The sequence below is a fragment of the Ranitomeya variabilis genome, chromosome 2, assembly GCF_051348905.1.
Source record: "Ranitomeya variabilis isolate aRanVar5 chromosome 2, aRanVar5.hap1, whole genome shotgun sequence".
Lineage (NCBI taxonomy): Eukaryota > Metazoa > Chordata > Amphibia > Anura > Dendrobatidae > Ranitomeya > Ranitomeya variabilis.
Genome location: NC_135233.1, coordinates 438,634,769 through 438,706,857, shown reverse-complemented (window position 1 = coordinate 438,706,857; position 72,089 = coordinate 438,634,769). Strand labels below are relative to the sequence as shown.

The 72,089-nt window shown below is 44.9% G+C and overlaps 1 protein-coding gene across 1 annotated transcript; it reads right to left on the bottom strand.

The window, feature by feature from the left end:
* Positions 1 to 17,890: 17,890 nt before the first annotated feature.
* Positions 17,891 to 41,041, bottom strand: LOC143803829 (astacin-like metalloendopeptidase). Its single transcript, XM_077281595.1, has 13 exons — positions 40,991 to 41,041; positions 36,842 to 36,872; positions 36,226 to 36,291; positions 35,773 to 35,913; positions 34,918 to 35,035; positions 34,568 to 34,746; positions 34,331 to 34,412; positions 31,035 to 31,162; positions 26,943 to 27,058; positions 25,622 to 25,847; positions 25,277 to 25,401; positions 20,486 to 20,711; positions 17,891 to 18,062 (listed from the first exon to the last, which is right to left on the bottom strand). Exons 1-13 carry the CDS (start codon positions 41,039 to 41,041, stop codon positions 18,013 to 18,015), a joined length of 1,539 nt encoding a protein of 512 aa, XP_077137710.1. The 3' UTR covers positions 17,891 to 18,012.
* Positions 41,042 to 72,089: the final 31,048 nt, after the last annotated feature.

The following is a 72,089-nucleotide window of genomic DNA, read 5'->3' as shown; positions in this document are numbered from 1 at the left end:
GGGGCTGCCATATACTACAGGGTCTGCCTTTGGGGGCTGCCTTATACTACAGGGTCTGCCTATGGAGGTGCTGCCTTATACTACACGGTCTGCCTATGGGGGTGCTGCCTTATACTACAGGGTCTGCCTATAGTGGTGCTGCCTTGTGCTATAGAGTCTGCCTATGGGGGCTGCCTTATACTACAGGGTCTGCCTATGGGGGCGCTGCCTTATACCTTATACTACAGGGTCTGCCTATGGGGGTGCTGCCTTATACTACAGGATCTGCCTATGAGGGTGCTGCCTTATACTACAGGGTCTGCCTATGGGGGTACTGCCTTATACTACAGGGTCTACCTATGGGGGTGCTGCCTTATACTACAGGGTCTGCCTATAGGGGTGCTCCCTTATACTACAGGGTCTCCCTATGGGGGTGCTGCCTTGTGCTATAGAGTCTGCCTATGGGATATCAGCAGGATGAGGTGTTTGTGCAGGTTAGGTATAGATGGTTGTGAAGAAACCAGATTGTATCTTAACCCCTTCCCGACCTCCGCCTTACTATTACTGCGGAGGTCAGGTCCCCTGCTTTGATGTGGGCTCCGGCGGTGAGCCTGCATCAATGCCGGGACATGTCAGCTGTTTTGAACAGCTGACATGTGCCCGCAATAGCGGCGGGTGAAATCGCGATTCACCCACTGCTATTTTCCAGTTAAATGCTGCTGTCAAATGCTGACAGCGGCATTTAACCGGCATGCGCGCATCGCCGACCCCGTCACATGATCGGGGGTCAGCGATGCGTCAGGATAGTAACCATAGAGGTCCTTGAGACCTCTATGGTTACTGATGCTGGCCTGCTGTGAGCGCCACCCTGTGGTCGGCGCTCATAGCAAGCCTGCAATTCAGCTACATAGCAGCGATCTGATGATCGCTGCTATGTAGCTGAGCCGATCCAGTTGTGCCAGTTTCTAGCCTCCCATGGAGGCTATTGAACCATGGCAAAAGTTAAAAAAAGTTTGAAAAAATATGAAAAAAATAAAAAAAATATAAAAGTTTAAATCACCCCCCTTTCGCCCCATTCAAAATAAAACAATAAAAAATCAAACCTACACATATTTGGTATCGCCCCATTCAGAATCACCCGATCTATCAATAAAAAAAAGGATTAACCTGATCACTAAACAGCATAGTGAGAAAAAAATTTGAAACGCCAGAACTACATTTTTTTGGTCGCCTCGGGCGATCAAAAGAACGTATCCGCAGCAAAATGGTATCATTAAAAACGTCAGCTCGGCGCGCAAAAAATAAGCCCTCACCTGACCCAGATCACGAAAAATGGAGACCCTACGGGTATTGGAAAATTGAGCAAATTTTTTTTTTTTTTTTTTTATTTTTTAACAAAGTTTGGAATTTTTTATACCACTTAGATAAAACGTAACCTAGACATGTTTGGTGTTTATGAACTCATAATGACCTGGAGAATCATAATGGCAGGTCAGTTTTAGCATTTAGTGAACCTAGCAAAAAAGCCAAACAAAAAACAAGTGTGAGATTGCACTTTTTTTTGCAATTTCACCGCACTTGGAATTTTTTTCCCATTTTCTAGTACACGACATGTTAAAACCAATGATGTCGTTCAAAAGTGCAACTTGTCCCGCAAAAAGCAAGCCTTCACATGGCCATATTGATGGAAAAATAAAAAAGTTATGGCTCTGGGAAGAAGGGGAGTGAGAAACGAGAATACAAAAACGGAAAAGGGCAAGGTCTTGAAGGGGTTAATTTCCCAGACAACCATGCTTTTGTACACCAAAAAGAACTGACTTTTTATCTGTATATTGGCTTGTGAATTTAAGGGTTTATGGCTGGTGGGTCAAGAAGACAGACTTGCCAACTAATATACTATCTAACATACTGTGTAAGGGTACCGTCTCACAAAACGATTTACCAACGATCACGACCAGCGATACGACCTGGCCGTGATGGTTGGTAAGTCGTTGTGTGATCGCTGGGGAGCTGTCACACAGACAGCTCTCCAGCGACCAACGATGCCAAGGTCCCCGGGTAACCAGGGTAAACATCGGGTTACTAAGCGCAGAGCCGCGCTTAGTAACCCGATGTTTACCCTGGTTACCGTCGTAAATGTAAAAAAAAACAAACAGTACATACTCACATTCCGGTGTCCGTCAGGTCCCTTGCTGTCTGCTTCCCGCACTGACTGGCTCCCGGCCGTAAAGTGAAAGCAGATCACAGCGGTGACGTCACCGCTGTGCTGTGCTTTCACTTTACGGCCGGCAGTCAGTCAGTGCGGTAAGCAGACGGCAAGGGACCTGACGGACACCGGAATGTGAGTATGTACTGTTTGTTTTTTTTTTACATTTACGACGGTAGCCAGGGTAAACATCGGGTTACTAAGCGCGGCCCTGCGCTTAGTAACCCGATGTTTACCCTGGCTACAAGCGAACGCATCGTTGGATCGGTGTCACACACACCGATCCAACGATGACAGCGGGAGATCCAGCGATGAAAGAAAGTTCCAAACGATCTGCTACGACGTACGATTCTCAGCAGGGTCCCTGATCGCTGCTGCGTGTCAGACACAGCGATATCGTATGGATATCGCTGGAACGTCACGGATTGTACCGTCGTAGCGACAAAAGTGCCACTGTGAGATGGTACCCTAAAGGTACCTTCACACGAAGCGACGCTGCAGCGATAGCGACAACGATGCCGATCGCTGCAGTGTCGCTGTTTGATCGCTGGAGAGCTGTCACACAGACCGCTCTCCAGCGACCAACGATGCCGAGGTCCCCGGGTAACCAGGGTAAACATCGGGTTGCTAAGCGCAGAGCCGCGCTTAGTAACCCGATGTTTACCCTGGTTACCAGCGTAAAAGTAAAAAAAACAAACAGTACATGCTCACCTGCGCGTCCCCCAGCGTCTGCTTCCTGACACTGACTGAGCTCCGGCCCTAACAGCACAGCGGTGACGTCACCGCTGTGCTTTCACTTTCACTTTAGGGCCGGCGCTCAGTAAGTGTCAGGAAGCAGACGCTGGAGGACGAGCAGGTGAGCATGTACTGTTTGTTTTTTTTACTTTTACGCTGGTAACCAGGGTAAACATCGGGTTACTAAGCGCGGCCCTGCGCTTGGTAACCCGATGTTTACCCTGGTTACCAGTGTAAAACATCGCTGGTATCGTTGCTTTTGCTTTCAAACACAACGATACACAGCGATCTGACGACCAAATAAAGTTCTGGACTTTATTCAGCGACCAGCGACATCACAGCAGGATCCTGATCGCTGCTGCGTGTCAAACGAAACGATATCGCTAGCGAGGACGCTGCAACGTCACGGATCGCTAGCGATGTCGTTTCGTGTGAAGGTACCTTTAGTCTGTAATAGTGACTGTAGATAAGGTGTGTTAAGCTTTGTTTATTGATGTGTGCTAATAGTGCATTATATTCTGGAACCAGCTTGGTGACTTCGAAACCAGAGAGGGAAAGACTGTGCAAATAGATTGAATGGTCAAATAGTGCTACTTGATCCATCTTGGGGTAATTGCCGAGATTGTTCTGTTTGCTATTGTGTGTTGTGGTACAATAAAGTATTGCCACACTGTTTTACCTTAACCCTGTGTTGTCTGTGTAGTGTATTGCTCACCGGGAGATAGAGCGGGCGTTCAGTGGTATGAGCCCTGGTCCATGCAGTCTTGCTAAAGACAGCCGGGCCAGCGGACGAGAGCACCCACTGACCCCGTTTCTCCACAATGGTGATGAGGCTGGAATATGAGAAGTGAAACGTGTCTGCGCTGTAATCTCTGCAGCCGAGTCCTGGCTGGAAGAAGTTGTTATGTCGGTCTGGGCCAGATGGAAAAGACGGGAAAAGTGAACGATTCCATCAGAAAGGACGTCAGTGGTAGGTCATTATCTGTAACTGTGCAGTGATCTCTTATATGTTCTGTAGGGCTGGTATCTACCACTGACCATATGGCGGTCATCTGCTGAGGTTCTCCACTATTAGGGGTTGTCACCCAGTTGTAATTAAGGTTACCTGGATAGGGGCCCACTCAGAAGCTTCGCCCCCCCTAAACCAAAACCCTAGCTACGCCTCTGATCCACCCATTCATCTGTCCATCCATCCTCCCATCCATCCAACCATCCTCCTATCCATCTATCCATTCATCCTCCCATCCATCCATCTGTTTGTCCATCCATCCAATAATCCTCCCATCCATCCATCCATAGCTATTGTGCACAAAATACCCCTGTCGGGGCTAATTTGCATTTGGCGCCAATACTGGATTTCTCGGCGCTATCAGATCACTTTTTCAAGCAGGTAAGATATTACTGTTGCATTTAGCCCTATACAGCCGCCACCAGTTTCAGTAGTAAAATTGTAATGTGACTGTAATATTATGTAAGGAATTAGAAGGGAGAGAAGGAAGCCACCTTGTGCGGATCAAACAGGACCAAAGACCATGAAATAACTGTGCAGGTGCTCAGTTCTCACCTGTCTGATTCTGCACAATGGAGGATTTTCAGGTAATCTGCTCAGTGCTGCCTACAATCGTCCAGCCTCAATAAAGACATTACTTAACTTCTGCATTCTGCATTGTGACAGGATGCTCAGCACTGAGCAGATCACCTGAGAATCCCCCATTCTTCCATTATGTAAGGAATGTCAGCCAGTAGAACACCGCCACCTTGTGGTTTCGTTTTGAGATTGCATTTACATTATTTTCCCCAAGAATAAAACACATGGATGCAAGATCTAATGTCCAACACTAAGAATATTCATCAGGTTAGTGTAATCTCTCATTTCAAAAAACTGACTGTCACATCCAAACATAGACTAAATGTGAACATGTGCTGAACCTAGAGTCACCAACTCATAAACACTCAAAGAAAAAAGGCAGCACTCTGTAGCACCATAGCATGCAAACATGAAAAATTATAACCAGCTCATAGGGCAGTGGTAACTGGGCTGACCATATAGCTAATCCTAGCACCACAAATAGAAGTAGCCGGGGAACGTGCCTACGTTGGTTCTAGACGTCTCGCGCCAGCCGGAGAACTGACTAACCCTAGAAGGGAAAAGAAAGACCTTTCTTGCCTCCAGAGATAAGACCCCAAAAAGTTGGATACAAGCCCCCAACAAATAATAACGGTGAGGTAAGAGGAAAAGACAAACATAAGAATGAACTAGGTATTTAGCAAAGAGAGGCCCACTAGCTAATAGCAGAATATAGTAAGATGACTTATATGGTCAGCAAAAAACCCTATTAAAATATCCACGCTGGATATTCAAGAACCCCCGAACCGTCTAACGGCCGGGGGGAGAACACCAGCACCCCAAGAGCTTACAGCAAGGACAGAAATCACATTTAGTACAAGCTGGACAAAAATAGAAGCAAAGCAAATAACCCAAATAACCAAAAAGCAAGACTTAGCTTAATTTTGCAAAAAAACCAGGACCAGCGGACAGGAGCAAACAGAAGGATCTGATTACAACGATGCCAGGCACTGGACTAAGGATCCAGGAAGTTAATATAGCAACACCCCTGGACTAACGGCCCAGGTGAGTGCCAAAGTGAAGAAAGACAATCCCAGAGTCATATCACTAGTGACCACAAGAGGGAGCCAAAAAGTCTAATTCACAACAGGGAGAAGACCAAGAAAAGGCGGAGATAGTAGGACCACAGGATAGGAGGGTAATGTGGAGACACAGAACTGGCGAGTATAACGGGAACACTGCAGTAACACAGTCCGTGCCAAAGCAATGCAGAGACACAGAGACTGACAGAGGTAAAGCAGCGGTACAGGGACTAACGGAGGTATAGCAGTGACACAGGGACAGACGGGTGTACTGCAGCGGAACAGGGACTGACGGAGGAATCGCAGGGACACAGGGACTGAGGGAATGCAGAGACTGGCAGGGTACTGGAAAGACAGGATTAACCCTAAGTCAGAGGGAGACTAACTCACAGACACCAAGGGCAGCCAGGAGCACCTGAACGTACAAATGATAACCAGGCACAGAGGGACGGCAGGAAGCAGTTTAAATACCTTAAGGCAGTGCAGCACTTCCGGGTAACAGACCTCCAGGACCATATAGAGGACAATAAGGAGCACTGACTTCCGGGTACTAGTCCTCCAGGACCATAGAGGAGACGAAGAGGAATGCCGACAGAAAATCAGAAGTGCGATTGCAGCACTGAACCTGGTATGCGCGCGCGCACGAGAAGCAGAGGCCGGGAGCGAGCGCGGAGGGAAGGGTGGTGCAGAAGGAGAGGCGTGTCGGGACGCCGAAGGCAGGTAAGTATGACAGGGTAGAGGAGGCGGCAGCAGCGGCGTGATAGTACCCCCATCTTTATGCAGCGCCCCAGAGTCCTGGTTGTTGCAGTATTGTCGCTCTTCCACAAAGGGGAGTGATGGTACGTCTGATGGCACTAAAAGAGTTCACCTGACCAGGTATCGCAGTCACACACTACACTTCACACTCCGGCCACCAGGGGGAGCAAAAGGTTATATGTATTAGGCCACTCCTCACACTCTGGTAAAACTGGGAGTCGGATAGGAAGTTAGAGAGAAGCTCACTGGGTTTTGCCCAGGTAACATCTAGTGAGAGAGAGCGTTGCTTGGGAAGACTCAGGGAGGTCCCTGTCAGGGGTGGGATCCTGACAGTGGCCCATCACAAGACAGATCGTTACGGAGCTGTGCCTGCACCTCATTGCAGCGGCATCCTAAGAAAGGACACGAAGTGAAGTATATTGTGGAGAAGTGAGAAACGAGATCACAGCACAAAGGAGATAGAAACAGGAGGAGTCGTGCCCCAAGATCGGCAACATCCTTCTGAGGCGCGTAGCCGGCGGCCGGAATGCCGAGGGAGTAATAGGCTCTACGCATTACTTTGAACTACGGCAGGGCAGTTAACTCTAGGTTGGCTGTCTCACCTTTACACCTAATGAAGACAACGGAGGCAATTGTGGGAGAGGGGCGTCTCTAGGGTCCCTATAAAATAACTCCAGGCCTACCCCGTCATACGGGTGCGTCCTATCCAAACCATCTGGTTGACGGAGAGAGAGAACAGAAACATACACGACAGTTGTGAGGACTATCCCGTGGTGCTCAGCAGGGAGGTACTACAACACACAGGCGCTAGTAGGAAGGCTACTGATTTCCACCTGCAAAGGAAACTCTGGATGTGCCTTCGGACCGGCCGGTCTCAGCCAGCCCTGTTTGCAATGCTCTGGATTGTGGATGCCGAAGCCATCAGTAAAAAGGTAAAGAGACTGCAACCCTGTGTCCTCGTCATTTACTGCGACCTACATCATCACCATCTACTCATCAAGGGAAGCCCTGGGGGACATACTTCACCTGTGGGAAGTTACACCATCTAGCTGCCATTCCATCACCCCAGCGGACCCCTAGCAGCGTCGGTCACCCTGACCGAATACCACAGGTGGCGCCACGTACACTTGACAAACTCTCACATACACTTTTAATTGGGCGCCCCTTAGCAGGGCCACGGACCGGGTCGGGCCACCGTGACACCCCCAGAACCGAGACCGAGGGACCCGGTACCGAGTACCCTGCTGCCCTGCGTTTGGGGGCCGCTCCAAACTTGGCGTCACGAACAGGATCTACTTAAGCCTGAGAATCAGGTCATGTGTGCCTGAACTGTGACTGAATTGTGCTTGAATCGTGATTTATTGCAAAGACTGTGTATTGCTATTTGCCGCCAAAAGTTCCCGCCAAAACCGCCGCCATTACAGCGCCACGAGGAGCGCAGGAGAAGAAGAAGGGCGTGGATTTGTGGGCGTGAACAAACTGAAGAGCGCGAAGAACAATGGCCGCCCAGTCTAAGTATTTCTGTACCTTGAGGACGTGTCCGTCAGCAGCTGACATCCGCCTCCTGATCCTCAATGGAGGGCGGAGACAAAGAAAGCGAAACCACCCACGAAGGAGAGAGCGGGAAAAGGACAAAGAAGAAGTGAGCGACATGGAGGACGCCATGGCCAGCCACCCAGGCCGGAGCGTGGGGTCGGAGCAGAGGACTCCCCCAGCTACCCGGAGGGGCACCGTAACCAGGCCTCAACCGCTGATGCTGAATTCCTGCAGGCCGGAGTGGACGAGCTCAGCGACCAACTCCGGCGGACGCAGCTGAGCACTGAGGCCGGGTGGAAGAAGACCTTCGTCGGGAGCCTCCCCAGACACCTGTCGGCAGCCTCATCTGGTCCAGAGCAAGAAAGAAGTTCCAGCGCTCCGAAGCCAGAAAGCAAGGCCCTGCCGGAAAGCGAGATGCTGCCAACAGAGATGACAACGCCGCAGCACAAGGCCCTGCAACCAGCGTTCCAGACCCCAGCGGAGACGGAGCAGAACGGCACCGGAGGGACCGTATCTGAAGCAGGTATGAAGAACGAGCCTGCCCTGATGACTGACACCACTCCAGCGACTGCTCGTGCCACCACTACTGACTCCGTTCCAGTGACTGATCTTGCAGCAGCGCTACCTGCTGCCACAACTAAGACTAATGACATTAACCCCCTAGTCTCTGAACTAGCGGGTCCCAACACTACTACCACTACGACTATTACGCCTACTTGTACCTTTACTAAGACAACTGTGTGCACTGTCACAAATACTGAAATTGTCGTGGCCACAGAGCCAACTCCAATGGTAACCGGTGCCCAGATTACCCCTGAGCGGAACACTGTGGGTACTCAGACCCTCGTCTGGAGTGAGGGACCTCCTGGCACGACACCTGGTAGCCGCAGGTATCCGGGCGGATGGCCTTGCCCATTGCTACCTGCGGAGCTACGGCCGCCAGAACAAGAATGAACCTCGGAACCACGAGTATGTATATAGTTCTTTAAAACTGTTTGTCTGTTTTGCTGCTAAAACCCGTCTAGGGTTATCCTTAAGAGACTGTTCCTGATTACAGCGCAGAAGTTCTTGCTTTAAACTCACTTGCAAATAATTTGCACTACCTCAGAAGAGACTTGGGTCCCTCTTAAAGGGAATGTTTAATCGTTGCATTTAGTCTGCACCATAATGTTGCCTTAAGAAAGTGAATAGTAACAATGTTGATACATAGTAGTAGTATGTAGTTAGTAAGTCAATAATAAGAAATGTTTGATAATGTTGAGAAATAGAAACTGAGGACAGAAGAAAAGTTGAAAGCCGAATTTCAATGAAAGTGAACCCGTAGGGGTTAGTGAGTCCTCTAGAGAGCCATAGATAGATGGTTGATAAATCCTGCACTTAGGAAAATAATTAATTAATTAATTTGTACTGTACCGTTAGATAACATACCTTTAGTGGGTACCTGCCCTTACGCCCTTAAAGGAAAAGTTAAATCATTGTTCAAGAAAAGTTTGCACTTAGTAGATAGTAGATAGTATGCCCGGCTGGGTAATGATAGTTATTTATAGTTAGTTAATTATAAGTGTTATTTAAAATCTTAAGCACAATGTAAATATGTTTTTGTTTGCAACGTTCAAGTGTCCTCACCTCCCATAAAGGGAAGCACTGTTAAATTTACTTGTTTACAGCATTCCAAAAATTTTGTATGTCTTTTGCTAACATGTATTGTTATTCTTCTTTTCCCAGTCCGGGAGTACTGGATTTAACGGGGGGGGGGGGGGGGGGGGGGGGGGGGGAGTGCAGCGCCCCAGAGTCCTGGTCGTTGCAGTATTGTCACTCTTCCACAAGGGGGAGTGATGGTACGTCTGGTGGCACTAAAAGAGTTCACCTGACCAGGTATCACAGTCACACACTACACTTCACACTCCGGCCACTAGGGGGAGCAAAAGGTTCTATGTATTAGACCACTCCTCACACTCTGGTAAAACTGGGAGTCGGATAGGAAGTTAGAGAGAAGCTGACTGGGTTTTGCCCAGGTAACATCTAGTGAGAGAGGGCGTTGCTTGGGAAGACTCAGGGAGGTCCCTGTCAGGGGTGGGATCCTGACAGTGGCCTAGCACGAGACAGATCGTTACGGAGCCGTGCCTGCACCTCATTGCGGCAGCATCCTAAGAAAGGACACGAAGCGAAGTATATTGTGGAGAAGTGAGAAACGAGATCACAGCACAAAGGAGATGGAACCAGGAGGAGTCGTGCACCAAGATCGGCAACATCCTTCTGAGGCGCGTAGCCGGTGGCCGGAACGCCGAAGGAGTAATAGGCTCTACGCATTACTTTGAACTACGGTAGGGCAGTTAACTCTAGGTTGGCTGGCTCACCTTTACACCTAATGAAGACAACGGAGGCAATTGTGGGAGAGGGGCGTCTCTAGGGTCCCTATAAAACAACTCCAGGCCTACCCCGTCATACGGGTGCGTCCTATCCAAACCATCTGGGGGACAGAGAGAGAGAACAGAAACATACACGACAGTTGTGAGGACTATCCCGTGGTGCTCAGCAGGGAGGTACTACAACACACAGGCGCTAGTAGGAAGGCTACTGATTTCCTCCTGCAAAGGAAACTCTGGATGTGCCTTCGGACTGGCCGGTCTCAGCCAGCCCTGTTAGCAGTGCTCTGGATTGTGGATGCCGAAGCCATCAGTAAAAAGGTAAAGAGACTGCAACCCTGTGTCCTCGTCATTTGCTGCGACCTACACCATCACCATCTATTCATCAAGGGAAGCCCTGGGGGACATACTTCACCTGTGGGAAGTTACACCATCTAGCTGCCATTCCATCACCCCAGCGGACCCCTAGCAGCGTCGGTCACCCTGACCGAATACCACAGGTGGCGTCACGAACACTTGACAAACTCTCACATACACTTTTAATTGGGCGCCCCTTAGCAGGGCCACGGACCGGGTCGGGCTACCGTGACACCCCCAGAACCGAGACCGAGGGACCCGGTACCGAGTACCCTGCTGCCCTGCGTTTGGGGGCCGCTCCAAACACATCCCTCCTTCCTCTTTAGGCCAGAAAGAAACTTAGCTAAAATTCGAGGAGCCTGAATATTCTCTCGAGGCTCCCAGGATCTCTCCTCAGGACCGAAACCCTTCCAGTCGACCAAAAACAAAGTTCTACCTCTAATTTTTTTCATGGCCGAAATGTCCTTAACCTCAAAAACATTGTGTGCGGAAACAGGCGAGGGTGAAGAAAGAGTCGAGGAATGAAACCGATTAAAAACTACAGGCTTAAGGAGAGATAAATGAAAGGAATTAGGGATATGAAGAGAGGCAGGTAACTTAAGTTTGTAAGAAACATTGTTAATACGTGCCAAAACCTCGAAAGGACCAATATAACGGTGACCCAGTTTATGTGAAGGGATTTTAAGGTGATTAAATCTGGAAGAAAGCTAGACCTAATCCCCAGGATGGAATACAGGAGAATCGAGACGCCTTTTATCTGCATGCCTCTTCATCCTATGCTGAGCTAGTTCGAGAGCAGACCTGATCTCCTGCCAAACCCTGGAGAATTCTCTAGACAGAAGATCTGCCGCCGGCACAGTAGAGACAGGAGGAACCGGTAGAGGAAGACCAGGATGTTGTCCGTAGACGACAAAAAATGGAGATTTGGTAGAGGCTTCGCTGGTGTGGTTATTATAAGAAAACTCGGCCCATGGTAGTAAGTCAGAGCAATCATTCTGATGAGCGTTGGAGAAATTCCGGAGATAAGTAACCAGGATCTGATTGGTACGCTCCACTTGGCCGTTGGACTGTGGATGATAGGCCGAAGAAAAATCAAGCGAAATGTTCAATGACCTACAGAGAGATCTCCAGAATCGAGCGGTGAACTGAACTCCACAATCAGAAACAATGTGCTGTGGAAGACCATGAATGCGAAAAATATGTTGAACAAAAATCTTCGCCAGTTCAGGAGCCGAAGGCAGACCAGGAAGAGCAATGAAATATGCCATTTTAGAAAAACGGTCCACAACCACGAGTATGACGGTACAACCACAGGAACGAGGCAGATCAGTTAAAAAATCCATTGCAATATGTTGCCATGGAGCAGTAGGCACTGGAAGAGGAAGAAGAAACCCGGAAGGAAGCCGCCTGGGTACTTTGTTCTTGGCACAGGAAGGACAAGAGACGACAAAAGCTCGGACATCCTTTAAAAGAGTCAGCCACCAGTAGTAGCAAGGTGTTCGGGTGGTTTATTCAACGCGTTTCGAAGCTCATGGCTTCTTCTTCAGGAAGTTTCCACACAAAGATACAAAGGTATCTTTGTGTGGAAACTTCCTGAAGAAGAAGCCATGAGCTTCGAAACGCGTTGAATAAACCACCCGAACACCTTACAACTATATCTGGATTCATTATTTGTCATAGCAGCGCAGATTTTATCCACATTCATCTATTATGACGTCTCTAAGAGGTCGCAGCGCCGACCTGTGGATCTGCAGCAGCTGACAAATTACACGCCTTTACTTTGCACCATCAGGTGAGCAGTTCTCTCATAATTCTTTAAGAGCAGTCCTGAGGATAAGACCCTATTTGCGCTTTTTTGTCTCCTATTCTTCTATACCAGTAGTAGCGAGATATTAGATCAAGAGTTTTCTTGAAACCGACATGTCCGGCTAGCTTGGAGGCATGTCCCCAGAGTAACACACGTTTTCTGTTCCTCTCAAAAACGAAAGTCTTCCCCGGAGGTAAAGGGGTCATAGAGACTGGAGCAAGTGTGATGATTCTAGCAGGATCAATGATGTGCGAGGATTCCTCCTCAGTGTCCACCGACAAGAAGGACCTGGATAGAGCATCAGCTTTGAAGTTCTTTTCTCCAGGCAGGAAGCGAAGTTCGAAGTCAAATCGGGCAAAAAACAAGGCCCACCTGGCCTGTTGTGGATTCAGTCGGTGCGCTGAACGGATGTATGCCAAATTCTTATGATCCGTAAGATGACAAAGGGATGTAAGGCTCCTTCCAACAGATATCTCCACTCCTCCAATGCCAATTTAATGGCCAAAAGTTCTCTGTCGCCAATGGAATAATTTATGTCAGAAGAAGAGAAACACTTGGAGAAGAAACCACAGGGAACAAGACGACCAGTAGAAAGAAGACTTCTGAGAAAGCACAGCTCCGGCAACGACAGCAAAGATGGAGCGCCCCCAGTAGGGCAATGGGGTACTCGGAGCCGGGCCCCTCGGTTCTCAGCGGGGATGCCACGGTGGCTGACCCAGACCGTGGCCCTAGGGACGTCCGTTGAAATGTGGGGAAAGGTCTTTAAAGGGATAATGTTCGTGATGCCACCTGTGGTATTCGGTCAGGGTGACCGACGCTGCTTAGGGGTCCGCTGGGGATGATGTGATGGCAGCTAGATGGTATACCTTCCCACAGGTGAAGTGTATCCCCAGGGCTTCCCAGAGTGTAGATGGTGATGGTGGATGATATAAGGTGCAGTGAATAACGAGGACACAAGGTTGCAGTCTCTTTACCTTTACTGAAGGCTTCAGCATCCACAGTCCAGGGCACCAGACCACAGGATAGGCAGAGTCCAGCCGGTCTGAAGGCAAATCCAGAGTCCCCCTTATCCAGGTGGAATTCAATAGCCTTCCTCTAGCACCTGGGTGTTGTAGTACCTCCCTGCTGAGCTTCTCGGTAAGGTCCTCGCAACTACTCTGGATGTTAAGTCTCTTTCTTTCTGTCCCCCTGATGGATAGGAAAGGACAAACCCGTATGACTCATGGCCTGAGGCTTTTTACAGGGACTCTATCACGCCCCGGTCCCCACAAGTTGCCATCGTGCCTCCTGGGTATAAGGTCGGGCAGCTAACGTGGAATTAACTGTCCTGCCAGTCTCTGACATTAAGCGTAGAGATCCTTTCTCCCTCGGTGTTCTGGCTACCGGATTACTGCGCCTCAGAAGGAGGCAGCCTTTCACAGGGCAGAACTCCTTCTGGTTTCTTCTCCTTTTTGCTATGACTTAGTTTCTCACTCACTGCAACACAAATCCCTTCAATGTCTCCTCCTTTGGATGCTGCCGCATGTGGGGCAGGCGCAGCTCCGTAGACCCTCGTCCTCCTCAGACCACAGTCTGGATCTGACTGGAACTCACTTCAGCCAGCTTCTGCCTAACTTCCTATCCAGACCACCAGTTTTACCTAACTGTGAGGAGTGCCCTAATAGATAGGAGCGTAGCTCCCCCTTGCGGCCTGGAGTGTGAAGTGTGTTGTGTGGTTTGTGATACCTGGTAAAGAGATCTCCTTTATTGCCCTCAGACGTAATATCACTCCCCCTGGTGGAAGAACGACATTACTGCACTGCAACGAACAGGACTCTGGAGCGCTGCACTGGCGTCAACCTCTAGGAAGAAGGTTTTATTAGCTTCAGGGCGATGGAGTAAAGGAGCAGAGGCGAATGCTTCTTTGAGAGTGGAAAGCCTTTTCAGCCTCTGCTGGCCAAAGATGAGGATTGGCGCCCTTCTTTATCAAAGAGGAGATGGAAGCCGACAAGGAGGAGAAATGAGGAATAAATTGCCAATAGTAATTCGCGAATCCTAGAAAACGCTGAATCGCCTTAACCCCGAGGGGACGTGGCCAGTTGAATATGGCAGAAACTTTAGCCGGATCCATACACAGACCAGAATCGGAGATGATGAAACCCAGGAACGGCAGGGACGACTGTTCGAAGGCACACTTCTCAAGTTTAGCATACAGACGATTCTCCCTCAGACGGAGAAGAACTTGCCGCACATGTCTCCTATGAGAAAGCAGATCCGGTGAAAACACAAGGATGTCGTCCAAGTATACCACTACACAGGTGTAAAGTAGGTCCCGAAAAACATCATTCACCAACTCTTGAAAAACCGCAGGAGCATTACATAAGCTGAAAGGCATCACCAAATACTCATAATGACCGTCTCTAGTGTTAAACGCAGTCTTTCATTCGTCTCCTGAACAAATTCGGATCAAGTTGTAAGCTCCTCTGAGATCCAGTTTAGTGAAGATTCGTGCTCCACGCAGACGATCAAAAAGTTCTGGGATGAGATGAAGTGGATACTTGTTCTTAATCGTGATGTCATTGAGGCCACGGTAATAAATGCAGGGACGAAGGGAACCGTCCTTCTTGACGAAGAAAATACCAGCGCCTGCTGGTGAGAAGGACTTCCGTATAAAGCCTCTGGCCAGATTCTCTTGAACGTATTCAGACATGGCTTGAGTCTCGGAGGGTGACAGAGGATAAATACGACCTCTAGGAGGAGTAGAGCCGGATACAAGATCTATCAGACAGTCGTATGGGCGATGCGGAGGTAAGACTTCAGCTTCCTTTTTGTTGAAAACGTCCGAAAAAGAGTGATAAGCCGCAGGTAGATTCGCTAGTTCCGGAGCCGAGGGAGAGAGAATAGCAGGCTTGACTGGAAGCAGGCATCTGTTTTGACAAATCTGTCCCCAGGATAGGACATCCCCAGTACGCCAATTCAGAGTAGGTTCATGATTTCTTAGCCAGGGGAGTCCTAAAAGAAATGCATGGGATAAAGACTGTAAAACATAAAATGCCAACTTTTCTCGATGTAGAGCTCCATTTTGAATCTCAGTCTCCTCGGTCAAAGAAGAAACGACCTCCCACAAAGGCTGACCATCGACAGAAGCTATTTGCCTAGGAACCTCCAAGGATCTGACAGGAATCCCAAGCCTCTCGACCAGCTCAAGTTGAACAAAATTCCCAGCCGCACCAGAATCTACATAAGCCTCAAGAGAGAAGTGACTGGAACCCATGTGTAAAATGACAGACAAAATCAAAGGTGGAGAGGAATCATGACTACCTAGAGAGGCCTCTCTTACCTGACCTAGGCGAAGGCGTTTCCCGGCTTCTGGGGACAGGAACGCAGAAGATGAGAAGCGCTGCCACAATAAAAGCATAAGCCCTGTGCGAGTCTCTCCTTTCGGCGTTGTTCGGCGGGCTTGAGGCGATCAACCTGCATAGGCTCAGGGGAAGAAGAGGAAGAAGCTGCAGTGGTTTGGGAAAAAGAAGTACCACGTGTAACAGAGGATAAATGAGGAGGTCTCCTCTCTCTGACGACCTCACGAGAACGCTCCTGGAACCGCAAATCAATGCGAGTCGCCAAAGAGATAAGGTCATCTAAAGCAGAAGGAGTATCCCACCCTGCCAGCTCATCCTTAATACGAGAAGACAAACCTCGCCAAAATGCTCCCACCAAAGCCTCATTATTCCAACCTAAATCAGAGGACAGCATCCGGAAACGGATGTCATATTGAGCTACAGAAAGGGTCCCCTGATTAAAGTTGAAAAGGGACTCAGTAGTCGACACCAGACAACCAGGTTCATCAAACACCTTGTGAAAGGTGTCTAAAAAGAGAGTAAGTTGAGAAACCACAGGATCATCTCACTTCCAAAGAAGGTTCACCCAAGCCAAAGCTTCGCCCTCCAAATGGGACACCACAAAAGCCACCTTAGCTCGGTCAGTTGGGTACAGTAGCGGGGATAATTCAAAGTGTAATTGACACTGGTTGAGAAACCTGCGACATAATTTAGGATCCCCACCATACTGAGGTGGCCTAGCAAGACGGGGCGAGGGCTGTGGAGCGGACGCCTGTACAGGAGCAGAAGCGGCAGTCTGAAGGGAGAGAAGCTGATTATCGACAGAGGCCATAAAATTCAAAATATGGGACTGAGTGTCCCATTGTTGACTTAACTCTTGCTGAAGAGCCGCCAACTGAGTGGCGTTACCAGGGTTGGTAGACTGTACTGCTGGATGTCCTCATATGACGTCGAGCGTGGGAAAAAGTTCCCAGGCTGCAGTTCATAAGGACATCCAGCAGAGGGCGCATCACCGCGACTGAAGGTAACTATAGGTCATTGACCTACATTACCTTCATTCCCTGGGTTTTACAGGCACGAGCACAGCTGCATTTTAGCAGAGCTCCTGCCTGTAAAATATTTTAACCCCTTCAGATGGATTTACATCGTGGGACGTCACAGATCATCTGAAGGTATGTATATTGTTGGTTTATTATTTTTCCAAGCGAGGGTCTTCAGGTGGATTGAGAGAGCAATAAAATATTACAACAACCTGTGTGTTTATTTCATTAAAATACTTTTTAATAATGTGTGTTTTTTAACCCTTTCATACAATTGGATTAATAATGGATAGGTGTCATAATTGACGCCTCTCCATTATTAATCTGGCTTAATGTCACCTTACAGTAGCAAGGTGACATTAACCCTTCATTACCCCATATCCCACCGCTACACGGGAGTGGGAAGAGAGTGGCCAAGTGCCAGAATAGGCGCATCTTCCAGATGTGCCTTTTCTGGGGTGGCTGGGGGCAGATGTTTGTAGCCAGGGGGGGCCAATAACCATGGACCCTCTCTAGGCTATTAATATCTGCCCTCAGTCACTGGCTTTACCACTCTGGCGGAGAAAATTGCGCGGGAGCCCACGCCAATTTTTTCCGCCATTTAACCCTTTATTTTAGCAGCTACAGCGGCCAAGTTTTGCACATACACACTACTAACATTAGAAGTGTGCAATATGCAAAAAAAAAGGGATATGAGATGGTTTACTGTATGTAAACCATGTCTCATATCCTGTCGGGTTTGTGAAGGAGAGAGCAAAAGCCGGCAATTGAATTAGCGGCTTTTATGCTATCTAGCGCTGCATTAAATATAAATATACATACTGTATATAGGTGTCTCACTGACATATATATATGTATATATACACATTCTATGTGTATATATCTATTCTATTCTAACCTGTCAGTGTGATTTTACTGTACACAGCACTGATTTGCCGGCTTTTCAAAGGACACCGGTGCGTAAAAATCGGACAGCAATACGGATGTCATACGGATGTCATACGGATGTTGCGATAAAAAAATCGCATGACACTCGCACGATTTTCCTCCGTTTTTTCGGTCCGTTAATCGGACCATTTTTTCTCTCGCAAGTGGAAAGGGGCCCTAAAGGTGACAAACATAAGAAATCATCGGCCACAGATCAATATTTATATAATATTTATAATCTGCAAGAATAGGTCAATCACACGTTATATAACACAACGCTCACAATGTGGAACACTGTCTCTTTAAATAAAATAATAATTGAATGACGATGATGATATCATTGAATTTCTCGGAAGTTTTCATCTTCATTCACGGAATTAGCTTGAACTGAAACAGAAAAAAAGAAGAAAGAAAAAAATTAATGATTAAGATGACGTATGGGATCTACATTTGCTGGATGGTGAAAATGACGCAAATTGTGCTAAGTGGATCGATATGGTGCACGTGTCCTGAGGATATCACCAAGTGTGCGCATGTGTCTTACATGGCTGCTATACATTAGTATATTCTGCACTGAAGACAATGGGGACATTTATCATTTTTGCTCTTTGGTCTTTAGTTTTATTTGTGTGTAGATATATCTTCAAAATATATTGGACGAGTTGTACTGGAGGAAGAGGGGGGAAATGGTGAATATATATATGTTATCTAATCTGTCTACACTATCTACCCTTCCACCAATCCATCCATTGGCCCAACTAGACTCTGAAGGGCCCTGATACAAAATTTGGACCCTAGTCCCCACCTGTATGTTGGTCAACTCTATTGGCCCTTGTAACGTTTTAGATTCTATAAAGATATATACATATGTATTCGCCCCTCATATAATAATGTTCCCCGACCTGACCCCTTCTTGTAATAATCTCCCCCATCCTGGACCCCATGCTATAACATTTTCCCCCATCCTGGGCCCCTTCCTGGTATAATGTCCCCATTCTGGTATAGTGTCCCCATCTTGGTATATTGTCCCCCATTTTGGTACAATGTCCGCCATCTTGGTATAATGTCCCCATCATGGTACAATGCCCCATTCTGGTATAATGTTCCAAATTCTGATATAATGCCCCACATCCTGCTATAATGTCGCCATTCTGGTATAATGTCCCAAATTCTGGTATAATGTCCCTCCTCCTGGTATAATGTCTCCATCCTTGAATATGGTCCCCCATTCTGATATAGTGTCACTATTCTGGTATTGTGTCCCCATTCTGTTATAATGTCTCCAATCCTGGTATATTATTCCCCATCCTGGATCATGCTCCAAATTCTGGTATAGTATCCCCATTCTGGCATATTGTCGCACATCCTGGTATAATGTCCCCAATCCTGGTATATTATTCCCCATCCTGGTATAATGTCCCACACGCCCGGTGCCTCGGGGTGATCCTCGACTCTGCCCTCTCTTTCAAGCCACATATCCAAGCCCTTGCCTCCTCCTGCCATCTCAAACTGAAAAATATTTCCCGGATCCGAGCATTCCTTGACCGCGACACCACAAAAACACTAGTGCATGCCCTTATCATCTCGCGCCTCGATTACTGCAACCTTCTACTCTCTGGCCTCCCCTCTAGCACTCTGGCACCACTGCAATCCATCCTACACTCTGCTGCCCTGACTAATCCACCTGTCCCCCGCTATTCCCCAGCCTCTCCCCTATGCCAAGCCCTTCACTGGCTTCCTATCACCCAGAGACTCCAGTTCAAAACCCTAACCATGACATACAAAGCCATCCACAACCTGTCTCCTCCATACATCTGTGACATGGTCTCCCAGTACTTACCTGCACGCCACCTCCTATCCTCTCAAGATCTCCTTCTCTACTCCCCTCTCATCTCTTCTTCCCACAACCGCATCCAAGACTTTTCCCATGCTTCCCCCATACTCTGGAACTCTCTACCCCAACACATCAGACTCTCGCCTTCCACGAAAACCTTCAAAAAGATCCTGAAGACTCACCTCTTCCGACAAGCCTACAGCCTGCAGTGATCCTCAACTTACTGAACCACCGCGCAACCAGCTCTACCCTCTCCTAGTGTATCCTCACCCATCCCCTGTAGACTGTGAGACCTCGCTGGCAGGATCCTCCCTCCTTATGTACCTGTTAGTGCCTTGTTTTTTGCTCATGTTTATTTTACTTGTCTATATTTGCCCCCTTTTTCACATGTAAAGCACCATGGAATAAATGGCCCTATAAAAATGTATAATAATAATAATAATAATAATAATTGTGGCATATTGTCCCTATTCTGGTATTATGTCCCCATCCTGGTATATTGCCCCACATCCTGGTATAATGTCTCCCATCCTGGTATATTGTCCCCCATCCTGGTATATTGTCTCCCCTCCTTGTGTATGGTCCCCCATTCTGGTATAGTGTCACTATTCTGGTATTGTGTCCCCATCATGATATAATGTTGCCATTCTGATATAATGTCCCAGATTCTGGTATAATGTCCCCATCCAGGGCCCCTTCAGATGGTGACAGGCTCTGCTATTTTGATCTGAAAAATCGTATTTGCTGATTAAAATCCGTGAACTGTATGGAACTGATACAGAAACTTTTGGAAGAATGGACGATTCTGAGTTTGCGGCATATGAAGTTTTTCTAATGTCTCTTTTCAGCCGAGAATTTGCTCTGTGTGAGAAGACACAGGTGGAATTATATGCGGCACAAGGTCGGTGGCCCCCATTACATACTGATATTGGAGCTCGGAAGCTTGGCGCCATGTCTGTGTTAGTTCACATCTTACACAATGAGTATTCTGCCAGGAATCCGGTGCTCTCCACTTCAGCGTCACTTAGTAAGTGCAGGAGCAGGCCATTCCCTGAGGAAGTCACAGGCTGGATGGAGGCAGAGCCACAGAGGACATTGCCCATGAGTGGAGAAGAGGAAAACATCCCATCTCTGATCTTCAGAGAATCGTAGACGCACGAGGTGCTGGCCTCCAAACTGAAGCTAGAGAAAGTCAGCTGCACCTGCAATATAACCGGCAACATAACAGGCAATAAGTCAGCTGCACCTGCAATATAACAGGCAACAACTGAACCGTCCTGTGGAAGGTTGGGGAGGGTGGGAGACTGCGTGTACCCCTGCTGTATACCACTAGGTATGTGACTTACATGACGATACCAATATACAAATTGATGGTATCACTATTTGGGCATCTACATGTTTTTATCCATTAATTTTTCCGGGGATATTATGCTGTCTATTACCGCCTATGTATGTGCGGCACTGTCTGTCACTTTTTAGCCATGTCTTTTGTCAGTTGACCTTTTTGTGTTAATAAATGTATCTTTTGCAATATATTTCATGATTGTTTTCAGACTTATTTTTTACTGAATCTCTTCTGTGTGGTCGTTCTCATATCGATTTCAGTGGGTCTTTATTAGTCCAGTACCTTAACTATGGAATATACGTTTACATATATATTATCTCACACCTATATTGAGTATGCTGTATTCCAATAGCTATATGTGTTTTTCTGTTTGTTACGTCCTGCAGGATATCTGATGAACGAGTGATTATAGTGGTTAGACCCAGGGCTGTATTTGCCACTAGGCACTTGAGGGCACGTGCCTAGGGCGGGACGATGCGGGGGGCGGCACCTGAGCAAGTTTTTTTTAAAAAAAATTAAAGTCCGGGGTCACCTCCCGACCGCCCGCCCCCATCCCCCCCAGCTGCCCGACCGCCCGCCCCCGTCCCCCCCGGCCGCCCGACCGCCCGCCCCCGTCCCCCCCGGCCGCCCGACCGCCCGCCTTCTTGAAGACGTCATACTCACCCTACTCCAGGGATGCCTGGTCTCAGTGCCGACAGCTCATCCTGTGTGAGCGGTGACGTGGTACCGCTGATTAAGGTGATAAATATGGATACATATTCGTGCCCTTAATGAGCGGTACCATGTGACCGCTCACGCAGGAAGAAGGTGCGGCGCCAGGACAGAGATGGAGGGATGTTCGGCGCGGTGTGGGAAAGGTGAGTATGACAGCCAGGGAGTACGGGGGAGGATGAAGGAGGATGGGGAGCTGAGCCATGCAAGATGGGAGCGGGGAGCCGATGAGCCATGCATACAGGATGGGAGGGAGGGGGGAATGAGCCATGTATACAGGATGGGGGGAGATGAGCCATGCATACAGGAGGGGGGGAGATGAGTCTTGCATACAGGGAGGGGGGAGATGAGCCATGCATACAGGGGGGAGATGAGCCATGCATACAGGGGGGAGATGAGCCATGCATACAGGAGGGGGGAGATGATCCATGCATACAGGAGGGGGGGAGATGAGCCATGCATACAGGGAGGGGGGAGATGAGCCATGCATAAAGGGAGGGGGCAGATGAGTCATGCATACAGGGAGGGGGGATGAGCCATGCATACAGGGAGGGGGGAGATGAGCCATGCATACAGGATGGGAGGAGGAGATGAGCCATGCATACAAGATGGGAGGGTGAGATGAGCCATGCATACAAGATGGGAGGGGGGGCATTACACAGTATGGAGCATCATGTGTGGCCATTATACAGTATTGAGCATCATGTGGGGTCATTATACAGTATGGAGCATCATGTGTGGCCCTTTTACAGTATTGAGCATCATGTGGGGCCATTATACAGTATGGAGCATCATGTGGGGCCAATATACAGAATGGAGCATCATGTGTGGCCATTATACAGTATGGAGCATCTTTTGTGGCCATTAAACAGTATGGAGCATCATGTGTGGCCACTATACAGTGTTGAGCATCATGTGGGGCCATTATATAGTATGAAGCATCATGTGTGGCCATTATACAGTACTGAGCATCATGTGGGGCCATTATACAGTATGGAGTACTGTGTGGCCATTATACAGTATTGAGCATCATGTGTGGCCATTATACAGTATGGAGCATCATGTGTGGCCATTATACAGTACTGAGCATCATGTGGGGTCATTATACAGTATGGAGCATCATGTGGGGCCATTATACAGTATGGAGCATCATGTGTGGCCATTATACAGTATGGAGCATCATGTGTGGCCATTAAACGGTTTGGAGCACTGTGTGGCCATTATACAGTATGGAGTATCATGTGGGGCCATTATACAGTCTGGAGCATCATGTGGGGCCATTATACAGAATGGAGCATCATATGTGGCCATTATACAGTATGAAGCACTGTGTGGCCATATTTTTTGTTTATAATTATTGTTTATGAAACAGTGTGATCGGCAGTACTAAATGGGTGTGTTTGGGTCGTGAATATGGGTGTGACTAGTTGTGAAGTGGGTGTGGTCAGAGGCATGGCCTAAAATTTGCCGCGGCGCGCCGCAAACTTTAGCCCTCTTTCCCTTCACAAGTTGGGAGGTATGATACTGCATTTGCCGGATCACAGCAAGTGCCGCACAAATCCGCAAATCCCATAGGGAATGAATAAGGCCGAACGCAGTGTTGCCGTAAGTGATCCGTTACGCGGCAGATGCGGAAAAACTGCCGGATCTGCTGCAAAAGGCTACTTTCACATCAGTGATTTTTGCCAAAATCACTGTCAATAGTGCCATACTCACCAATGGGGGAAGCAGCACTAAAAGTGCCTAGGGCAGCAGAAACTCTAAATACGGTCCTGGTCAGACCTCTGTATGATACAAGTCCAGATCCCCTGTGTACATAGAGATACAATTCTGTGTTCTCACAGTGACCACTAGAGAGAGCTGATGAGCCTACTGTGCACAGGAGGAGGAGGAGAGCTGTGACATTATCTATAGTGAATGGTGGATCCTGTGTTATCTACTGTATATAGAGGTGTTATCAGTCATTGTACAGGAGGAGGAGGAGGTGAGCTGTGTCATCACCTATTGTGAATGATGGATCCTGTGTTATCTACTATATTTAGAGATGTTATCAGTCATTGTACAGGAGGAGGAGGCGAGCTGTGATATCACCTATTGTGAATGGTGGATTCTGTATTATCTATAGTACCGGTATATAATATAGAGGTGTTGTCAGTCATTATACAGGAGGAGGAGGAGGTGAGCTGTGACATCACCTATTGTGAATGGTGGATCCTGTGTTATCTACTGTATATAGAGGTGTTATCAGTCATTGTACAGGAGGGGGAGGTGAGCTGTGACATCATCTAATGTGAATGGTGGATCCTGTGTTATCTACTGTATAGAGAGGTGTTATCAGTCATTGTACAGGAGGAGGAGGTGAGCTGTGACATCACCTATTGTGAATGGTGGATCCTGTGTTATCTACTGTACATAGAGGTGTTATCAGTCATTGTACAGGAGGAGGAGGTGGTGAGCTGTGACATCATCTATTGTGAATGGAGGATCCTGTGTTAACTACTGTATATAGAGGTGTTATCAGTCATTGTACAGGAGGAGGAGGTGGTGAGCTGTGACATCACCTATTGTGAATAGTGGATCCTGTGCTATCTACTGTATATAGAGGTGTTATCAGTCATTGTACAGGAGGAGGAGGTGAGCAGTGACATCACCTATTGTGAATGGTGGATCCTGTGTTATCTACTGTATATAGAGGTGTTATCAGTCATTGTACAGGAGGAGGAGGTGAGCTGTGACATCACCTATTGTGAATGGTGGATCCTGTGTTATCTACTGCATATAGAGGTGTTATCAGACATTGTACAGGAGGAGGAGGAGGTGAGCTGTGTCATCACCTATTGTGAATGATTGATTCTGTGTTATCTACTATATTTAGAGATGTTATCAGTCATTGTACAGGAGGAGGAGGCGAGCTGTGATATCACCTATTGTGAATGGTGGATTCTGTATTATCTATAGTATATAATATAGAGGTGTTATCAGTCATTATACAGGAGGAGGAGGAGGTGAGCTGTGACATCACCTATTGTGAATGGTGGATCCTGTGTTATCTACTGCATATAGAGGTGTTATCAGTCATTGTACAGGAGGAAAAGGTGAGCTATGACATCACCTAATGTGAATGGTGGATCCTGTGTTATCTACTGTATAGAGAGGTGTTATCAGTCATTGTACAGGAGGAGGAGGTGAGCTGTGACATCACCTATTGTGAATGGTGGATCCTGTGTTATCTACTGTACATAGAGGTGTTATCAGTCATTTTACAGGAGGAGGAGGTGGTGAGCTGTGACATCATCTATTGTGAATGGAGTATCCTGTGTTATCTACTGTATATAGAGGTGTTATCAGTCATTGTACAGGAGGAGGAGGTGAGCTGTGACATCACCTATTGTGAATGGTGGATCCTGTGTTATCTACTGCATATAGAGGTGTTATCAGACATTGTACAGGAGGAGGAGGAGGTGAGCTGTGTCATCACCTATTGTGAATGGTGGATCCTGTGTTACCTCCTGTATATGGAGGGGTTATCAGTCATTGTAATCTTGTCTCTTCTTATAAGGAAACTGTGATAAACTGAGCTGTGACCAGAGCCTCCGGCCGGGAGGCCCCAACCACGTATACTTAGTCTGTAGGTGGATGAGACTGGAGGCCCCGGAGCCTCGTGTCCGAGAGACGTCGCAGTGTATCAGATGTAGAAGTGATTGTACTCACTCTGTAGCCCACCGGGGCCAGGATCGTCCAGGTGCAGTTACAAAATGGGGGGTACTTCTGGTGTTGATCGTACCCTGGACTGAATACGCTCCCAGTGGGCGCCGTGTATGTTCCTCCACACTCCACTAAAATTAGGGACAAAATATACAAATATCACAGATTACAACATAGAACTGAAATGGCGCCGCTCCTGTCCATAAATCATACTCATTAATTCCAATAAAGCAAGGCTGCAATGCCAGACACCGCCTGTGGATTGGAGTGGCGCTGTTTCTTAAAGAAAAAAAAATCAATTTTGGACAATGGTGCCTGACGGTGCGTGCACCCACAGATGCCTGATGATACCTTTGCTGTAGGAAGCTTTGAAGCCAGTGGCGGTGACAGAACCGTCAGTGACAAACTCCAGCAGCATGGCGGTGCCGGAGGACACAAGTGATGGCATCTGTTCCGTTCCACATGCCCTGTCCAGCAGCAGAGGGAACTCCCGGCTGGCGCCATCATACGCTCTGATGTAATCTGCAGAGCAGCCGGCTGAGGATTGTACATCGAAGGCCTGAAACTGCAGGAGAATCTGGGGAGAGAGATGGAAGAGCGTCAGCGGCAGCTGCGTACCTAATCTGCCACCTATTAAAGGGCCACTCACCCTAAAGTCAGCATCCTAGAACAGCGCAAAAGTCATATGCAATGAGCCGTTAATGTCAAAGAAGTGCTCAGCGCTGGAAACATGGGGGGCTTATACACGTGTTACCATTTAAAGGGGTAATATAGAAGTAAGTGGGACAGATTACCCCTTTAAGGGACCACGCTACCTTTTCCGTCATGTGCACTTTGCATTAAGGTTCCTTTTTGGCAGCTTATCATGGCACAAGCTGTGGAATGATTTAGGATCCATAGGCTGTTATTATAGGGTAACTATATACTGTATGAATGGCGCTATTATACAGGACTTTGAAATTGCCCGTCAGAATTGAGGGGCGAGCTCCACTGACCCATTTGCTCCATCTCCGGTGGTCCCATAGAGAATAGATGGAGCATCGGCACACAGGCATGGCCGCCGTTTGATTCCGACAGGGCATAGCAGACCCCCAGATTGGTGCTGGTAAAGACCACAACAGGAGGAAAAAAAGAGGAAAAAACCTCCACTATTCTAGAAAAAAACACCACAGAAAAACAGGCAAAGGTGCTTACCTGTCTAGGCCTCAAATCAAATGCACTCTCATGGTGCAGTGGGCCCCAAGTAAAGATGGCGACTACACAGGTGTGGTAATACCAAATGAGACAGCCAGCCTACAATCAGGGATTGGCCGCTGGGCACACCAGTGCAAATAACATTACAGTTAGCACTGGTCAGCCCGCCACATGGCGTTACTAATAGGCTAGGATCCAGTTGCTGTGCATACTCTGTGTGAACATTGCTGCAGATTATTATTTGCACTGGTGTGCCCAGCGGCCAATCCCTGATTGTAGGCTGGCTGTCTCATTTGGTATTACCACACCTGTGTAGTCGCCATCTTTACTTGGGGCCCACTGCACCATGAGAGTGCATTTGATTTGAGGCCTAGACAGGTAAGCACCTTTGCCTGTTTTTCTGTGGTGTTTGGTGCTGGTAAAGATCTGATATTTGGTCTCTATTAAATAGTCCACTCGTCATCAACTGTATAATTACCTTTTGATTTATAGTCCGGATCAGCCAGGAGCAGTTGTAATTATTCGGGTAATTTGAAGAGTTTGATCCAGAGGCGAAGACCCCACTATCGTCGGAGAGCAAAGTGGAGCAAACATCTGGACGGGAAAAAGAATGAAAAAAGTCATGAGTGGTTCCAAGGAAGGCGTGCCGCCAAATAAGAACTTATAAAATGTTATGGTGGAGCGTACAGGCATGAAAATAACCCAACATATGCCAGGTATGATGCCATAATACAACATGCCCATCTGTTACACTGTTTCTTGACTTCATAGATGGCGCAAGAGAAGAGAAGCCGAGCATGCAATACTTTACAAATGCTTAATATTAGTATTATCGACGGCACCACTACAAAAATACCAATGGCTTACGAGCAGCAGACTGACACTGTAATATCACAGATGATACAGTCATTGTTTCTAGAGACGGGGTGGAAGTAGGTGAGTTACGGATTTTGCATTAATGCCCACAATCCTCACGTTACAGATGGTCCAGCCTTTCGTTGAGGCGCGGTTAGCCTCACAGGTCGGCGTCACACTCAGCGTATGAAAATACGGTCTGTTTTTTACGGCCGTGATACGCAGAAATGTTCCCCAAATAGTGATCCGTATGTCATCCGTAGGCATGGTGTGTCAGCGTATTTTGTGCATGGCATCCTCCGTATGTAATCAGTATGGCATCCGTACTGCAATATTTTCTCGCAGGCTTGCAAAACCGACATCTAATGGATTTATGGGCTCAAATGTTCGTTAAAACATATATACAGTCTATATATATATATATATATATATATATATATATATATATATATATATATATATATATATATATATATATATATATATATATATATACACTCACCGGCCACTTTATTAGGTACACCATGCTAGTAACGGGTTGGACCCCCTTTTGCCTTCAGAACTGCCTCAATTCTTCGTGGCATAGATTCAACAAGGTGCTGGAAGCATTCCTCAGAGATTTTGGTCCATATTGACATGATGGCATCACACAGTTGCCGCAGATTTGTCGGCTGCACATCCCAAAGATGCTCCATACAAGGCAGGATGGATCCATGCTTTCATGTTGTTTACGCCAAATTCTGACCCTACCATCCGAATGTCGCAGCAGAAATCGAGACTCATCAGACCAAGCAACGTTTTTCCAATCTTCTACTGTCCAATTTCGATGAGCTTGTACAAATTGTAGCCTCAGTTTCCCGTTCTTAGCTGAAAGGAGTGGTACCCGGTGTGGTCTTCTGCTGCTGTAGCCCATCTGCCTCAAAGTTCGACGCACTGTGCGTTCAGAGATGCTCTTAGGCCTACCTTGGTTGTAACGGGTGGCGATTTGAGTCACTGTTGCCTTTCTATCAGCTCGAACCAGTCTGCCCATTCTCCTCTGACCTCTGGCATCAACAAGGCATTTCCGCCCACAGAACTGCCGCTCACTGGATTTTTTTTCTTTTTCGGACCATTCTCTGTAAACCCTAGAGATGGTTGTGCGTGAAAATCCCAGTAGATCAGCAGTTTCTGAAATACTCAGACCAGCCCTTCTGGCACCAACAACCATGCCACGTTCAAAGGCACTCAAATCACCTTTCTTCCCCATACTGATGCTCGGTTTGAACTGCAGGAGATTGTCTTGACCATGTCTACATGCCTAAATGCACTGAGTTGCCGCCATGTGATTGGCTGATTAGAAATTAAGTGTTAACAAGAAGTTGGACAGGTATACCTAATAAAGTGGCCAGTGAGTGTATATATATATATATATATATATATATATATCATTGAGACACACACAAATATACACTCACTGGCCACTTTATTAGGTACACCTGTCCAACTTCTTGTTAACACTTAATTTCTAATCAGCCAATCACATGGCGGCAACTCAGTGCATTTAGGCATGTAGACATGGTCAAGACAATCTCCTGCAGTTCAAACCGAGCATCAGTATGGGGAAGAAAGGTGATTTGAGTGCCTTTGAACGTGGCATGGTTGTTGGTGCCAGAAGGGCTGGTCTGAGTATTTCAGAAACTGCTGATCTACTGGGATTTTCACGCACAACCATCTCTAGGGTTTACAGAGAATGGTCCGAAAAAGAAAAAAAATCCAGTGAGCGGCAGTTCTGTGGGCGGAAATGCCTTGTTGATGCCAGAGGTCAGAGGAGAATGGGCAGACTGGTTCGAGCTGATAGAAAGGCAACAGTGACTCAAATCGCCACCCGTTACAACCAAGGTAGGCCTAAGAGCATCTCTGAACGCACAGTGCGTCGAACTTTGAGGCAGATGGGCTACAGCAGCAGAAGACCACACCGGGTACCACTCCTTTCAGCTAAGAACAGGAAACTGAGGCTACAATTTGTACAAGCTCATCGAAATTGGACAGTAGAAGATTGGAAAAACGTTGCTTGGTCTGATGAGTCTCGATCTCTGCTGCGACATTCGGATGGTAGGGTCAGAATTTGGCGTAAACAACATGAAAGCATGGATCCATCCTGCCTTGTATGGAGCATCTTTGGGATGTGCAGCCGACAAATCTGCGGCAACTGTGTGATGCCATCATGTCAATATGGACCAAAATCTTTGAGGAATGCTTCCAGCACCTTGCTGAATCTATGCCACGAAGAATTGAGGCAGTTCTGAAGGCAAAAGGGGGTCCAACCCGTTACTAGCATGGTGTACCTAATAAAGTGGCCGGTGAGTGTATATACACTGTATTTATATTTAATTCAGCGCGAGATAGCACAAAAGCCGGTAATTTTATTGCCGGCTTTTGCCATCTCCTTCACAAACCCGACAGGATATGAGACATGGTTTACATACAGTAAACCATCTCATATCCCTTTTTTTTGCATATTCCACACTACTAATGTTAGTAGTGTGTATGTGCAAAATTTGGGCGCTCTAGCTTGTAAAATAAAGGGTTAAATCACGGAAAAAATTGGCGTGGGCTCCCGCGCAATTTTCTCCGCCAGAGTGGTAAAGCCAGTGACTGAGGGCAGATATTAATGGCCTAGAGAGGGACCATGGTTATTGGCCCCCTGGCTAAAAACATCTGCCCCCAGCCACCCCAGAAAAGGCACATCTCGAGGACTAAGGGCATCTTTGTTGCCCGAAACGCGTCCAGGTGCTGGTTGCTCTCCGTCACCTTCATGCTGGTCATGTTCTAGCAGCGTTTTAAATGTTTAAATAAAATTTTGCATTTTTATCCTGGAGCTGGATCCACACCGTTTCTTTCTACACATCTGGAAGATGCGCCTATTCTGGCAATTGGCCACTCTCTTCCCACTCCCGTGTAGCGGTGGGATATGGGGTAATGAAGGGTTAAAGTCACCTTGCTATTGTAAGGTGACATTAAGCCAGGTTAATAATGGAGAGGCGTCAATTATGACACCTATCCATTATTAATCCAATAGTACAAAATGGTTAATAAAACACACACAGGAGGGGCCAATAACCATGGACCCTCTCTAGGCTATTAATATCTGCTCTCAGTCACTGGCTTTACCACTCTGGTGGAGAAAATTGCGCGGGAGCCAACGCCAATTTTTTCCGCGATTTAACCCTTTATTTTACAAGCTACAGCGCCCAAATTTTGCACATACACACTGCTAACATTAGTAGTGTGGAATATGCAAAAAAAAGGGATATGAGATGGTTTACTGTATGTAAACCATGTCTCATATCATGTCGGGTTTGTGAAGGAGAGAGGAAAAGCCGGCAATTGAATTACCGGCTTTTCTATAGAACACCGCTGCGTATTTCTCGCAAGTCACACTGCTGGTCCGTGTGTAATCCATATTTTTTTTGCCCCCATAGACTTTCATTGGCGATTTTTTTACGCAATACGGTGACAAACGCAGCATGCTGCGATTTTCTACGGCCATACAAGACCGTATAATACGGATCCGTAAAATACGGCAGATAGGAGCTGGGCCATAGAGAATCATTGTACCGTTTGCAATCCGTATTTTCTGCACCTCTCATACGTCCGTAAAACTCGCTAGTGTGACGCCGGCCTTAATTTTAAGGCTGTTTTATAATTCTCAGGGCGCAGCGTCGGGAGCACTTACTGCAGTTGTAAAGTCGGTTGATTTTTGCTACGTCCTGGTTGCTCAGTCCTATCCTTTGCCCGATATTGATTTGCGTGGTGGGAATTGGCTGAATGGTCGGTCTGAAGTAGTTGATGGCGAATGCAAATCTGCGAGGGAGAAAAATAAAACAGCAAGAAAAATCTCAAATTTGCTAATTCGGAGCCAAGCGTAATAAAACAAAAAAATCTAAGCGCAAATATAATTCATAGATTTTGCAAAACTGTTTTAATTATTTAGAAAGACAAAAAAAAAGTTTCTGCTCTTGGCAATGATCGGCTTTGATCTTCAAGTGACATATCGCTCAGGGACAGATATTCCCATAGAAGCGCGGTGTCGATTTGCACCGAGGCGGTGTACGGCCCTTATTTTTAGACTTGGATCGTACGTTGTAGCTGCACAGTGACTAAACTGGTAAAGCTGCGGTGATATAGAGAATTGTACAATTGGTTTCTGCAAAATATTGTTTGATATTTAATGGTCGCTAAAGAGAAGAATCCGCGTACCAAAAAAAAAAAAAAAAATGGTCAAAACTCCACACAGCCTCGACATGAAAACTTAGCCCAAGGCAATGTGTAAATGATACGGTCAAAAAACTAAGAGTATGCCATTGGAAACAGCTTCCAAAAGTGCTTCTTTTTTTGCAGAGTTTTTTGAGGAATTTTTTGTTTCCTGAAGTTGTATGGAAGTGTTTTGTAGCGTTTTTTAGCCGTTGACTTGTGATTGGACAGTGTCTAGTTTGAAGCAGATTCCATCACTAGGGCCTCTTTCACACTTCCGTTTTTTACACCGTTTTTTACAATCAGTCACAATCTGTCAAGATGTTGAAAAGACGGATCCTGTGCTGATTGAAAAAAACCGATGCACTGGAGCCGTTTTTTTGACGGCTCCAGTGTATCCTAGAAGACTATGTGCACACGTTGTGTATGCATCTTCGCCGCAGTTTTTCGCTGCGAAAACGCATACACAACACAACCCATGTAAAAAATAATAATACAAAAAAAAATAGTGATATTCTTACCTTCCAGCAGCCCCCGCAGCCTTCCCGATGCTTGCAATGCTGCCATTCCCAGTGATGCCTCACGAGATAATGACCTGTGATGACGTAGCGGTCTCGCGAGACCTCTACATCATCGGGTCATTTCGCCATGCATCACTTGGAAACGGGAGCTGCCGGCAGCATCGGGAAGGCTGCGGGGGCTGCCGAAAGGTAAGAATATCACGTTTTTTTGTTTTTTTTTAATTATTCTTCTAAGTGATACATAGCGAAATGACCCAATGACGTAGCAGTCTCGCGAGACCGCTACATCATCACAGATCATTGTCTCGCTATGCATCACTGGGAATGGGAGCTGCCGGCAGCATCGCGAGCATGGGGGGGGGGGGGGGGGCCGCGGGAAGGTAAGAATATCACGATTTTTTATTTTTTTTAACATTATATCTTTTTACTATTGATGCTGCATAGGCAGCATCAATAGTAAAAAGAGAGAGAGAGAGAGAGTGAGAAAGAGCTCCTGGGTGTAAAATGAAGTCCTGCGCCCATAGGCTTCCATTATAGCCAGCGACGGACAGCGCAGGATCCATCGCTGAGCGATTTTCCGACGTACACAAAAAACGTTCCTCTGTGCGTTGTCTCTGACCGATAGACAGCAATTTTACGACGGATCCAGTGCACGACGGATGAAATGAAGGCCATCCATCCCAATCCGTCGCTAATACAAGTCTATGAGAAAAAAACGGATCCTGCAGCACCATTTGCTGGATCCGTTTTTTTCACAAAATGACGCATTTTGACAGAAAAGGAAAAATGGAAGTGTGAAAGAGGCCTAAGAAGTTGCGTGCTCTTTCAATTTTTCCCACCAAGCAGAAAAAAATGCTGAAAAGACTGAACGCAAAACTGGCAAAATGGGAGTACAATAGAACTGAACAGGAAGAGTCTTTTAGCCATTTTTTAAAGCATTTTTTCAGACTTTTTAGGCCACCTTCACGTGTTCAGTATTTGGTCAGTATTGTACATCAGTATCTGTAAGCCAAAATCAGGAGTGTAGCCTTAGACCCCCCAAAAAGCTCAATGTGCACTTAGCTTTTAAAAGGTAGTTCTAAAAGTTTCATCTACATCTTCAGTCTTTTGTTTGGTGGGAGAGGTGGGGTAAGTGCTCGTGAAGATCAACAGTTTGGACCAGTGGCTTTGGCATGGTCTCACCACCAGTCCGAACTGTGCACTCTCCGATACTGCTGCTGCATTGGATGATGCCAAAGCTTGCCGGACTGTCTGCAATCATTTTTCTACAAAGTTAGGGTTATCTTAACATTCCATTTGCTCACAATCAAAATATAGACACACGTAGTGGCGCATTGGCGCACAATATAATGCACAGGGGCTGAAGGCAGCAACAGCTACTTGCGTGTCAATACTCAACATGACTAATAATGACCCACCAGAGATCCATAAAGAAAAACCAAGGAGTAAAACATCTACACAGGTATTTTTTTTTGGAGCAAAGGATTGTGATTTCCAATCGAGTGTGCAAAAAAGTTGAGAAGTGCCACGCAAAAAAGTGTCCAGTCTATCGCAGTCCACATCAAAAGAAGACACCCCAATAAATCTTTCTCCGTCTCTCCAAACCAGAAGAACACAGCGAGAGGTCAGGGAATTATAGCGTCCCCTCCTCAAATCTTGGGGAGAGCTTGTCATGCTTCCTTCCAAAGAGAAGAAATGTGGAGTTGTAGGGGGGTACGAAGCCTGATGGCCACACACGTTCTATACTTTTTAGTAGGGAACTTATAAGGAAACCACATCCCCCAAGAAGTCCTCATGATGGACGCAGTGAAGCAAATAGATTGATAGTGAAGGTTTTATAGTGCAATACGGACTCAGTCGGGAAATTTAATTTTCTGCGTCCTAGCCAGTGGTGAGGAACAAGAGTGCGTGCTTGAAAGAATAAAAGTGGAAGTGATTGTAAGGGGTCCCACACTCAGTAAGCCCAGGAAACCCAAGGTCACCTCTTCTGCACCTTGGGCTCAAACTACATATCCCATGACTTTGGTCCTGGGAGGTCGAGGGTCTCTGGACTGGATGACTATATTAGCCAAACGGCGTACACCCCAAAGCTTTATCCCAGTGTGTCCACTCTACTTCAGTAGGCCAGGAAAAACCCACTGATAAGACCAGATACTACAACTGGTCTTAGCAAAAAGGACAAAAGTGGATAAATCATATGTAAAAGTGTAAATCCAAGTGGCCCTTTTAGGAGTCGTATTCCATTACAGGCACTTACTTTCCATAATGCATCACAGATGTGTAGTCATATTCCAGACCCAGGTTGTTGGTGTTGGTTTTTTGAAAACTTGCATTATATCCTGAGAGAAAGTAAAACTTGGCTTGTCAGAATGCAAGATACTATAGAACAGCAGCCTGCCCTCTGTGGATGTCAGGCACCATGCAGAGCCCAACGTATAAGTCATTGATGGCCATGATGAGATTGGCCATGAAATGGAGCAGCTGTTATATTTACCAGGAACTATATTGTCCCACAGTATCCTGACGTAGGAATCGCGATCGCTCCTGCTGTGCTCATGCTCGAAGCCAATAGCGTGGTTGAGCTCATGTTGTATAACGCCATGTAACATACATCCTTCCCTGTCCACGGACACATACTGGGGTCCTCCCGAGCGGCCCAACATTGACCAACAGCTGAAAAAAAGCCAAGTTGGAAACTAAATAACCAAGAAATTACTTAATGGAACCTCATGTATAAAGATTAAGTTTGGGTTTTCTAACCCTACAGTTCCCATCTCACTTGAGGGGTTATTATTGCCTTTGCAAGATTGTGGATTTTGGAGAACTTGGCTCTCATATACTCACCCAATATCGGAAATAATATTTAGGTAATCGGCTTCTCTGGTACGTGGCACAAAACGGACGCACGTCATTGTGGAGAATTCCAACATGGCTTTGAGAATATCTGCTTGGTCTTCCTTTGCTGATTTACAGAAATAGAAGGAAAATATTTAGGTTTTGCATAAGTGTAGGAGTAGATAGAGTGGTTTGAGATGTGGATAATGTCCAGCAGTTTGACAGCGGAATGGCTCCCACATAACCCTTTATGCTATAATTTCCATTGGCAGCCATGGACAAGTCCATTCAGTTAGTAGAGCATCTCAGATCAATGATAATAATAGTTTAAGACCTACGATCCACAACTATCTCCAACATTGGATGTAAGGGATTAGTGGAGTATTTGAGGGCCAAACATTACATAATATAAAACTTGGCCAAAATAATGAGACAGCTCGTTTGGCCAAAAGCAAACTCAGCAGACCTCATCCTTTCATGCATAGCTAGAGAGGAATAAGCAACATGTCCATCATGGGACTATATTGAGTCCACCCTACACTTTACATTTTTGGCTGATTCCATCAAGGCTAACAGTTTTGACCATCTCCGATCTCCAATGTATGACCAGCTTGTCTATAATCTGGTCTGTTTCTTGCCAAAGTTTTGGTATTTCTCGTCTTAGCTTCCAATATTTTGCCTTCAGACTCATGTTCGTTGTAGTAGTTGTCTTCATGGAAGATCTCTGCCCTTCAAAATTTCTTTGAGATCGCAAAACCTCTGGACAAACTACTATCACCAAAAATGGAGGTTGGGGGTGCCAGGAAAATTAGCCTGATAGTATATTAATACAAAGTCATACGAGTTATGACAGAGGTCACTTACTGAACTGAGAATCCAATGTGTAGGGTATTGAGACCAAACCATCGGCTGCCTTAGGCCAGAAACAATTCCCAGTGGTGCAGGTAATGGCACTGCGCCCGTCCTTCACTACAATGTCACCTTGGTGCAGAACGCTTTTCCTTGCTAGATAGGGGACAGATAACATGGACATGGTTGGCTCATACTCACTAATAGCCTACATGACTGCTATGAATCTGAAGGAAATGGATTTTCAGCTCTGGTTGACACCATCTTTCTTAAATTTGGACCTGTGTAGCACCTCGAGCAACCAGCTCTATAGCCATGCTTCCTTCCTCCACTGGAGAGGACGTAGAGCAAGCTCCAAAGTTTCATTTCCAAGGTTGGAAGATTTGCCAAACCAAAAACAAGACGAGACAGAATGGCAACTTTTTTTTAGAACTTTTGGGGACCAGGAGTTTTTCTTCGATTATTTACCTTTGTTGACCCTTTCGATGGTGCTGAAAACATCTTCTGATGGAGTACTTGATTTGAGAGGTGGCTCTAAATATTGAGAGAGGAAACCACAAGTCAACCACAGAGATGCAGAACCCTAGATCAGGAGCACCAACCTGAGTAATGCAAAACCACCAATCAGAAGGGCAAGAACCAGCGTGTTGGTCATGCCGCTCCTCTCTTCTGCAAGCAATAGAAAAGCAGTTGGGAGCAAACAAGCTTAAGACACTTTCCATGTCCTTGATGGGTGTAGGGGTTGCATATGGGAAGCAGCACGAGTATACAAGCCCTTTGTTTTTTTTTAATAGGTTTGATAGTTTAGGTGTCTCATGGGATCATAGAGAATAAAAAGTGCAGTTAAGGGGAGGAGTGAGCAGAGAATATGCATTGCTAAGAAGCCTGGATGACTCTATCACTATGTACTTGCTTTATAGGCACAAAATAGGCACAAAACATCCCCAAAATGACAAGCATAAAAATATCAGGCAAACACATAAAATAGACTTCACACTGGTGCAAATTTAAAGAATAAGATGCAAATGAAAACTAGGAGAAAAAAATAAATGCAATAATTTATACTCTTATTGTCTTTTCTCACCTTGTATTTGGAATCCCGGAAGAGCAGGCAGCTGAAAAAAATGAATTATTACTAGTATGGTGGGGATCCATGCTATCAGGAAGGCATTAGGTAGCGTTCACACAGGCAATGTGGTTTGGTCCAATCCGGTGCAGTTTTTTTTACTTTCACTAAACTCCAAGGGATGAAAAAACAAAAACAGCCTCTTCTGGGCACAAAGCTATAACAGCAAATAAACAGTTAATTCTGCAGGCACATATTTGTCAGTGTTGGCTCATCCAAACAGATTACAGTCCTTTCTCCAGTAGCAAACTTCATACACAGAAGAGATACAGTGCTAACATTCTCGGTATTACCTTCAGCCTGAACTCCAGCAGCTTCCAACACCAAACAGAAGTGTTTACACTGAACAGGCTGCAGCTTCCACCTGTTAGGCTGCCGTCACACTAGCAGTATTAGGTCAGTATTTTACATCAGTATTTGTAAGCCAAAACCAGGAGTGAAACAATTAGAGGAAAAGTATAATAGAAACATATGCACCACTTCTGCATTTATCACCCACTCCTGGTTTTGGCTTACAAATACTGATGTAAAATACTGACCAAATACTGCTAGTGTGATGCCAGCCTTAATCTGCAGCTCCAACACACAGACTGCTCAGCTTCCCTAGCTGACCTGTGCAGTCTCCATTTAAAGAGAGATCCCACCATGGCTCTCTCTCAGCTACATTTTGGCTGGTCACTCACCAGCAGCACACTCGTCTCTACTCTACATCCAGCAGACTGACACATCTAGCGAGCAAAGGCCTGGATCTAGTAAAAAACTAAGCAGGTGCATCTAATCAAATCCTGCAGAGCTAAGACTTAACTTGTCAAGGCAATCAATATACAGCAGATTTTCAGGACGCATTCACTGTCGATATGTCAATGGCAGAACAATTTCCAGCTAACATTTATGTTCAACAATGACCCAGTGATCAGACGAAGCTGTATCGGGGTAGAAAAGATTACTCAAAAAACCTTAGTCAATGGGTAAAGGTACACCAATTGTAACTAAAAACAACATGGATATGCATTGAATAAACAGGTGCTATATGATACTAATACCATCAAAACGGCCACTATAAGGGGCTCTTAGTGCTAGAAGCACCTTTTTAGAAATGAGCAAATTTGCCAAAATTCATTTCTGGCAGATTCGCTTGAATTGGCCGCCAGATAGAATTTATACAAATTCTAATGACAATGGAAAGACAAAATAAATGAAGGGCTGGGAAAGGGTTAAAAAATAATAGAAGCTTACACTCACCTGTCCTAGACCTGCTCCTTACCTGTCCTGGTGCTACAACTCCCCGCCACCGCTTAATCCTAATGACCCCATGTGAAAAGAGTGACGAGAGGGAGCGAGTGGAGGACCCGCTGAGGAGCGGCAGCAGCGGTCGTAGATCAGCTGAGCAGGAGCTTTTACTATTTTTTAGCCCCTTCCAAGCCATGTAAAGGATCATGTGAATCCAAGATATTGTATTAATCGAATCACTAAAAATTCAGATTGACAAATAAGATTTTTCTTCTTCGATATACATGATGACTTTTATTCGCGGCTCGTCTGCTATTTGTACATTTTTTTGCTAACAATTTTTTTTAACTACAAAAATGTAAAATTTTTCTGAAATGATAAATGATGCGTATAATCCATGTCACATTGGGAAAGTATGAATGATACTTTCATTACAAAATAATGCAACAGATGACGGAGTCCCATGCGCCGGCGTCTTACCTGCAGTGGCGCGCTCTGGACTTGGAAGATGACCCACCACAGAAGAGGTAAAAGCCGTCTCCATGCCATGGTCTCCTCAGCCTTCTCGTCTGCCGGAGAGCTGCAGTAATGGGCTCCCACGGTCTGCTTTTATGCACCTTTGTTTGGATGGACGTCTGTGAAATTTCAGTGTCTTCCCTGGAACTAATTCCAATCTGTACACTTCTTACCAAGAATGGATTTCATAGAGATTAACCTTTGGGGCTTGTAATGTCTCTCTCCAAAGCGTGTCCAGTGCTGGATGGTAGAGTTGGTGCAAGTTGATTTGCAGGATCTGCTCCAATGGCCACAACACAACTACTTGGACGCTGGACTGGAGCCCTTGAGCGAGCTCCTACTTGCCGGCATCCACGGCTTTTTTTTATTAGCCCCAATGTCATCATTTTGGCATGACATAAATGTGACATCACTCCAGTCTCGACTCATTGAAAGAAGCCCCAAGCATACCTTCAAGTAAGAGTTGTTCTCAGGGCTCCCGTCTAGTGGCCACAAAGTACTGACATGGTCAAATTGACGTGCACAACTCTCCATGACACCTATCCATATTACTGAGTTGGGGCAACGTTACCTATGAGTCATCAGTGCCACCGCAAAAGCCACTGGCACATCATTGACCTGCCCTAGGGTGCAGCAAGATAGATAATAATATTACTATTAACTCCTGCAATGGCTGAGATGCTATATGTAGGCATGAGCAGACTGGTGGATGTTTGGGTTCATTGGGGTCAAGCAAACTTTAGTGCAAAGTTCATTTCGGGTACCAGAACTCTATCTAAAATACATAGAAGTCAATGGGGACCCGAACTTTGGTGCTGTAATATGGTCATAGTAAGGGGGCTGCAAAAGTGACTCTCTGTCCCATGCATCGTATGTAGTATGTATATTACAGCTACCAACCAATCCGAGCTCAGCCTTCATTATACCAAATAAGTGAAAGGAATGGTACATGGTCTCCTTCCTATTGGTTGTGTTTCTCTGCGACGGGCAGTAGTGTTGTGCATCCAACATGATAGTGAAGGTCGGTGTACGCACAGACTCGTTGACAGAAATACTCAGCTGTTCTGTGGCACAATGTCCGGACTTTCCCATTTCAGCAAAAGAGCAGAAGTGATGTAACCAAGAATCCATGACCAATGCAAAATAAATAGAAATAAACACTGCATGGTCGGACATCCATCAATGTTGCAAACGTCCAGGAGAAAAATATGAGAAGGAAAATCACACAAAAATAAAGCAAAAGAGAAAAAACATGAGCGTGCTAGATAGGACTGGAGACCGTCATCTGGACCTGTTACAGAACATCATGTCAAATGATATCATATCATCGATCCACAAATCAATATGTCCAGGTGTAAACAGGTGCGTGGATGCTACGGGAGTCTACTATACTACGCTGTCAGGCCACAAGTTTCCTCTCAGTTAGTCCCTTTGCACACCTGTTCCGCTGGCCGCCATAGTCCCCTGAAGCACGGCCATAGTCCCCTTTGTACTGTACGTCTACACCAGAAGTTACAGCTCACGCGTCCATCCATCTTCTGCAATCTACACTTCTCCATCTGCCCTGGTTCTGTGCACTTGGCTAGGGTCTACCAGCGCTGGTCTCTGGTTTTGGTCACTCGCCTCTGGATCTGGTTACTCGGTTCTAGTCACTCGGTTCTTCATTTGGATCTGGTTACTTGGTTCCTCACTGGGATCTGGTCACTCGGTTCCTCACTCAGATCTGGTCACTTGGTTCCTAACTCAGATCTGGTTACTTGGTTCCTCACTGGGATCTGGTCACTCGGTTCCTCACTCAGATCTGGTCACTTGGTTCCTCACTTGGACCTGGTCACTTGGTTCCTCACTGGGATCTGGTCACTCGGTTCCTCACTCAGATCTTGTCACTTGGTTCCTCACTCAGATCTGGACACTCGGTTCCTCACTCGGATCTGGTCACTCGGTTACTCACTCTGATCTGGTCACTCGGTTCCTCACTCGGATCTGGTCACTCGGTTCCTTACTCTGATCTGGTCACTCGGTTCCTCACTTGGATCTGGCTGCTCAGTTCTGGTCACTTGGTTACTCACTCGGATCTGGTCACTCGGTTACTCACTCTGATCTGGTCACTCGGTTCCTCACTCGGATCTGGTCACTCGGTTCCTTACTCGGATCTGGTCACTCGGTTCCTCACTTGGATCTGGCTGCTCAGTTCTGGTCACTCGGTTCCTCACTCAGATCTGTTTTTTTTCTTCGTAATTTCGACTATAAGCCAACTCTGCTGCACTGCCTGTCCTTCCTACCACAGGTCCAGACTCCAACTTCTTCCCTTCTCTGCCTTCTTGGGCCTTTTATAATTAATAGCTGCATCATAGCTGTCACCTGACCTTGTGTCTCCTCCAATCCCTTGACCTCAGGAACCATGTACTTCATCCTTTCTCCCCCCAATGTATAACATCCGGCCCCCCGTGATACCACCTGGATGATCAGCATCCAGGACACAATAAGGAGCCCCGCTATTAGCAGGTGCTATCAGGTTGTACTGTGCAGTTGTTGCATGTTACTTTAGTTAATTTGCTAATTACATGTTAATCTAGAAGAAAAGGGATGCTCCTCCCAAGAATAAAAGGATTGTCCTGCATGTTGTGGATCGACAGGATTAAAACTGCTGTGACTATAAGGTGTAACGATGAGGACAGGTGAACTGCACCATGGAAATGGCACTGGATCCCCTACGGAAACAAGTGCAGATTGATAGATGGATAGAAAGATAGAGAGATAATAGATAGATGATAGATAATAGATAGATAGATAATACATAGATAATAGATAGATAGATAATAGATAGACAGATAATAGATAGGTAATATATAATAGATGATAGATAGATGATAGATAGATGATAGATAGATAATAGATAGATAGACAGATAATAGATAGGTAATAGATAATAGATGATAGGTAGATGATAGATAGATAATAGATAGATAATGGATAGATAATGGATAGATAATGGATAGATAATAGATAGATAATGGATAGATGATAGATAATAGATAGATAATGGATAGATAATAGATAGATAATAGATAGATAGATAATAGATAGATAATGGATAGATAATGGATAGATGATAGATAGATAGATAATAGATTGATAGATAATAGATAGATAATGGATAGATAATAGATAGATAGATAATAGATAGATAATAGATAGATCTATAGATAGATAGATAATAGACAGATGATAGATGGATAGATAAATGTGAAGTGCATTTGCAGCGCCCCATGGTCCTGGTCGTTGCAGTAATATCATTCTCCTCTAGGGGGGAGTGATGTTACGTTTGGAGGCAAAGAAGGACAACTGAATCCAGGTATCACAAACATGCAACACATTTCACACTCCAGGCCGCCAGGGGAGCTCTGCTCCTATTTATTAGGGCACTTCTCACATTTAGGTAAAACTGGCTGCCTGGGAAGTTAGTTAGTTGCTGGCTGAGCTTCGCTCAGGTAGTTGGTCCCTGGCAGGGGTGTCAGCCTGTCAGAGGTCGAGACAGAAGGACACGGAGCTGTGCCTGCCCTGAGTGCGGCAGCTTCCAGAAAGAGACACTGAAAGAGAAATGTATTGTAGAGAGGGTGAAGAAGTCGTAGCAAAGGAGTGGATATCAGAGGAGTTCTGCCCTGCACAGGCTGCCTCCTTCTGAGGCGCAGGATCCCGGTAGCCGGAACACCGAGGGAGCAATGACCCTTTATGCCTTGCTCCAGAGGCGGGCAGGACAGCTAATTTCACGTTATCTGTCCGCCTCTACACCCAGGAGGCAAGGTGGCACCCCTTAGAGGCTTGGGCATGATAGAGTCCCTGTAAAACGTTTCAAGCCTCCGGTCACACGGGTTTGTCCTATCCATCTGGGGGACAGAGAGATAACATCGATAACATCTACAACATCTGTGAGGACCTTATGAAAAGCTTAGCAGTAAGGTACTACAACACCACGGCTCTAGAGGAAGGCTACTGGTTTCTACCTGGACAAGGGGACTCTGGATTTGCCTTCAGACCGGCCGGACTCTGTCTGCCCTGTGGTCTGGTGCTCTGGACTGTGGACGCTGAAGCCTTCAGTAAAAGGTAAAGAGACTGCAACCTTGTGTCCTCGTTCTTCACTGCGCCTCACACCATCCACCATCTACACTTCTGGGAAGCCCTGGGGACACACTTCACCTGTGGGAAGGTACACCATCTAGCTGCCATAACATCACCCCAGCGGACCCCTTAAAGCAGCGTCGGTCACCCTGACCGAATACCACAGGTGGCGTCACGTACATAAACTCTATCCCTTTAAAGACCTTTCCCTTTAACTCGGACGTCCCAAGGGCCACGGACCGGGTCAGCCACTGTGACATCCCCCTGAGAACCACAGGACCCGGTACCGAGTACCCCACTGCCCACAAGGGCGCTCCACATTCATAAGCTCCTGTGCACAGGTTGTAACCCAGTAACCAATTTGCACAAAAAAAAAGAAAATGGGCAGCACTCGATACCAAATTACATGTTGTGTTTATTTTCCCATGTGAACAGGTAGCAATGCTTCAGTTGAAGAGCGGGTGAGCTTGACACAGGTTAGGACATAGGAATGGTGCTGGCATGCCGGGCGATGCGCTGCCGCCACTGGGTGATCGATGCCAGTAATAACTGCAGCAGGACGAGACATGAGCGACATTAGGCCCCACTTTAATGTTAAGGGCGGTCATATCCTTTACTGTTTCTTTGTGTTACCATTGACACTTTCACTTCATATTGTCCAAACAACAGGCAGAGGATCCTACAAGTGGAACACAAACAAGTCCAGCGCTGCCCTGGACCCCCTATGTACACACTAGTGAGAGACCTGTCCATTAACAGCAGCAGCGCTGGGAATAGCCGGCTAGAAACAAAGCCAAAGATGAGACTAGTCAGGCTCCACCCCGGCCGGCTCTTCCCAGCGCCACTGCACATCTCTACAGCTTTGGGCATACGGCGTTTATTGCAGCACACCTCACAGTATATCACACTTAGGACAGGGTGACATGGTAGCTGCAGGTCACCTTTAGGTGGCTCACATTATTTGCCCTGAGTCTTCAATTTAGGTCAGATTGATCCTCCAGTTTTAAAAGGTCACGTAAAGTGACCGGCAACAGATCCATAACCTCGCACTATTCCGGACAACTTCACAAAAGAAAAAGAAAATATATATTTTCTGTCAATAGTACTGTAATACTCTAGAATGGCCACATGGTGGCGACAGAGCACCAATAATCCATATTCTTTACTATTTACTACTTTTTTATATCAACACAATTAAATCTCAAAATCATGAAAATAAATAATAAATCTCTATGGGATGATTTTTTTGTTTCGAGCAAGTGGATGCCGGTCGCCATGTGACTTCTGGGGAAAAAAAATACATTAAATGGAAGAATCAGCTCTGCTATGTCTGTAGATGTGATTTTCAAGCAAATAAAATACAACATAAAAGGAATTAATGAAAATATATAGAAAAGTGTCCGGGAGGGGATGAGTGCAATGAAAAAATTCAGACAGGAAAAATAATTTGTGTCTGGAGTATGGCAAAGGGGCAGGTGCAAGGGGCTGTAATGTGCTCAGAAGAAGATATGATGAAAGCCTAAAGTATTTTTCTTTATTTTTTTTATTTTACTTGCTTATATAATGCGATTAATACCTCAGCGCTTTACAACATCATCTCTGTTCCCATTGAGGCTCACAATCTATATTCCCTATCAGTATGTCTTTGTAGTGTGGGAGGAAACCGGAGAACCCGGAGGAAACCCACGCGAACACGGGGAGAACATACAAACTCCTTACAGATGTTGTCAAGTGCTGCAGTCATATTAGGCAAACACAGCTCTGCTATGGGGTATTAGACAAACACAGCTCTGCTATAGCCATATTAGACAAACACAGCTCTGCTACAGCCATACTAGACAAACATAGCTCTGCTACAGCCATACTAGACAAACACAGCTCTGCTACAGCCATATTAGACAAACACAGCTCTTCTACAGCCACATTAGACAAACACAGCTCTGCTACAGCCATATTAGACAAACACAGCTCTGCAACAGCCATATTAGACAAACACAGCTCTCCTACAGCAATATTAGACAAACATAGCTCTGCTACACCCATATTAGACAAACACAGCTCTGCTACAGCCACATTAGACAAACACAGCTCTGCTACAGCCATATTAGACAAACACAGCTCTACTACAGCCATATTAGACAAACACAGCTCTCCTACAGCCATACTAGACAAACACAGCTCTGCTACAGCCATATTTGACAAACACAGCTCTGCTACAGCCACATTAGACAAACACAGCTCTGCTACAGCCATACTGGACAAACACAGCTCTGCTACAGCCATATTAGGCAAACACAGCTCTGCTACAGCCACATTAAACACAGCTCTGCTGCAGCCATATTAGACAAACATAGCTCTGCTACAGCCACATTAGACAAACACAGCTCTGCTGCAGCTATATTAGACAAACATAGCTCTGCTACAGCCACATTAGACAAACACAGCTCTGCTACAGCCATACTAGACAAACACAGCTCTGCTACAGCCATATTAGGCAAACACAGCTCTGCTACAGCCACATTAGACAAACACAGCTCTGCTACAGCCTGTCATGAATCCCCAATGGCTAGGGATAGCACAGGATAAGCAAAGTATAATAAATATCGGACGAGCTCTAGGGTGATGGAACCTGGGCTGACCGCTGCCCTACGCCTGACAAACGCAACTAGAGATAGCCAGGGAGCGTGCCTACGTTGGTTCTAGACGCCACGCACCAGCCTAAGAGCTAACTAGTACTGCAGAGAAAACAAAGACCTCACTTGCCTCCAGAGGAATTAACCCCAAAGGTATAGTTGCCCCCCACATGTATTGACGGTGAAATGAGAGGAAGGCACATACACAGAGATGATGTATATAGCTTTAGCAAATAGAGGCTCGCTGAAAACTAGAAAGCAGAATGACACAAAAGGGGACTGAGCGGTCAGCAAAAAAACCCTAATCAAAAAAACCATCCTGAGATTACAAGAACCCATGTGCCAACTCATGGCACATGGGGAGAACCTCAGTCCACTAGAGCAACCAGCTAACAAGAGACATTCTAAGCAAGCTGGACAAAAAACCAAACAACTGAAAATCAGCACTTAGCTTATCCTGAAAGATCTGGGAGCAGGTAGGCAGGAACCAAACAGAGCACATCTGAACACATTGATAGCCGGCAAGGGAAATGACAGAGAGGCCAGGTAAAATAGGAAACACCCAGCCTCTGATGGACAGATGGAAACCAAAGGCCGCAACCCACCAAAGTCACCCAGTACCAGCAGTAACCACCAGAGGGAGCCCGCAAACAGAATCCACAACAGTACCCCCCCCTTGAGGAGGGGTCACCGAACCCTCACGAGAACCCCCAGGGCGATCAGGGTGAGCTCTATGGAAGGCGCGGACCAAATCAGTCGCATGAACATCGGAGGCGACCACCCAGGAATTGTCCTCCTGACCATAACCCTTCCACTTAACCAAATACTGGAGTTTGCGTCTGGAAACACGAGAATCCAAGATCTTTTCAACAACATACTCCAATTCTCCCTCCACCAGCACCGGAGCAGGAGGCTCGACCGAAGGAACAACAGGCACCTCATACCTCCGCAACAACGACCGATGGAACACATTATGAATAGCGAATGATGCTGGGAGATCCAAACGGAAAGATACAGGGTTAAGAATCTCCGAGATCCTATAAGGACCGATGAACCGAGGCTTGAACTTAGGAGAAGAGACCTTCATAGGGACAAAACGAGAAGACAACCACACCAAGTCCCCAACAAGAAGTCGGGGACCCACGCGGCGACGGCGATTAGCAAACTGCTGAGTCTTCTCCTGAGATAACTTCAAATTGTCCACCACCTGATTCCAAATGTGATGTAGCCTGTCCACCACCACGTCCACTCCAGGACAATCCGAAGACTCCACCTGACCAGAGGAAAAACGAGGATGAAACCCCGAATTACAAAAAAAAGGAGAGACCAACGTGGCCGAACTAGCCCGATTATTAAGAGCAAATTCGGCCAGTGGCAAAAAAGCAACCCAGTCATCCTGATCAGCAGAAACAAAACACCTCAAATAAGTTTCCAAGGTCTGATTAGTTCGCTCCGTCTGGCCATTCGTCTGAGGATGGAATGCAGACGAGAAAGACAAATCAATGCCCATCTTGGCACAAAACGTCCGCCAAAATCTAGACACAAACTGGGATCCCCTGTCAGAAACGATATTCTCCGGAATCCCATGCAAACGAACCACGTTCTGAAAAAACAAAGGAACCAACTCAGAGGAGGAGGGCAACTTAGGCAAGGGCACCAAATGAACCATCTTAGAAAAGCGGTCACACACAACCCAGATAACGGACATTTTCTGTGAAACCGGGAGATCAGAAATAAAATCCATGGAAATGTGCGTCCAAGGCCTCTTCGGGATGGGCAAGGATAACAACAACCCACTAGCCCGTGAACAGCAAGGCTTAGCTCGAGCACACACTTCACAAGACTGCACAAAGGTACGCACATCCCTAGACAAGGAAGGCCACCAAAAAGACCTGGCCACCAAGTCTCTTGTACCAAATATTCCAGGATGACCAGCCAACACAGAAGAATGGACCTCGGAGATGACTCTACTGGTCCAATCATCCGGAACAAACAGTCTTTCTGGTGGACATCGATCCGGTTTATCCACCTGAAACTCCTGCAATGCGCGTCGCAAGTCTGGGGATACGGCGGACAATATTACTCCATCCCTAAGGATACCAGCAGGCCCAGTGTCTCCAGGAGAGTCAGGCACAAAACTCCTGGAAAGAGCATCTGCCTTCACATTCTTTGAACCTGGCAGGTATGAAACCACGAAATTGAAACGAGAAAAAAATAACGACCAACGAGCCTGTCTAGGATTCAAACGCCTGGCAGACTCAAGGTAAATGAGATTCTTGTGATCAGTCAAGACCACCACGCGATGTTTAGCACCCTCAAGCCAATGACGCCACTCCTCAAATGCCCACTTCATGGCCAAAAGCTCCCGATTACCCACATCATAATTGCGCTCGGCGGGCGAGAATTTTCTAGAGAAGAAAGCACATGGCTTCATCACCGAGCCATTAGAACTTCTCTGTGACAAAACCGCCCCCGCTCCAATCTCGGAAGCATCAACCTCCACCTGGAAAGGAAGTGAAACATCTGGTTGACACAACACAGGAGCAGAAGAAAACCGGCGCTTAAGTTCCCGAAAGGCCTCCACGGCCGCAGGAGACCAATCAGCAACATCAGCACCCTTTTTAGTCAAATCAGTCAAAGGTTTAACAATACTGGAAAAATTAGCAATGAACCGACGATAAAAATTAGCAAACCCCAAGAACTTCTGAAGGCTCTTAACAGATGTAGGTTGTGTCCAGTCACAAATAGCCTGAACCTTAACGGGATCCATCTCAATAGTAGAAGGAGAAAAAATGTACCCCAAAAAAGAAATCTTCTGGACTCCGAAGAGACACTTTGAGCCCTTCACAAACAGAGAATTGGCCCGCAAAACCTGAAACACCTTCCTGACCTGTAGAACATGAGACTCCCAGTCATCAGAAAACACCAAAATATCATCCAAATACACAATCATAAACTTATCCAGATATTCACGAAAAATATTGTGCATAACGGACTGAAAGACTGACGGAGCATTGGAGAGTCCAAAAGGCATTACCAAATACTCAAAATGGCCCTCAGGCGTATTAAATGCGGTTTTCCACTCATCACCCTGTTTTATCCGAACCAGATTATACGCACCACGAAGATCTATTTTAGTGAACCACCTAGCCCCCTTAATGCGAGCAAACAAATCAGTAAATAATGGCAATGGATACTGGTATTTGACTGTAATCTTATTCAGAAGGCGATAATCTATACAAGGCCTCAGGGAACCATCTTTTTTTGCCACGAAAAAAAAACCTGCTCTCAGAGGGGACGAAGATGGACGAATATGTCCCTTTTCCAAGGACTCCTTAATATAATTCCGCATAGCAGTATGCTCTGGCAGTGACAGATTAAATAAACGACCCTTAGGGAACTTACTGCCAGGAATCAATTCTATAGCACAGTCACACTCTCTATGGGGAGGGAGCGAATTGAGCTTAGGCTCCTCAAAAACATCCCTATAATCCGACAAAAACGCAGGGATCTCCGAAGGAGTAGATGAAGCTATAGAAATCGGAGGTGCATCATCATGAACCCCGTGACATCCCCAGCTTAGCACAGACATTGTTTTCCAGTCCAAGACAGGATTATGAGTTTGTAACCATGGCAGACCAAGCACTAGTACATCATGTAAATTATACAGTACAAGGAAGCGAATCACCTCCTGATGAACGGGAGTCATGCGCATGGTCACTTGTGTCCAATACTGCGGTTTATTCATAGCCAATGGTGTAGAATCAATTCCTTTCAGAGGAATAGGAACTTCCAGAGGCTCTAGACTAAAACCGCAGCGTTTAGCAAATGACCAATCCATAAGACTCAGGGCAGCGCCTGAATCCACATAGGCATCGACGGAAATGGAAGACAGTGAAATAATCAGAGTCACAGACAAAATGAACTTAGACTGCAGAGTATCAATGGCAAAAGATTTATCAACCCTTTTTGTGCGTTTAGAGCATGCTGATATAACATGAGCTGAATCACCACAATAAAAACACAAACCATTTTTCCGCCTATAATTTTGCCGTTCACTTCTGGACTGAATTCTATCACATTGCATAGTCTCAGGTGCCTGTTCAGAAGACACCGCCAACTGGTGCACGGGTTTGCGCTCCCGTAAACGCCGATCAATCTGAATGGCCATAGCCATAGACTCATTCAGACCTGTAGGCGCAGGGAACCCCACCATAATATCCTTAATGGCCTCAGAAAGACCATTTCTGAAGTTTGCAGCCAGGGCGCACTCATTCCACTGAGTAAGCACCGACCATTTCCGAAATTTCTGACAATATATTTCCGCTTCATCATGCCCCTGAGAGAGGGCCAATAAAGCCTTTTCAGCCTGAATCTCTAGGTTAGGTTCCTCATAGAGCAATCCCAATGCCAGAAAAAACGCATCCACACTGAGCAATGCAGGATCCCCTGGTGCCAATGCAAATGCCCAATTCTGAGGGTCGCCCCGTAGGAATGATATAACAATCTTGACCTGTTGAGCAGGGTCTCCAGAGTTGCGAGATTTCAAAGAGAGAAACAATTTACAATTGTTCCTGAAATTCAGGAAGGTAGATCTATCTCCAGAAAAAAAACTCTGGAATAGGAATTCTAGGTTCAGACATGGGAGTGTGAACAACGAAATCCTGTATGTTTTGAACCTTTGCCGCGAGATTACTCAGGCTGGAAGCCAAACTCTGGACATCCATGATAAACAGCTAAGATCAGAGCCATTCAAGGGTTAAGAGGAGGTAAGAAGCAGCTAGACAGCAATTAAGGGCTAGGCAGCAAAACTCTGAAGGAAAAAAAAAAAAAAAAAAAAAAAAAATTTTCCTTGAACACTTCTTTTCCTCCTGCTTCAGCCCAAACAATTAACACTTTGTGGGCCGGCTATACTGTCATGAATCCCCAATGGCTAGGGATAGCACAGGATAAGCAAAGTATAATAAATATCGGACGAGCTCTAGGGTGATGGAACCTGGGCTGACCGCTGCCCTACGCCTGACAAACGCAACTAGAGATAGCCAGGGAGCGTGCCTACGTTGGTTCTAGACGCCACGCACCAGCCTAAGAGCTAACTAGTACTGCAGAGAAAACAAAGACCTCACTTGCCTCCAGAGGAATTAACCCCAAAGATATAGTTGCCCCCCACATGTATTGACGGTGAAATGAGAGGAAGGCACATACACAGAGATGATGTATATAGCTTTAGCAAATAGAGGCCCGCTGAAAACTAGAAAGCAGAATGACACAAAAGGGGACTGAGCGGTCAGCAAAAAAACCCTAATCAAAAAAACCATCCTGAGATTACAAGAACCCATGTGCCAACTCATGGCACATGGGGAGAACCTCAGTCCACTAGAGCAACCAGCTAACAAGAGACAGTCTAAGCAAGCTGGACAAAAAACCAAACAACTGAAAATCAGCACTTAGCTTATCCTGAAAGATCTGGGAGCAGGTAGGCAGGAACCAAACAGAGCACATCTGAACACATTGATAGCCGGCAAGGGAAATGACAGAGAGGCCAGGTAAAATAGGAAACACCCAGCCTCTGATGGACAGATGGAAACCAAAGGCCGCAACCCACCAAAGTCACCCAGTACCAGCAGTAACCACCAGAGGGAGCCCGCAAACAGAATCCACAACAACAGCCATACTAGACAAACACAGCTCTGCTACAGCCATATTACACAAACACAGCTCTGCTATAGCCACATTAGACAAACACAGCTCTGCTACAGCCATATTACACAAACACAGCTCTGCTACAGCCATATTAGACAAGCACAGCTCTGCTATAGCCATACTAGACAAGCACAGCTCTGCTACAGCCATGTTAGACAAACGCAGCTCTGCTACAGCCATATTAGACAAGCACAGCTCTGCTGCAGCCATATTAGACAAACACAGCTCTGCTACAGCCATGCTAGACAAGCACAGCTTTGCTACAGCCATATTAGACAAACACAGCTCTGCTACAGCAATGTTAGACAAACACAGCTCTGCTACAGCAATATTAGACAAACACAGCTCTGCTACAGCAATATTAGACAAACACAGCTCTGCTACAGCCATATTAGACAAACACAGCTCTGCTACAGCAATATTAGACAAACACAGCTCTGCTACAGCCACATTAGACAAACACAGCTCTGCTACAGCAATATTAGACAAACACAGCTCTGCTACAGCAATATTAGACAAACACAGCTCTGCTACAGCCATATTAGACAAACACAGCTCTTCTACAGCCATATTAGACAAACACAGCTCTTCTACAGCCATATTAGACAAACACAGCTCTGCTACAGCAATATTAGACAAACACAGCTCTGCTACAGCAATGTTAGACAAACACAGCTCTGCTACAGCAATATTAGACAAACACAGCTCTGCTACAGCAATATTAGACAAACACAGCTCTGCTACAGCCATATTAGACAAACACAGCTCTTCTACAGCAATATTAGACAAACACAGCTCTGCTACAGCCATATTAGACAAACACAGCTCTGCTACAGCCATGCTAGACAAGCACAGCTCTGCTGCAGCCATATTAGACAAACACAGCTCTGCTACAGCAATATTAGACAAACACAGATCTGCTACAGCCACATTAGACAAACACAGCTCTGCTACAGCCACATTAGACAAACACAGCTCTGCTACAGCCACATTAGACAAACACATATTATCGCGCTGCCGTGTACTTATCTGCACCTGCTCTTGAGGAGTTTATATAGGACGTGTGACATGTGATTGTCGGATGCTTTTTTTTAAAAAAAATTTCTGTGTTTGTTTCTCGGCTGCTCATTTCTGGGGATGATGGAGACTGTTCATACGCTGATACATGGGTAACATATGCTGCTACATAAGCATCTGTGGAAAAGATAATGGAGGAGGCCTGACGCTGATTACAGCTCATTATAGACTATTTTGTAAAATTATTACATGACGCCTAAAAGGGGGTAAAAGTCACCAAAAATGTCCCCAAATGGCCCCAGCCATAAATACCCCTATAACCACGAGCTGTATTATGTGTGACATCACTGTACTTACCCATAGTACCCCCTTTAAGCGTAAAAAGGAAAAGCCAAATATAAAATAAGAAGCAAAAGCAAAAAAAATCTAAAGATTGCAAAAAGATAAAAAAAAATTCTGCACATGCAGTGACAACAAGTGACCACTAGGGGCACTGGTCAATCTTCATTTTTAATGTTCCTAAAGCCTATAATGAAGCAAAAAAAACTCCTTATAATTATCTGTAACTTCAGAAATAACATAAGCATGAATTTTCATGTATTTTGGGATGAAAGAAATCTCTAATCCGACCAAGTACATTGAGATTCACCTCCGTAAAAAGTGAACAACTGGTATATAAGTCAGTAACAAGCCCAGAAATGGCATTTGCATACACATTACAAAACTGTCATAAATGATACGTCAAGTCACGGCTTTATGAATATTCAATGGCCGCTTCTATGAGGAAACATCTTCCCGTATATCGCTAAACGCGCGTGTTTATTCACATTAAAAGCTCGGCGAGTAAAGAGAAGAGAAGTCAAGGATTCCAAGAGCTGCTCCAAGCAATCGGGCGTCTCCGATGTCTCCACATACAGAGTCTTCACCCTTCATTTCCATCTTAATTATAAAAGCAAAATAAAAAAAAAATTAAATTAAAAATTTCCAAAGTTTCAATTTTTTTTTTCATTCTTAAGAGTCATTTCAGGGAATGCGTAGCCGAGGGCATTGTTGGTTTGAAATAATGTTTGCTTTTTTGAACACCGTGACCTAATTCTGGAGCAAATCTGTTACTAGGAACATCTTCGCGGTAATTATGCAAGTCACGGTTGCAAAGAGTTTAATATATTTGCCCTCGTCTGCCGGGGTCAGCGCTTGTCGTCAGGTTGGAGTATAATGTGTTCTTGTGCGTAAATGTACCCGCACTTCTGACAAATGTGCCAGCTTGGATCGGCTCCAAGGGAGAACATGTTTTTTTTTAAAGGATTTTAAGTATTAGGATTAAAAACCTCAGAAACAAAGGTGGACGGACCAATAGGGAATGATGATCGAAAGGGATCAGGACAATTGGACAGTTACAATGTAACACTACTAAAGAGAGTCAACATTTGTGGTCAGGTTCTTCTGCAATTTACAAGCGAGCGTGGAAAACTTTATGATCACGAATCCTTTTAACAAAAGTATAAAACTTTTGCAACGTATCACAGCTCTGGGAATCATGGAGAGAACACGTTAACGCACACTCACCAACTTGCTCCAAACATTGGCTTCGGGTAAATGGGAAGATCTCCCACGAGTTGGCAAATTTCTCTTGTGCCTTAAAGTTCTGACGAATTCTTCCACAGTGCTCAATTTTCAGAAGGTTTCTGAGGAACTATCTTTTCTTTTCCACATGGGAGTTGAAGACATGGGATGGAAATGACATGTAATAAGGGGGTGCAGTCATACAAAACAAGTTATTGGCAACAGATTCTCTGGAATGGCCATTTGGCCAGTCTGTCACTGGGGTGGAAGTTCATAGAATCATAGAATAGTAGTTAGAAGGGACCTCCTGGTTCATCTGGTCCAACCCCCTGCTCTAAGCAGGATTCACTAAATCATCCCAGACAGATGTCTGTCCAGCCTCTGTGTGAAGATTTCCATGGAAGGAGAACTCACCACCTCTCGAGGCAGCCTGTTCCACTCATTGATCACCCTAACTGTGAAAAAGTTTTTTCTAATATCTAATCTGTGTCTCCTCCCATTCAGTTTCATCCCATTGCTTCTAGTCTTTCCTTGTGCAAATGAGAATAAAGATGATCCTTCTACAATGTGACCACCCTTGAGATATTTGTAGACAGCTATTAAGTCTCCTCTCAGTCTTCTTTTTCCCAAATCCTGTAACTGTTCCTCATAGGAGATGGTTTGCAGACCGGTCACCATTCTGGTCGCTCTTCTCTGAATTTTCTTCAGTTTGTTGATGTCTTTTTTTAAAATGTGGTACCCAAAATTGGACACAGTATTCCATGTGAGGTCTGACCAAAGAGGAGTAGAGGGCAATAATGACTTCACGTGATTTAGACTCTATGCTTCTGTTAATACATCCCAGAATTGTATTTGTCCTTTTTGCTGCTGCATCACACTGTGGACTCATGTGCAGTCTGTGATCTATTAGTATACCCAAGTCTTTTTCACATGTGCTGTTGCTTAGCCCTATTCCTCCCATTCTGTATATGCTTTTTTCATTTTTATTGCCCAGATGTAGTACTTTGCATTTTTCCTTGTTAAAAACCATTCTGTTAGTTGCTGCCCACTGCTCCAGTTTATATCTTTTTGAATCCTCTCTCTCTTCTTTAGTATTAGCTATCCCTCCTAGCTTTGTGTCATCAACAAATTTAATCAGTTTACCCTCAATTCCTTCATCTAAATCATTGACAAAAGATGTTGAACAATACAGGGCCCAGGACAGAACCCTGTGGTACCCCACTTGAGACATTCTTCCAACTGAATGTGCAGCAATTTAAACCACTCTTTGGGTTCGATCACTAAGCCAGTTATAAATCCACCTAACGGTTGCCTTGTCCATTCCATACTTAGTCATTTTTTCAATAAGGATGGTGTGAGATACTTTGTCAAATGCTTTACTGAAGTCAAGATATACTATATCTATAGCATTTCCCTGATCCACCCAGTCAGTGATTCTGTCATAGAAGGAAATTAAGTTAGTCTGACATGACTTATTAGTTACAAACCCATGCTGACTCTGGTTACTCACTTCATTCTTATCCAGGTACTTACATACATGTTGTTTAATAATTTGTTCAAAGATCTTTCCTGGTATAGATGTCTGACTCACCGGCCTATAGTTCCCTGGGTCCACCTTATTCCCCTTTTTCGAAGATAGGAACAATATTTGCTCTTCTCCAGTCTTCTGGGACTTCTCCTGTTCTTCAAGAAATTTGAAAGATTATGGAGAGTGGTTCAAAAATTTCTTCTGCTATCTCCTTCAGTACTCTGGGGTGTAATTCATCTGGACCTGTAGACTTGAATTCATTTATGTTAGCTAAGTGATTCCTCACTATCAGAGCAAGACATGCTCCCCTAAGTTTTACGAGGGGAGGCCACCTATTCCTGATCCTTGATGTGCCTTTCTTGTCTTGGAAGGGGAGTGGGAATGTTTGTTGGAGCCCGTATATTGGAGAGAGCTTGTAGTAGACCACAGCCTCTAACATGTTTTTGTATCACTTTTTTTACATTTTGGTGAATAAAGTTATATTTTTTATATACTGAATGAAAATGGATCAACAATCAAATCCCTCCTAGCAGACTCTTCCATTTCACATCCAGCTCTGCCTTGCTTTTTTCTATGAATGGCTTACACTGTAGAACAATTTAGCTGCAGAATTAGGAAGCTCCACTGTCTCACACTGCTGGTTTATACTATATGTATGTGCTGTGTGCAGATTCTTCAGTGTATTCTATGGGATGGAGCTTCAGCCTGTCTTCTCTTCCTCGTCACTGAAAGAACTGACAGGAAGAAACTTATCACAAGTAGGAGGCAGGCTAAAGATGCATCAGACAGAACACACTTTCACTCAGCAATGTGAGGACAGCAGTTCTGCATCACCATAATCAGGACTCAACAAGTGCTGTGATAGGATCCTAACCTTTCTGCAAAACCAGATACATAGGAAGAAATGGAGTAGGAGAATCATGTAAAGATGAATAGTTTAAAGGATTATTCTTAAAATGTCAACAGGGCTCTGAAGCCTGAAATAGAGACTTTGCAACTATGGTATCCTGCACCGTCTTGAATGAAGCAGAGGTGTGCAAAAAGTGATGTTACAGCTCGCCACCTCCCCCTGACCTGCACAATGGCCTCATTGCAGGTCACTGAGCATGCACAAAACTCCAAACATGTATCAGATGTCGCTGTTTTAAAACAAACATGAAACATTCCTTTTAATTTGAGCAAGTGAGCATTTTCAAGAGCCACCTAGCGTTAGATAATTGCAATGCAACCATTTACCTTTTCACGCTCTGAAAAACACATATAAGTGATGGCATTTAATTGATGTATTTCCTCAGTGTGTCCTGTGCAGAACATAAATCAAAAACTTGAGTTTAAGATGACATATCATGATCACTGATTAAATCACAGACCTCATGGCTGAAGGACTTCAGGTTTACATTATTAGCAGCAGATCTCTCCAGCCCCTATCATTAGTAACCTTCTATCCAATATACATGTCAAGTTTCTGCAAAGAGGCAGCCCAGACAAGCAGATGCAATAATAATAATTTGTCAACTGTAGCAGAGCAGAGTTTGTCTTTGGCTGCTATAGGTGCAGAAGGGACAGTCACTTTTTGGATTTTGTGCCTTAGGAGGCACAACTTTTCTATGCCATACTGGAAAACAAAATGTACACTTCTATCTTCCAACAGTCACCACAAGGGGGAGCTTACTGCAGACAACACAATATATAGTAAGCTCCCCCTAGTGGAGGCTGCAGGAAAACGGAATTTTTATCATCTAGTTCTTGTCTATGCAAAGGATTTATAACTTTGTATTAGAAAAAAACAACAACAGAGTTTCAAAAGCTATGAAGAGATATGGCTTTTACATCTGCATCTTGGTACAAAATTATCATTTTTTTTTCAATACGCTACTGCTTGTGGATAATAAGGGGTTAATATTCTGGAGGAACCCCAGGACAATAAACCAGTAGAAAATCAGGACATTACTCTACGGTTGTGTTTTGTGACATTTGAATTACAGTACACAATGGCTAATGTGAAAAAGCAGCCGCATTATACACTTTGTCTACGGCCACAACAGCGAATGATCTTGGTTTAAGGCTCATTAATTCCCCAGAATAGGGTCATTAGCAGCATATCCTGACTGTGCCTGTCCCACTCCTAATTCCGCTGCGATTACCAGGATAGATGAGATCGCCCCATTTTTTTGCTTTTGTTACAATTTTTCTTCTTGAACGAATTGCCGAGGAATATTAATGTCTAGCGGCTCTGGTGAATTGCAGAATCTTTACAAGCTGGCAGCGGGCTATTACTGCTGGGGGCAGAGATTTATTGGTTAAGCGCCTTGTTCGGAATTTGAGGACCTACTGTATGCAAACCGTAGCCCCTATAGGTAGTCACAAGTCTTCATATATGCACTGCATGTCTGCATTCACTCTCTACACACAAACACAAGTTATGGAGTTTTATCATGAACTTAATCCCACTCTGTGGTCCTAATTAGGGCATCTGGACATTATAGCAACTTAGGGGTGCACAACATTTTTGGTCCAAGGGCCACAGAAAATTAAAAGTGGTAATTACATGAATACATCACCAGAACCACCATTAGTACATTAATACAGCCTCAGAAGCAAGCTTTTGAGAAGCTTTTGAGTATTTGAGAAGGATTTTGAAACTTGCCAAAATCATCCTGATAATACAGGATCCACATCACTGATGAGACTCAGGCAGTATCACATATTTACATCCAGGTACCTTATAAGTAACATCTGTTCTGATTAAAATTGTTCTCCTTTTCATCTCCACTTTGTCCAGACGCCATGATGAGATTTCATGGCCAAAGCTCATCTCTGCAAATTTCTCTCTTCTCTGTCTTCAGCATCGCGTCCTGACCCGGTGCCCTTAAAAATAAAAGTATCATTATACTGCCCCATAAATATAAATATCTCCTATGCTGCTCAGCTGAATTATTAATTGCTCTTCATTGTACTTTCTGCATAAAATATCCCTCCATACTGCCCCTCTCTATAATATCCTCCACATTGCCCCACTGTATAATATACCCCCTCATAATGCCTCTCTCCATGATGTCCACCCTCACAGCCACTCTCCATAAAATACCTCCACACTGCCCCTCACCATAAATATACCACCTCATAATGCCCCTCTCCATAACATACCCCCTCATAATGCCTCTCTCCAAGATGTCCACCCTCACAGCCACTCTCCATAAAATACCTCCACACTGCCCCTCACCATAAATATACCACCTCATAATGCCCCTCTCCATAACATACCCCCACATTGCCCTCTCCATAATATACGAATGTGGGGGTGCACACAAGCATCCCCAAAGCAAAACATCCCAGAAGATAAGCATCAAGCAAAAGGCAGTTATTCCATGGTACAACTTCCCACCTCTGCTTGCTGTCTCATCTGCTGCAATACATTCTAATGGTATAACTTCCGTCTGCCATCTGCCACTCTACCATCTAGCAACATATTTTAATGTGCCTGCTAATGATGATACTTCATTTGTTGAATTGTACATTTTACTCACTGTTTGATGTATATCCATGACTGTGGTCACTCTAGATGTTATCTTGTGGAAGGTGTTATAATGTAGCCATCCCCAATGTCTTTGATCATCTAACCACCCCCTGGTGTGCTGCTCCAGCTGCCAAATTATCCCTAATCTGTTCACACAATCCATCTCTTCTGACCCAGTATTGCGGACTATAAATTTAGACACCTAAGGGGTGCACACATGTGGGGGTGCACGCAAGCATCCCCGAAGCAAAGCATCAAGCAAAAGGCAGTTATTCCATGGCAGTTAGTCAGGGCAGGAGTCAGGTAACCCACACTCTGATCTCCCTTTTATCCATGTGCTTTATTTCTATCCTCCTGTGTTCCCTTGCCATCTGCATTCACAGCACCATCACCCCTCCATCACGATTCATACACATCAGCCCCTCTATACTTCCCTCTTCCATGTACAGCTCCCATGCACTTCTTACCTTCCTGAAAAACCTCAGCCCATCTTGCCCAAACACACTGCACAAAAAAACTTCTTACAATTCCAATACTGACTTGCTCTTTATCCTCCTACGCCTTCTGATTTCGGGGGATATCTCCCCCAACCCTGGTCCACCATCCCCCAACCTCAACCCCTATCCTGCCTCGTATCAAAACCACCCCAATCTTAATAATATTACTTGCACTTCTTCATATCCTTCTTTTAATTGTGCACTCTGGAATCCACGGTCGGTATGTAGCAAACTTTCCTTTCTGCACAATTACTTTCTGAACAACTCTCTTAATCTGTTGGCCCTCACTGAAACCTGGATTCAGGATTCTGACACTGTCCCCCCTGCTGCCATTTCCCATGGTGACTTACAATTCTCCCATTCCCCGAGACCCAAAAACAGACCTAGTGGTGGAGACGGCATACTCCTGTCCCCACAATCCACCTTCCAGGTCATCCCCCCAGTTCCATCACTCTCATTCCCTTCTTTTGAGGTCCATACCATCAGGCTCTTCTGTCCCCTCTCCCTCAGAGTAGCGGTCATATATTGGCCCCCAGGCTCGCCCACCCAGTTCCTTGACCACATCTCTGCCTGGCTGCCGCACTGCATATCCTCAGAACTCCCAACCCTTATCCTGGGAGACTTCAACATCCCCATAAACAGCCCCTCTTCCACATCTGCATCCCAGCTTCTATCACTAACCACTTCTCTCGGCCTCTCACAGCTCTCAACCTCTGAAACACACAAGGACTGTAACACCCTTGACCTGGTCTTTGTCCTGCTCTGTTCAATCTCCTACCTAGATAACTCACCGCTTCCTCTCTTTGACCACAACATTCTCTCCTTCGCGCTCACAATCCCTTGCCCACCCCAGCACACTCCTACCTACCACACATTCAGAAATCTACACTCCATTAACTCACACACTTTCAGACTCCTTACACTCATCACTGTCCCCAATCTCCTCTTTTTCCTGTCCTGATCTGGCTGTACATCACTACAATGACACTCTTAGAAGCACCCTGGACCAAGTAGCTACCCTCACCCTCAGAATCTCCAAAGACAGAGTGAAACAGCCATGGCTCACATCGCAAACCCTGGACCAAGTAGCTACCCTCACCCTCAGAATCTCCAAACACAGAGTGAAACAGCCGTGGCTCACATCTCAAACCCGATTTCTCCAGCGATGCTCTAGGTGTGCTGAACGCTTATGGGGGAAATCTCGCACACCAGAAGACTTCATCCACTTGAAATTTATGTTAAGAACCTATAATTCTGCCCTTCACTTTGCCAAACAGACCTACTTCACCACCCTGATCTCCTCACTATCCAACAACCCCAAGAAACTTTTTGACACCTTTCACTCCCTCCTCAGGCCAAAAGCACAAGCCCCTATCACAGACATTTGTGCTGATGACCTGGCCTCCTACATAGAGAAAATAGATAATATCCAACAGGAATTTCGCTCCCAGCCACTAAGTCCAGTGACTCTCATCCCTCCCTGCTTTTCCCCTGGCTCACTCTCCACATTTGATCCCATCACAGAAGAAGTCTCCAGACTCCTCTCTTCTTCTCGTCCGACTACATGCACAACCAACCCCATTCCCTCTCATCTCCTCCAGTCTCTCTCTCCAGTTGTCACAACTCACCTAACTACAATCTTTAATCTCTCCCTCTCCTAGGGCATCTTCCCATCCTACTTCAAACACTCTATCATTACTCCATTATTAAAGACCAGTCTCCAACCTCAACTTCATCTCTAAACATTTGGAGCGCCTGATCTACTCCCGCCTTACCCGTTACCTCTCTACTCACTCCCTCCTAGACCCTTCACAGTCTGACTTCCGCCCCCTACATTCGACAGAAGCGGCACTCATCAAAGTGACCAATGACCTTCTGACAGCAAAATGTAATGGTGACCACTCTCTGCTCATTCTTCTCGAACTTTCTGCAGCTTTCGACACTGTTGACCACTCTCTCCTACTCTCTAGGCTCCAGTCACTAGGCATTAAGAACATTGCTCTCTTATAGTAGTTATATTCTTGTACATAGGGGCAGTATTATAGTAGTTATATTCTTGTACATAGGGGCAGTATTATAGTAGTTATATTCTTGTACATAGGGAGCAGTATTATAGTAGTTATATGCTTGTACATAGGGGCAGTATTATAGTAATTATATACTTGTACATAGGGGTAGTATTATAGTAGTTATATTCTTGTACATAGGGAACAGTATTACAGTAGTTATATTCTTGTACATAGAAGCAGTATTATAGTAGTTATATTCTTGTACATAGGAGCAATATTATAGTAGTTATATTCTTGTAGATATGGGGCAGTATTATAGTAGTTACATTCCTTTACATAGGGAGCAGTATTATATTAGTTATATTCTTGTATATAGGGGCAGTATTATAGTAGTTATATTCTTGTACATAGGGGCAGTATTATAGTAGTTATATTCTTGTACATAGGGGCAGTATTATAGTAGTTATATTCTTGTACATAGGAGCAGTATTATAGTAGTTATATTCTTGTATATAGGGGCAGTATTATAGTAGTTATATTCTTGTACATAGGGGCAGTATTATAGTAGTTATATTCTTGTACATAGGGGCAGTATTATAGTAGTTATATTCTTGTACATAGGAGCAGTATTATAGTAGTTATATTCTTGTACATAGGGGCAGTATTATAGTAGTTATATTCTTGTACATAGAAGCAATATTATATTAGTTATATTCTTGTACATAGGGGCAGTATTATCTACTATATAATTGTCTAAGGGTCACTTCCATCTGTCTGTCCTTCTGTCTGTCTGTCACGGATATTCATTGGTCGCGGCCTCTGTCTGTCATGGAATCCAAGTCGCTGATTGGTCGTGGCAAAACAGCCTCGACCAATCAGCGACGGGCACAGTCCGGAAGAAAATGGCCGCTCCTTCCTCCCCTCCGGTCACAGCGCCCGCTCCGTACTCCCCTCTGGTCACAGCGCCAGCTCCGTACTCCCCTCCGGTCACAGCGCCTGCTCCGTACTCCCCTCTGGTCACAGCGCCCGCTCCGTACTCCCCTCTGGTCACAGCGCCAGCTCCGTACTCCCCTCCGGTCACAGCGCCTGCTCCGTACTCCCCTCTGGTCACAGCGCCCGCTCCGTACTCCCCTCCGGTCACAGCGCCCACACAGGGTTAATGGCAGCGTTGACCACGGTGTAACACACTCGGTTAACGCTGCTATTAACCCTGTGTGACCAACTTTTTACTATTCATGCTGCCTATGCAGCATGAATAGTAAAAATATCTAATGTTAAAAATAATAAAAAAATTAAAAATAGTTACATACTCACCCTCCGGTGGCCCCCCAGATCGAAGCGGCCGGTTACCGATGCTCCTCGCGACGCCCGGATGACCGCTGCATGCAGTGCGGTCTCACGAGATGATGACATGCGGTCTCGCGAGACCGCTACGTCATCATCTCGCGAGACCGCAATGCAATCTTCAGACCGGAGCGCGCGAGGAGCATCGGTAACCAGACGCTTCGATCCGGAGGCTCCAGAAGGTCAGTATGTAACTATTTTTTATTTTAATTCTTTTTTTTTTTAACAGGGATATAGTGCATACTACGTGACTGGCCAATATACTACGTGACTGGGCAGTATACTACGTGGCTCTGTGCTGTATACTTCGTGACTGGGCAATATACTATGTGGCTGGGCAATATACTACGTGGCTGGGCAATATACTATGTGACTGGGCAATATACTACATGACTGGGCAATATACTACGTGACTGGGCAATATACTACGTGACTGGGCAATATACTACGTGTCTGGGCAATATACTATGTGGCTGGGCAATATACTACGTGGCTGGGCAATATACTATGTGGGCTGCGTAATATAGTACGTGGCTGGGCAATATACTACGTGGGCTGCACAATATACTACGTGACTGGGCAATATACTACGTCACTGGGCAATATACTATGTGGCTGGGCAATATACTACGTGGCTGGACAATATACTACATGGGCTGCGCAATATACTACGTGGGCTGGGCAATATACTACGTGGCTGGACAATATACTACGTGAGCTGCGCAATATACTACGTGGGCTGCGCAATATACTACGTGTGCTGGGCAATATACAACGTAGGCTGCGCAATGTACTACGTGGGCTGCGCAATATACAATGTGGGCTGCGCAATATACAATGTGGGCTGCGCAATGTACAACGTGGGCTGGGCAATATACAACGTGGGCTGCGCAATATACAACGTGGGCTGGGCAATATACAATGTGGGCTGGGCAATATACAACGTGGGCTGCGCAATATACAACGTGGGCTGCACAATATACAACGTGTACTGTGTGCAGGGCCGGCTCCAGGTTCTTGAGGGCCCCGGGCGAAAGAGTCTCACTGGGCCCCCCCTTTAACACATACCACAATTCATGAATCACAGATACAGCAGAGAAATATAGGTATAGTACAATGCCAGAATTCACTTCTTACATGAGTGATAGCTATTGTAAATTCTATAATACCACACAGCAGAGGGGCTTTATATAAGTCAACCCCTTATATGCCAATTTTTGTGGAAAACTTTTTAGGCTATGTGCACATGTTGCAGAATTGCTGCGGAAATTTCCACGGCAATTCCGTAACTCCTGCTGCGGGTATATCGCATGCGGAATTGGCATGCGTTTTCCCGCTAAACACTAGCGTTTTACAAGTGTAATTAGCTTGCAGAATGCTAGAGTCTTCCAAACGATCTGTAGCATCACTTGGAAAACTGATTGACAGGTTGGTCACACTTGTCAAACATAGTGTTTGACAAGTGTGACCAACTCTTTACTATTGATGCTGCCTATGCTGCCTATCCCCGACAGCCTTCCCGCTCCTCGCGATGCTCCGGTCCCAATAATGCATTGCGACAATGACCCCAAATGAAGTAGCAGTCTCGCGAGACCGACGTCATCACAGGTCATTTTCGCAATGCATTATTGGGAATGGAAGCATCGCGAGGAGCGGGAAGGCTGTCGGGGATGCCGGAAGGTGAGAATATCATGATTTTTTATTTTAATTCTTTTTTTTCTAACAATTATATGGTTCCCAGGGCCTGGAGGAAAGTCTCCTCTCCTCCACCCTGGGTACCAACCGCACATGATCCGCTTACTTCCCGCAAGGTGGGCATAGCCACATGCGGAAAGTACGTGGATCAATGCTTTCCTATGTGTGCAGAATCCCTGCGATTCCGCACAAAGAATGAACATGCTGCGTTTTTTTCCAGAATGCGATTCCGCCGCGGAAAAAAACCGCAGCATGTGCACAAAAATTGCAGATTGCATTCTAATAATAGGATGCTTAATGTATGCGTTTTTTTGCGGGAAAAAAAGCAAAAAATCCTGAATGTGTGCACACAGCCTTAAAGTAAACATTAGAAAGTATTAACATAGAACATTTGTTAAAGGGCAAAATGGGTTGCAGGTTGCAGCATCACAACACATCAGTATTTGTTGTCCCATTGTTTTGAATTCACTGCCGATTTGTAATGCTGATGACTGACCCCAATAAGTGACATGTGCAAAAATGTATACATACAGTACATGTACATGGCACACACGTACATGACACACACACGTACATGGCACACACATACATACAGTACATATACACGGCGCACACACATACATACAGTACATGTACATGTACATGGCACACACATACATACAGTACATGTACATGGCATACATGTACATACAGTACATGGAACACACGCATATGGAACACACATGTAGTACATGGGACACACACATACATACATGGCACACACATACATACATGGCAGACACTCATACATACATGGCACACACGACACATACATACATGGCACACACGACACATACATACATGGCACACACTCATACATACATGGCAGACACTCATACATACATGGCAGACACACATACATACATGGCACACACACATACATACATGGCACACACACATACATACATGGCGCACACACACATACATACATGGCACACACACATACATACATGGCGCACACACACATACATACATGGCACACACACACATACATACATGGCACACACACATACATACATGGCACACACACATACATACATGGCACACACACATACATACATGGCACACACACATACGTACATGGCACACACACATACATACATGGCACACACACATACATACATGGCACACACACATACGTACATGGCACACACACATACATACATGGCACACACGACACATACATACATGGCACACACACATACATACATGGCACACACACATACATACATGGCACACACGACACATACATACATGGCAGACACACATACGTACATGGCACACACACATACGTACATGGCACACACACATACATACATGGCACACACATACATACATGGCACACACTCATACATACATGGCACACACACATACATACATGGCGCACACACACATACATACATGGCACACACACACATACATACATGGCACACACACATACATACATGGCACACACACATACGCACATGGCACACACACATACATACATGGCGCACACACACATACATACATGGCACACACACACATACATACATGGCACACACGACACATACATACATGGCACACACATACATACATGGCACACACATACATACATGGCACACACATACATACATGGCACACACACATACATACATGGCACACACACATACATACATGGCACACACATACATGGCACACACATACATACATGGCACACACACATACATACATGGCACACACACATACATACATGGCACACACATACATACATGGCACACACTCATACATACATGGCACACACTCATACATACATGGCACACACATGCTGCACAACAAATGCTCATTTGATACATGTGATTCATATAAACACATACACATAGCTCACAGACAGCACACACTACACATACCACACACTATACACACATCAATTACACACACCTCACATACACTGCTTTATGCTGTAGGGAATGAGATGTTGCACAGTATCAGCTGCAGCCCTCCTGCTCCCAGCAGCACTATCCCAGCAGACACCTCCCTGCCCTCTCCTCTGCTGGGACTGCCGACAAGAGCAGGAGGAGCTGACAGGAGCCATCATCACAGGAGCACACAAAGGGTGCTGCACGACTTATGGTACCTCACATCACACTCTGGTATGTAGGTGCCGGCCCAGGTCTTAGCTCTCCCTCCCCTCAGAAGCTCCGTGCAGGAGGACGGTGCACTGGCCTATGAATACATGGCCTGTGGTGACATCACGGTCATATGGCAGGTCACATGATTGTGATGTCACTACAGGTCCTCAACCAGTCTCTACATCGGAAGCTTCACCGATTATGATTATCATGGAGCTTCTGCTGTAGTGGCTGGGGGGCCCCTAACGCCGACCCTGGCTGTATCCCAGACAGCATGAGTGGGCCCCCCTGTCTCGCCAGGGCCCCGGCACTTGCCCAGGTGCGCTGGGTGCTGACGCCGGCCCTGACTTTGTGGGCTGCGCAATGTACTGCGTGGGCTGTGCTATACACTACGCATACATATTCTAGAATACCCGATGCATTAGAATCGGGCCACCATCTAGTAGTAGTTATATTCTTGTATATAGGGGCAGTATTATGGTAGTTATATTCTTGTACATAGGGGCAGTATTATAGTAGTTATATTCTTGTATATAGGGGCAGTATTATGGTAGTTATATTCTTGTACATAGGAGCAGTATTATAGTAGTTATATTCTTGTATATAGGGGCAGTATTATGGTAGTTATATTCTTGTACATAGGGGCAGTATTATAGTAGTTATATTTTTTACATAGGGGCAGTATTATAGTAGTTATATTCTTGTGCATAGGAGCAGTATTACAGTAGTTATATTCTTGTGCATAGGAGCAGTATTATAGTAGTTATATTCTTGTACATAGGAGCAGTATTATAGTAGTTATATTCTTGTGCATAGGAGCAGTATTATAGTAGTTATATTCTTGTACATAGGAGCAGTATTATAGTAGTTATATTCTTGTACATAGGAGCAGTATTATAGTAGTTATATTCTTGTGCATAGGAGCAGTATTATAGTAGTTATATTCTTGTACATAGGAGCAGTATTATAGTAGTTATATTCTTGTACATAGGAGCAGTATTATAGTAGTTATATTCTTGTACATAGGAGCAGTATTATAGTAATATTCTTGTACATAGGGGCAGTATTATAGTAGTTATAGTCTTGTATATAGGGGCAGTATTATAGCAGTTACATTCTTGTACATAGGGGCAGTATTATAACAGTTATATTCTTGTACATAGGGGCAGTATTATAGTAGTTATATTCTTGTACATAGAAGCAGTATTATAGTAGTTATATTCTTGTACATAGGAGCAGTATTATAGTAGTTATATTCTACATAGGGGCAGTATTATGGTAGTTATATTCTTGTACATAGGCGCAGTATTATAGTAGTTATATTCTTGTACATAGGGGCAGTATTATAGTAGTTATATTCTTGTACATAGGAGCAGTATTATAGTAGTTATATTCTTGTACATAGGGGCAGTATTATAGTAGTTATATTCTTGTACATAGGGGCAGTATTATAGTAGTTATATTCTTGTACATAGGGGCAGTATTATAGTAGTTATATTCTTGTGTATAGGGGCAGTATTATGGTAGTTATATTCTTGTACATAGGGGCAGTATTATAGTAGTTATATTTTTTTACATAGGGGCAGTATTATAGTAGTTATATTCTTGTACATAGGGAGCAGTATTATAGTAGTTATATTCTTGTACATAGGGGGAAGTATTATAGTAGCTATATTCTTGTACATAGGAGCAGTATTATAGTAGTTATATTCTTGTACATAGGAGCAGTATTATAGTAGTTATATTCTTGTACATAGGGGCAGTATTATAACAGTTATATTCTTGTACATAGGGGCAGTATTATAACAGTTATATTCTTGTACATAGGGGCAGTATTATAGTAGTTATATTCTTGTACATAGAAGCAGTATTATAGTAGTTATATTCTTGTACATAGGAGCAGTATTATAGTAGTTATATTCTTGTGCATAGGAGCAGTATTATAGTAGTTATATTCTTGTACATAGGAGCAGTATTATAGTAGTTATATTCTTGTACATAGGAGCAGTATTATAGTAGTTATATTCTTGTACATAGGAGCAGTATTATAGTAGTTATATTCTTGTACATAGGGGCAGTATTATAGTAGTTATAGTCTTGTATATAGGGGCAGTATTATAGCAGTTACATTCTTGTACATAGGGGCAGTATTATAACAGTTATATTCTTGTACATAGGGGCAGTATTATAGTAGTTATATTCTTGTACATAGGGGCAGTATTATAACAGTTATATTCTTGTACATAGGGGCAGTATTATAGTAGTTATATTCTTGTACATAGAAGCAGTATTATAGTAGTTATATTCTTGTACATAGGCGCAGTATTATAGTAGTTATATTCTTGTACATAGGGGCAGTATTATAGTAGTTATATTCTTGTACATAGGAGCAGTATTATAGTAGTTATATTCTTGTACATAGGGGCAGTATTATAGTAGTTATATTCTTGTACATAGGGGCAGTATTATAGTAGTTATATTCTTGTACATAGGGGCAGTATTATAGTAGTTATATTCTTGTGTATAGGGGCAGTATTATGGTAGTTATATTCTTGTACATAGGGGCAGTATTATAGTAGTTATATTTTTTTACATAGGGGCAGTATTATAGTAGTTATATTCTTGTACATAGGGAGCAGTATTATAGTAGTTATATTCTTGTACATAGGGGGAAGTATTATAGTAGCTATATTCTTGTACATAGGAGCAGTATTATAGTAGTTATATTCTTGTACATAGGAGCAGTATTATAGTAGTTATATTCTTGTACATAGGGGCAGTATTATAACAGTTATATTCTTGTACATAGGGGCAGTATTATAACAGTTATATTCTTGTACATAGGGGCAGTATTATAGTAGTTATATTCTTGTACATAGAAGCAGTATTATAGTAGTTATATTCTTGTACATAGGAGCAGTATTATAGTAGTTATATTCTACATAGGAGCAGTATTATAGTAGTTATATTCTGTACATAGGAACAATATTATATTAGTTATATTCTTGTACATAGGGGACAGTATTATAGTAGTTATATTCTTGTACATAGGAGCAGTATTATAGTAGTTATATTCTTGTATATAGGGGCAGTATTATAGTAGTTATATTCTTGTACATAGGAGCAGTATTATAGTAGTTATATTCTTGTATATAGGGGCAGTATTATGGTAGTTATATTCTTGTACATAGGGGCAGTATTATAGTAGTTATATTTTTTACATAGGGGCAGTATTATAGTAGTTATATTCTTGTGCATAAGAGCAGTATTATAGTAGTTATATTCTTGTACATAGGAGCAGTATTATAGTAGTTATATTCTTGTACATAGGGGCAGTATTATAGTAGTTATAGTCTTGTATATAGGGGCAGTATTATAGCAGTTACATTCTTGTACATAGGGGCAGTATTATAACAGTTATATTCTTGTACATAGGGGCAGTATTATAGTAGTTATATTCTTGTACATAGAAGCAGTATTATAGTAGTTATATTCTTGTACATAGGAGCAGTATTATAGTAGTTATATTCTACATAGGGGCAGTATTATAGTAGTTATATTCTTGTACATAGGATCAGTATTATCATAGTTATATTCTTGTGCATAGGGGGCAGTATTATCGTAGTTATATTCTTGTGCATAGGGGGCAGTATTATCGTAGTTATAGTCTTGTATATAGGGGCAGTATAATACATTCTAGTACATAAGAGCAGTAGTATGTTTTTGTATATCTTTTTACCTAATTGATAGTATAATAGTATATATGTATTTACACATGGGCCACTTGTAAAGCACTGCTATATGACTATAATTTACACTTTAGTCTTCATTGTATCGCTGACATTTTAGTTATAAATATTACTAAATAAAGGATTCTTGTCATTTAATTTCTGGAAATATCACCAATGACTTTGCATATCACTCTATAAATAGTTATACTGATGAAATAAGTAAAGCCAGCAAATTTCCTCCTTTGTAAATATGTGAAGCATTTCTATGGGGTCACCTTTTTTTAAAGCAAGCAGTACAATGGATGTGAGTAATAAGAGCAAAGCTTCTCCCACTGTGAAACCCCACAGTGGGCCTGAGTGTCCTCCTTATAATGATTGATCACCGCAGCCCGACTGGATCTAAAGCTGTAATGATATAAATAATATAAATATAAAAATTGCTTATCATAGGGAAAAATAGAAATGACGACTATAAATGAGCGAGCGTCGTTGCAATAGGGAATTACTACCATTAAACAAATGGCGGATTTGTCCAGGTTGACTCACACTGAGAACCAGCGTGACGCTCATAAGACACACAGGACTCGCTGGTTCCCTAGAATGGTGGATGAGACGCCCAGCATCCATAATACTAATGAATGTAATAAAGGCGCAACAGGATGGCATCGGCTTCCGCGCTATCAGATCACTGTAGATACAGTATGACATACATAAATACAGGTGTACTCGAGCGGAGATTGTCAGGTGAAAAAGAATTGAGATTGCCAACAGTGACGGAGCTGAGTCTACGAGTGTAGGATAGTTCAGTTTGTCAGGTGTAGCAGAGTTCATTTTGTCATAGTAGCAGAGAGTTTGCCAGTGTAGCAGAGTTTAGTTTGTCAGGTGTAGCAGAATTTAGTTTGCCAGAGCAGCAGAGTCCATTTTGTCAGGTATAGCAGCGTTGACTTTGCCAGTGTGCAGAGTTCAGTTTGTCATGTCTAGCAATGTTTAATTTGTCAGTTGTAGCAGAGCTGAGTTTGCTAGTGTTGCAGAGTTCAGTTTGCCAGGTGTAGCAGCGTTTAGTTTGTCAGGTGCAGCAGAGTTTAGTTTGTCAAACGTAGTGGTATTTAGTTTGTCAGATGTGGTAGAGCTGAGTTTGTCAGGTGTAGCAGTGTTTATTTTGTCAGGTGCAGCAGATTTTAGTTTGCCAGGTGCAGCAGTGTTTAGTTGGCCAGGTGCAGCACAGTTTAGTTTGTCAGGTACAGCAGAGTTTATTTTGTTAGGTGTAGCAGAGTTTAGTTTGCCAGGTGCAGCAGCTCTTTGTTGGCCAGGTGCAGCACAGTTTAGTTTGTCAGGTACAGCAGAGTTCATTTTGTCAGGTGCAGCAGAGTTAATTGGTCAGGTGCAGCACAGTTTAGTTTGTCAGGTACAGCAGAGATTACTGTAGATACAGTATGACATACATAAATACAGGTGTACTTGAGCGGAGATTGTCAGGTGAAAAAGAATTGAGATTGCCAACAGTGACGGAGCTGAGTCTACGAGTGTAGGATAGTTCAGTTTGTCAGGTGTAGCAGAGTTCATTTTGTCATAGTAGCAGAGAGTTTGCCAGTGTAGCAGAGTTTAGTTTGTCAGGTGTAGCAGAATTTAGTTTGCCAGAGCAGCAGAGTCCATTTTGTCAGGTATAGCAGCGTTGACTTTGCCAGTGTGCAGAGTTCAGTTTGTCATGTCTAGCAATGTTTAATTTGTCAGTTGTAGCAGAGCTGAGTTTGCTAGTGTTGCAGAGTTCAGTTTGCCAGGTGTAGCAGCGTTTAGTTTGTCAGGTGCAGCAGAGTTTAGTTTGTCAAACGTAGTGGTATTTAGTTTGTCAGATGTGGTAGAGCTGAGTTTGTCAGGTGTAGCAGTGTTTATTTTGTCAGGTGCAGCAGATTTTAGTTTGCCAGGTGCAGCAGTGTTTAGTTGGCCAGGTGCAGCA

Excerpts from the sequence above, each read along its gene's own strand:
- LOC143803829 (XM_077281595.1), bottom strand. The coding sequence starts at position 41,041 with ATGAAGTACATGGTTCCTGAGGTCAAGGGATTGGAGGAGACACAAGGT. Across the intron at positions 25,848-26,942 it reads TCCGGACTATAAATCAAAAG|ATTCTCCTGCAGTTTCAGGC; the intron begins GTAATTATACAG and ends CTCTCTCCCCAG. Across the intron at positions 25,402-25,621 it reads CAAAGCTTCCTACAGCAAAG|TGGAGTGTGGAGGAACATAC; the intron begins GTATCATCAGGC and ends CCCTAATTTTAG.